Source organism: Drosophila eugracilis, unplaced genomic scaffold (assembly GCF_018153835.1).
Source record: "Drosophila eugracilis isolate 14026-0451.02 unplaced genomic scaffold, ASM1815383v1 contig_974, whole genome shotgun sequence".
NCBI lineage: Eukaryota > Metazoa > Arthropoda > Insecta > Diptera > Drosophilidae > Drosophila > Drosophila eugracilis.
Genome location: NW_024573893.1, coordinates 107,377 through 174,590, shown reverse-complemented (window position 1 = coordinate 174,590; position 67,214 = coordinate 107,377). Strand labels below are relative to the sequence as shown.

At 38.0% G+C, this 67,214-nt stretch overlaps 10 protein-coding genes and 2 long non-coding RNA genes across 13 annotated transcripts; 6 read left to right on the top strand and 6 right to left on the bottom strand.

Moving 5' to 3' along the window:
• The first annotated feature begins 12,918 nt into the window (after positions 1-12,918).
• On the top strand, positions 12,919-17,916 carry LOC121530552. Of its 2 annotated transcripts, none has more exons than XR_005993989.1 (2): positions 12,919-13,566; positions 15,277-17,916. It is a non-coding gene; the product is annotated as an uncharacterized LOC121530552 (long non-coding RNA). The 2 variants fall into 2 exon arrangements; XR_005993990.1 differs by lacking the exon at positions 12,919-13,566 and adding an exon at positions 13,895-14,254.
• Positions 16,903-21,356, bottom strand: LOC108110208. Its single transcript, XR_001772554.2, has 2 exons — positions 20,801-21,356; positions 16,903-20,098 (listed from the first exon to the last, which is right to left on the bottom strand). It is a non-coding gene; the product is annotated as an uncharacterized LOC108110208 (long non-coding RNA).
• Positions 21,357-25,700: 4,344 nt separating this feature from the next.
• LOC108110268 (neuropeptide SIFamide receptor) lies at positions 25,701-41,448 on the top strand. Its single transcript, XM_017219258.2, has 5 exons — positions 25,701-26,462; positions 26,539-26,605; positions 33,824-33,923; positions 37,655-38,293; positions 38,412-41,448. Exons 1-5 carry the CDS (start codon positions 25,728-25,730, stop codon positions 39,130-39,132), a joined length of 2,262 nt encoding a protein of 753 aa, XP_017074747.2. The 5' UTR covers positions 25,701-25,727; the 3' UTR covers positions 39,133-41,448.
• LOC108110269 lies at positions 33,950-34,904 on the bottom strand. Its single transcript, XM_017219259.2, has 3 exons — positions 34,829-34,904; positions 34,300-34,433; positions 33,950-34,225 (listed from the first exon to the last, which is right to left on the bottom strand). Exons 1-3 carry the CDS (start codon positions 34,838-34,840, stop codon positions 34,084-34,086), a joined length of 288 nt encoding a protein of 95 aa, XP_017074748.1. The 5' UTR covers positions 34,841-34,904; the 3' UTR covers positions 33,950-34,083.
• Positions 41,449-41,947: 499 nt separating the features above from the next.
• LOC108110172 (farnesol dehydrogenase) lies at positions 41,948-42,878 on the top strand. Its single transcript, XM_017219095.2, is given in 5 exon segments — positions 41,948-42,080; positions 42,083-42,399; positions 42,401-42,427; positions 42,429-42,494; positions 42,550-42,878. Coding segments are annotated over 5 exon segments (711 nt in total). The 5' UTR covers positions 41,948-41,959; the 3' UTR covers positions 42,730-42,878.
• A 731-nt stretch (positions 42,879-43,609) lies between these two features.
• LOC108110152 lies at positions 43,610-46,571 on the bottom strand. Its single transcript, XM_041819811.1, has 4 exons — positions 46,478-46,571; positions 46,173-46,369; positions 43,753-46,115; positions 43,610-43,696 (listed from the first exon to the last, which is right to left on the bottom strand). The coding sequence occupies exons 1-3, from the start codon at positions 46,543-46,545 to the stop codon at positions 45,109-45,111; spliced, it is 1,272 nt and encodes a 423-aa protein (XP_041675745.1). The 5' UTR covers positions 46,546-46,571; the 3' UTR covers positions 43,610-43,696; positions 43,753-45,108.
• A 1,128-nt stretch (positions 46,572-47,699) lies between these two features.
• LOC108110204 (3'-5' ssDNA/RNA exonuclease TatD) lies at positions 47,700-50,373 on the top strand. The gene is made up of 4 exons (XM_017219180.2): positions 47,700-48,160; positions 48,645-48,993; positions 49,044-49,325; positions 49,384-50,373. The coding sequence occupies exons 1-4, from the start codon at positions 47,974-47,976 to the stop codon at positions 49,520-49,522; spliced, it is 957 nt and encodes a 318-aa protein (XP_017074669.1). The 5' UTR covers positions 47,700-47,973; the 3' UTR covers positions 49,523-50,373.
• A 23-nt stretch (positions 50,374-50,396) lies between these two features.
• LOC108110205 (isopentenyl-diphosphate Delta-isomerase 1) lies at positions 50,397-51,341 on the bottom strand. The gene is made up of 2 exons (XM_017219181.2): positions 50,949-51,341; positions 50,397-50,889 (listed from the first exon to the last, which is right to left on the bottom strand). Exons 1-2 carry the CDS (start codon positions 51,261-51,263, stop codon positions 50,434-50,436), a joined length of 771 nt encoding a protein of 256 aa, XP_017074670.2. The 5' UTR covers positions 51,264-51,341; the 3' UTR covers positions 50,397-50,433.
• Positions 51,342-51,396: 55 nt separating this feature from the next.
• On the top strand, positions 51,397-52,276 carry LOC108110207 (AP-2 complex subunit sigma). Its single transcript, XM_017219183.1, has 3 exons — positions 51,397-51,522; positions 51,580-51,729; positions 51,790-52,276. The coding sequence occupies exons 1-3, from the start codon at positions 51,520-51,522 to the stop codon at positions 52,063-52,065; spliced, it is 429 nt and encodes a 142-aa protein (XP_017074672.1). The 5' UTR covers positions 51,397-51,519; the 3' UTR covers positions 52,066-52,276.
• A 127-nt stretch (positions 52,277-52,403) lies between these two features.
• On the top strand, positions 52,404-55,339 carry LOC108110206 (ras-related protein Rab-1A). Its single transcript, XM_017219182.2, has 5 exons — positions 52,404-52,703; positions 53,600-53,720; positions 53,784-53,831; positions 53,888-54,115; positions 54,190-55,339. Exons 1-5 carry the CDS (start codon positions 52,681-52,683, stop codon positions 54,385-54,387), a joined length of 618 nt encoding a protein of 205 aa, XP_017074671.1. The 5' UTR covers positions 52,404-52,680; the 3' UTR covers positions 54,388-55,339.
• A 1,637-nt stretch (positions 55,340-56,976) lies between these two features.
• On the bottom strand, positions 56,977-57,624 carry LOC121530551 (galanin receptor type 3-like). Its single transcript, XM_041819809.1, has one exon. The coding sequence runs from the start codon at positions 57,609-57,611 to the stop codon at positions 57,087-57,089; it is 525 nt and encodes a 174-aa protein (XP_041675743.1). The 5' UTR covers positions 57,612-57,624; the 3' UTR covers positions 56,977-57,086.
• A 921-nt stretch (positions 57,625-58,545) lies between these two features.
• Positions 58,546-63,607, bottom strand: LOC108110255 (growth hormone secretagogue receptor type 1). The gene is made up of 4 exons (XM_017219243.2): positions 63,053-63,607; positions 62,440-62,602; positions 62,187-62,367; positions 58,546-60,295 (listed from the first exon to the last, which is right to left on the bottom strand). The coding sequence occupies exons 1-4, from the start codon at positions 63,140-63,142 to the stop codon at positions 59,302-59,304; spliced, it is 1,428 nt and encodes a 475-aa protein (XP_017074732.2). The 5' UTR covers positions 63,143-63,607; the 3' UTR covers positions 58,546-59,301.
• Between the last annotated feature and the right edge of the window lie 3,607 nt (positions 63,608-67,214).

Below are 67,214 nucleotides of genomic sequence, written 5' to 3'. Positions count from 1 at the left end.
TGGTAGCATCCTCCTTAAGGCGTGAGTGTCATCCTTCCTTCTTTGGGTCCATGAGCCATATTGTTAACGTGGCCAATGCCAAGTTAATTGATTGAAATTTGTATCTCTTTGTTCATATATTTGGTGGGTGAGGTTTTTTTGATGGTATTTGCAATACCGACAAAGGGGTTTATAAAAAGGCGCAAAAATAAAAGACAAAGCATCAGAAACCTCACCCGAAAACCTGATGCCTTTTTTTCGTACGAAAGGGATTGGAAAAGGGGTTTGAAGCTTTTTAGGTTTATTGGGTAATGCGGTTTTATAAAATCAAAAACATGAAATATATACTTCGCAAAGTGTATTAAAATATATATTAGATTGTGGACTTGTTAAAATAAATTAAAAAAAAATATATACTTGTAAATATGATTATTTACTTGCTATATATCGTGCTATAGAAAGTTCATACTGAAACCCACATCCATACAAAACAAACATAGTTTCATAAATTAGTTTAAGTGAAAACAAGTGGAAATTCAAGCACAAAGAGAAGCATCAATGACAGTAGGACATTCACATTTACCTAAGGTTAGAAGCCAACGATGGACGGAAATTTTGAAGATTTCCGATATGATGAATTATAGAACTTTACTATTGTGGTTATCAAAGTAATTTCGTTTAATTGTTAATTTCTGTTTGAAAAAAGCCTTTGCTTTGGTGAATTTTATCCGATGGGTAGATGTTGAAGGGTATTTGTTGTTTTCATGAAGTTCGTTGTTTCGTTTTTGCTATTTTTATGCTTTTGCCAATATAGAGAAGATTGTTGTAATAAAATATATTGTTGAGTTGAGGGTATAATTGTTGTTTAATGAATGGTTGTATATATAACTATGTATATAAATCAATACAGATAATGGTAGTTTTATGTATTTCATAAACGAAAACGAAGGATATTCATAATTATGGGTCTGTTGCTTCCATTAAATTGTGATCATTGAGTTGATTTGCCAATATGTATAAGGATAGATATATTAATTTCTTAAAAACGTGTAAGAAGTTATTTTCCAAACATATGATTTTATATATTTTTCAGTTGAGGAGCTCTTGAAAAGCGATTTATTCAGAGCAATATATGATTAATTCATATTATTTTTATTCCATGCATTATAAGCCAAAGGATAAATATCGATTAAAATAGAAGAGTATATCTTTTATCCAAGTTATATCATTCCTATTTTGATAATTAAAGTTTTAATTATTATTGAAGAATATTTCATTATCGAAGTAATATTATTCCAATTTTGATATAATAAAAGCTTTTTATTCATTATTAAAGAATATTTCATTTTCGAAGTTATATCAGTCATATTTGATAACGATTGAAGTTTCGTGTTATAATGCTTATTAATCATTATCCTTTTATGGTTGCATTTGTTATTTCTAGCAAAGCTATCTATCATTTTCTGTGAATTTAACACATTAAAATGTACAGATTTACTGTGTTTGCCATTTGCTATTTTAAAATGAGAAAGTACAATGAGTATACAAGTAGAATAGTAGAGTAGAAACTTTAAAGCTGATTGGGATAATGGTATGTGTTGATGATCCATTTATGAAACATATTCCAAGATGCTAATAACTCATATACCACTTTTGAGTATTAGATTAATATGAAGTTATGACCAATAGAATAACTAATGTTGCTCTGTACGCTTATTAATAACAAGGCTAAGGCTTCATTGTCATTAGTTTAGTACTCGTACTTATACAATACAAAAATTTCGTGCAAACAGGAAAGTTTTTGTGGAAAAGCGATCAGTGAAAAGCAGAAAAGTCTATAGTAAACCAGTATTGTGTTCATTCGTTAGGATATACCACATATATACGATACTTGTGAGCGGAAATTGAACATAAACATTTACATATTCACATTCATTCATGTTGCATGTTGTTCATTATAGTAAAGATGTCACATTTGTTGTGTATTTGTTTGGTGATAAGTTTCCCTTGGTGTTGAAGAGTTTTTTGTGCAAGCTTTTGAAGATGACTTCTACCTCACATTTTTTAAAAGCACGTTTCCCATTTGCATTTTAAATAGAACGAAAAATAGCTAGCACTACTGAAGAATTGTCAAAAATAGCTTTCAGAGCGGCTTATATAGCTGTTATTGAGGAATTAAGAATCATATCAAAACTTGCTATTATTTTAATTGCAGTTCAGCAAAGCGCTTTCGGGTACTTTGGATGTACCTAATTATTGATGCAACTTAGTTTATTTTCTGTTAATACAAGATTGTATTAAGTTGTGTAGAATTAGTAAGGTATCTTAAGCCTTTTGTATTGAATTCCAGAAGATGAAGTCTAATTAAAATCCAGTAATTGTTTCAGTTGAAAGCCTTATCCAGTATTTACAAAGTTATTTTTGAAGAATTTATTTATATTATTGGTATAAGGTATCATGGGGATTGGTGAGAATTAATACTCTTTTCCAAGTTCTTAGAAGTCCTTATTATGTAGATTTATGTCGGAAAATCTTATTTTTAATATATAAGTTAAGGTCAGAATTTGTATTAAAGTTTTGAGTTTGTCAGCCTTCCAAATTGTGTATATCGTAGTTATTTAAGTTGATTTGATATCCATTTGAATTTATAAAAGGAAGTAAAAGTTTGGATATATCAAAGATTGCTTTTTAATCATTTATCCGTTGGAGAAACCCTGTCAAAAAGTTATGAGCTTGCAATTTAATATTTTATTTTTCTTTCGCTTTGAGCTATAAATAACGTTTAAATCTTGTTAATCGTCATTATTAAGTAATTCATTCTTTTTATAATTGTTATTTTCCTTTATACTTTTGAATATTTTGTATATTTTTATGATTTCCTACGGAGTCTCAGCACCGAACATCTCAATACATTTATATTCAAATTATTAGAAATACAATTATAAATGCTTGACGCTTTTGATTTTGTGAATGTATTTGTGGTTATTGAACCAATTTAATGTATAGTTTTTCAAATTTTGGTGTTCATTATGATATATATATATAACCATACAATGAAAGCTTACTTTTTATCAAGAAAATAGAAGGACTTTCTTAATATAGATTTATAGCTTTTTATAATGTTTTTTCCGTTGGTTTTAAAGTTGTTAAATTTTAAATCCATTTTAATTGGTTAGTGAAAGTCACAGAAAGTCACTTGTGAGGAAATCAAAGGGAATCCAACAAAAGCAAAATGTTTTGCAAAAGTGTGTAGAAAATATGAAGTCTTATTAATAAATATATTATTATAAAAAAAAACCCAAACCAAAAAAAATTGAAAAAAAATTGCACGCACCTATAACATTTAAACAGAACCTGTGTTTTAAACCAAATACTATGATTTATGTATTTTTAATAATTTATAAAATTTGATTTAGACTTGATTTGTGATATATTCATCCAAAAATTGTTGGTGTATTTTGTTATATATGTGGTATACTTTGGGAATAATGAATTGCAGAAAGTTAATTCAAATTAAATTTATAAGTGGACGTAATCTACATCCTTATCATATATTAAACCAGTTGTTTTATAAGTATTCTTTTCTATGATTTTATAAATGTTTAAAATTTTTTAAGGGTGAATATAGCTATATAATTTTTTAAAAAGTTATTATCGATATGAAAAATATTAAATACTGCGAATTTTATTTGTTTATGTAAGATGGTTTAATGTCAACGGTTGGTTTTTTGTAATTTTTTAAAAGCTCAAGTATTTCTTAGTTTTTATTTCGCGGTAATGGTAATGTATTAAATAATAAATTATTATTTTCAGTGAATAATTTGTGTTTTGTACTGAATTTATAGGTGGCAAAGTTAAGCTAAATGAAGTTTTTACTACCACTGGGAAAGTATTTGTTGTAAGTTTAAATTTATTTAAATTAAACATAACTAGAGTAATGTTTATAGTATAATTATATTAAATCTTTCTGTTTTCTTTTGCTTTAAAAAATGAAGTTGATATTATAAAATTGAATTTTATCAATTAACGTTCAGTAGTGTTATAAAATGAAACAAATATATTTATAAAAATAATATTTGAAACATTATACATGACATCACTTTAAAATGCATAATTTCATCTTCACCTTCTCTAAAAGAGGATGAGCTCTTCAAATTTATTCTTGGGTTATTCGATCTTAGGAGATAATTATTTTGTAACACACCAAATCTCTGGCATTCCAATCGCAATATTTTACCATATTAAAAGAATTTTTTCAAAATACACCCAACTTATTTCTTTCCAATTGCATTCGTTTACCATACAGAGACCTTTTAATAAAGTCATAGGTCTAAAAAATTTAAAGGAAATACTTTCATAACACACCCAAACTATTTCATTGCATTTGATATTCGAGTAAAAATTTTCCAAGGGATCTGTGTTTGATCTCTCGATTTCCTTATGAGTACACGATCTTCAAAGGGATTTCTTTTGTAACACACCCAACATACACATTAATAAGGCACAAATACACTTGATATACTCATAACTAAACCATATTGACAGCAAATTCATTCTTAACAAACCCAAACCACTTAATTTCAACTGCATTCAGTTATCATTAAGGGATATTTCACGTTTTCGTAAGTTAATCATAAATTCATATCTAACTCACCAATAATATTTCTCTCAATATGCATTCTGATATCACACAGAGCTATTTGATATATTCATAAGATAATCATACTGACAGGGAATTCTTTTCTAAGGCACCAATAATATTTCTCTCCAACTGCATTCTTTTATCATACAGAGTTATTTGATGTATTCATAAGTTAATCATACTGACAGGGAATTCTTTTCTAACGTACCAATAAACTTCTCTCCAACTGCATTCTTTTATCATACAGAGTTATCTGATGTATTCATAAGTTAATCATACTGACAGGGAATTCTTTTCTAACGCACCAATAATATTTCTCTCCAACTGCATTCTTTTATCATACAGAGTTATTTGATGTATTCATAAGTTAATCATACTGACAGGGAATTCTTTTCTAACGCACCAATAATATTTCTCTCCAACTGCATTCTTTTATCATACAGAGTTATTTGATGTATTCATAAGTTAATCATACTGACAGGGAATTCTTTTCTAACGCACCAATAATATTTCTCTCCAACTGCATTCTTTTATCATACAGAGTTATTTGATGTATTCATAAGTTAATCATACTGACAGGGAATTCTTTTCTCTTTACCTGCATTCTTTTATCATACAGAGTTATTTGATGTATTCATAAGTTAATCATACTGACAGGGAATTCTTTTCTAACGCACCAATAATATTTCTCTCCAACTGCATTCTTTTATCATACAGAGTTATTTGATGTATTCATAAGTTAATCATACTGACAGGGAATTCTTTTCTAACGCACCAATAATATTTCTCTCCAACTGCATTCTTTTATCATACAGAGTTATTTGATGTATTCATAAGTTAATCATACTGACAGGGAATTCTTTTCTAACGCACCAATAATATTTCTCTCCAACTGCATTCTTTTTTATCATACAGAGTTATTTGATGTATTCATAAGTTAATCATACTGACAGGGAATTCTTTTCTAACGCACCAATAATATTTCTCTCCAACTGCATTCTTTTATCATACAGAGTTATTTGATGTATTCATAAGTTAATCATACTGACAGGGAATTCTTTTCTAACGCACCAATAATATTTCTCTCCAACTGCATTCTTTTATCATACAGAGTTATTTGATGTATTCATAAGTTAATCATACTGACAGGGAATTCTTTTCTAAAGCACCAATAATCTTCTTTCCAACTGCATTCTTTTATCATACAGAGTTATTTGATGTATTCATAAGTTAATCATACTGACAGGGAATTCTTTTCTAACGCACCAATAATATTTCTCTCCAACTGCATTCTTTTATCATACAGAGTTATTTGATGTATTCATAAGTTAATCATACTGACAGGGAATTCTTTTCTAACGCACCAATAATATTTCTCTCCAACTGCATTCTTTTATCATACAGAGTTATTTGATGTATTCATAAGTTAATCATACTGACAGGGAATTCTTTTCTAACGCACCAATAATATTTCTCTCCAACTGCATTCTTTTATCATACAGAGTTATTTGATGTATTCATAAGTTAATCATACTGACAGGGAATTCTTTTCTAACGCACCAATAATATTTCTCTCCAACTGCATTCTTTTATCATACAGAGTTATTTGATGTATTCATAAGTTAATCATACTGACAGGGAATTCTTTTCTAACGCACCAATAATATTTCTCTCCAACTGCATTCTTTTATCATACAGAGTTATTTGATGTATTCATAAGTTAATCATACTGACAGGGAATTCTTTTCTAACGCACCAATAATATTTCTCTCCAACTGCATTCTTTTATCATACAGAGTTATTTGATGTATTCATAAGTTAATCATACTGACAGGGAATTCTTTTCTAACGCACCAATAATATTTCTCTCCAACTGCATTCTTTTATCATACATAAGAGTTATTTGATGTATTCATAAGTTAATCATACTGACAGGGAATTCTTTTCTAACGCACCAATAATATTTCTCTCCAACTGCATTCTTTTATCATACAGAGTTATTTGATGTATTCATAAGTTAATCATACTGACAGGGAATTCTTTTCTAACGCACCAATAATATTTCTCTCCAACTGCATTCTTTTATCATACAGAGTTATTTGATGTATTCATAAGTTAATCATACTGACAGGGAATTCTTTTCTAACGCACCAATAATATTTCTCTCCAACTGCATTCTTTTTTTATACAGAGTTATCCGATGTATTCATAAGTTAATCATACTGACAGGGAATTCTTTTCTAACGCACCAATAATATTTCTCTCCAACTGCATTCTTTTATCATACAGAGTTATTTGATGTATTCATAAGTTAATCATACTGACAGGGAATTCTTTTCTAACGCACCAATAATATTTCTCTCCAACTGCATTCTTTTATCATACAGAGTTATTTGATGTATTCATAAGTTAATCATACTGACAGGGAATTCTTTTCTAACGCACCAATAATATTTCTCTCCAACTGCATTCTTTTATCATACAGAGATATCTGATGTATTCATAAGTTAATCATACTGACAGGGAATTCTTTTCTAACGCACCAATAATATTTCTCTCCAACTGCATTCTTTTATCATACAGAGTTATTTGATGTATTCATAAGTTAATCATACTGACAGGGAATTCTTTTCTAACGCACCAATAATATTTCTCTCCAACTGCATTCTTTTATCATACAGAGATATCTGATGTATTCATAAGTTAATCATACTGACAGGGAATTCTTTTCTAACGCACCAATAATATTTCTCTCCAACTGCATTCTTTTATCATACAGAGTTATTTGATGTATTCATAAGTTAATCATACTGACAGGGAATTCTTTTCTAACGCACCAATAATATTTCTCTCCAACTGCATTCTTTTATCATACAGAGTTATTTGATGTATTCATAAGTTAATCATACTGACAGGGAATTCTTTTCTAACGCACCAATAATATTTCTCTCCAACTGCATTCTTTTATTATACAGAGTTATTTGATGTATTCATAAGTTAATCATACTGACAGGGAATTCTTTTCTAACGCACCAATAATATTTCTCTCCAACTTGCATTCTTTTATCATACAGAGTTATCTGATGTATAATCATAAGTTAATCATACTGACAGGGAATTCTTTTCTAACGCACCAATAATATTTCTTTCCAACTGTACATTTTTTTATCATACAGAGTTATTTGATATATTCATAAGTTAACAAAAGAAAACATAAGTAATCATGCTGACAGGGAAATCTTTCCTAACGCACCTAATACATTTCTCTCAACTTCATTCGTTTTATATACAGAGTATTTGAAGTATAAGTAAATCATACTGACAAGGAAATTCTTTTCTAGCGCACCAATAATATTTCTCTCCAACTTTAGATTCTTTTATCATACAGAGTTATTTGATGTATTCATAAGTTAATCATACTGACAGGGAATTCTTTTCTAACGCACCAATAATATTTCTTTCCAACTTTATTCTTTTATCATACAGAGTTATATTTATTATAAGTAATCATACAAAAACCTGTTGACAAGAAACATGTATAAAGATATATTCTTAAGTTAATCAAGTTGACAGGGAATTCTTTTCCTAACGCACCAATAATATTTCTCTCCAACTTATTCTTTTATCATACAGAGTTATTTGATGTATTCATAAGTTAATCATACTGACAAGGAATTCTTTTCTAACGCACCAACAATATTTCTCTCCAACTTCAGACTTCTTTTATCATACAGAGATATTTGATGTATTCATAAGTTAATCATACTGACAGGGAATTCTTTTCTAACGCACCAATTAATATTTTCTCTCCAACTGCATTCTTTTATCATACAGAGTTATTTGATGTATTCATAAGTTAATCATACTGACAGGGAAATCTTTCTAACGCACCAATAATATTTCTCTCCAACTGCATACTTTTATCATACAGAGTTATTTGATGTATTCATAAGTTAATCATACTGACAGGGAATTCTTTTCTCTTTACCTGCATTCTTTTATCATACAGAGTTATTTGATGTATTCATAAGTTAATCATACTGACAGGGAATTCTTTTCTAACGCACCAATAATATTTCTCTCCAACTGCATTCTTTTATCATACAGAGTTATTTGATGTATTCATAAGTTAATCATACTGACAGGGAATTCTTTTCTAACGCACCAATAATATTTCTCTCCAACTGCATTCTTTTATCATACAGAGTTATTTGATGTATTCATAAGTTAATCATACTGACAGGGAATTCATTTTCTAACGCACCAATAATATTTCTCTCCAACTGCATTCGTTTGTTATACAGAGTTATTTGATGTATTCATAAGTTAACCATACTGACAGAGGAATCATTCCTAGAAACCAATAATATTTCTCTCCAATTTTTGACTTTTATCATACAGAGTTATTTGACGTATTCATAAGTTAACCATACTGACAGGGAAATCATTTCTAGCACACCTAAATATTTCTCCAATTTTAGACGTTGTTATACAGGTATTTAATATAATCATAAGTAAACCATATCTCTCAAATTTTAGACTTTTATCATACAGATATTTGACATATTCATAAAAAACCATGTTGACAAGGGAAATCATTTCTAGCACACCCAACATATTTCTCTCCAATTTTAGACTTTTATCATACAGGTATTTGACATATTCATAAGTAAACCATGTTGACAGGGAAATCATTCCTAGCACACTTAACATATTTCTCTCCAATTTTAGACGTTTGTTATACAGGTATTTGAAGTAAGTAAACCATGTTGACAAGGAAATCATTCCTAGAATACCTAACATATTTCTCTCCAATTTTAGACTTTTATCTTACAGGTATTTGACATATTCATAAGTAAACCATGTTGACAGGGAAATCATTCCTAGCACACCTAACATATTTCTCTCCAATTTTAGACTTTTATCATACAGGTATTTGACATATTCATAAGTAAACCATGTTGACAGGGAAATCATTCCTAGCACACTTAACATATTTCTCTCCAATTTTAGACTTTTATCATACAGGTATTTGACATATTCATAAGTAAACCATGTTGACAGGGAAATCATTCCTAGCACACTTAACATATTTCTCTCCAATTTTAGACGTTTGTTATACAGGTATTTGAAGTAAGTAAACCATGTTGACAAGGAAATCATTCCTAGAATACCTAACATATTTCTCTCCAATTTTAGACTTTTATCTTACAGGTATTTGACATATTCATAAGTAAACCATGTTGACAGGGAAATCATTCCTAGCACACCTAACATATTTCTCTCCAATTTTAGACGTTTGTTATACAGGTATTTAATATAATCATAAGTAAACCATATATCTCTCAAATTTTAGACTTTTATCATACAGATATTGGACATATTCATAAAAAAACCATGTTGACAAGGAAATCATTTCTAGCACACCCAACATATTTCTCTCCAATTTTAGACTTTTATCATACAGGTATTTGACATATTCATAAGTAAACCATGTTGACAGGGAAATCATTCCTAGCACACCTAACATATTTCTCTCCAATTTTAGACGTTTGTTATACAGGTATTTAATATAATCATAAGTAAACCATATATCTCTCAAATTTTAGACATTTATCATACAGATATTGGACATATTCATAAAAAAACCATGTTGACAAGGAAATCATTTCTAGCACACCCAACATATTTCTCTCCAATTTTAGACTTTTATCATACAGGTATTTGACATATTCATAAGTAAACCATGTTGACAAGGAAATCATTCCTAGCACACCTAACATATTTCTCTCCAATTTTAGACTTTTATCATACAGGTATTTGACATATTCATAAGTAAACCATGTTGACAGGGAAATCATTCCTAGCACACCTAACATATTTCTCTCCAATTTTAGACGTTTGTTATACAGGTAGTTAATATAATCATAAGTAAACCATATATCTCTCCAATTTTAGACTTTTATCATACAGGTATTTGACATATTCATAAGTAAACCATGTTGACAGGGAAATCATTCCTAGCATACCTAACATATTTCTCTCCAATTTTAGACTTTTATCATACAGGTATTTGACATATTCATAAGTAAACCATGTTGACAGGGAAATCATTCCTAGCACACCTAACATATTTCTCTCCAATTTTAGACTTTTATCATACAGGTATTTGATATATTCATAAGTAAACCATGTTGACAGGGAAATCATTCCTAGCACACTTAACATATTTCTCTCCAATTTTAGACGTTTGTTATGCAGGTATTTGAAGTAAGTAAACCATGTTGACAAGGAAATCATTCCTAGCACACTTAACATATTTCTCTCCAATTTTAGACTTTTATCATACAGGTATTTGATATAATCATAAGTAAACCATGTATCTCTCAAATTTTAGACTTTTATCATACAGATATTTGATATATTGATATACTGGGAATTCTTTTCTAACGCACCAATAATATTTCTCTCCAACTGCATTCTTTTATCATACAGAATTATTTGATGTATTCATAAGTTAATCATTCTGACAGGGAATTCTTTTCTAACGCACCAGTAATATTTCTCTCCAATTGTATTCTTTTTTTATACAGAGTTATCCGATGTATTCATAAGTTAATCATACTGACAGGGAATTCTTTTCTAACGCACCAATAATACTTCTCTCGAACTGCAATCTTTTATAATACAGAGTAATGTGATGTACGCATAAGTTATTCATACTGTCAGGGAATTCTTTTCTCTTTACCTTAATTCTTTTATCATACAGAGATATCTGATGTATTCATAAGGTAATCATACTGTCAGGGAATTCTTTTCTAACGTACCAATAATACTTCTCTCCAACTGAATTCTTTTATCATACAGAGTTATGTGATGTATTCATAAGTTATTCATACTGTCAGGGAATTCTTTTCTAACGCACCAATAATACTTCTCTCGAACTGCAATCTTTTATAATACAGAGTTATGTGAAGTATTCATAAGTTGTTCATACTGTCAGGGAATTCTTTTCTAACGCACCAATAATATTTCTCTCCAACTGCATTCTTTTATCATTCAGAGTTATTTGATGTATTCATAAGTTAATCATACTGTCAGGGAATTCTTTTCTAACGCACCAATAATATTTCTCTCCAACTGCATTCTTTTATTATACAGAGTTATCTGATGTATTCATAATGTAATCATACTGACAGGGAATTCTTTTCTAACGCACCAATAATATTTGTCTCCAACTGCATTCTTTTATCATACAGATTTATCTGATGTATTCATAAGTTAATCATACTGACAAGGAATTCTTTTCTAACGCACCAATAATATTTCTCTCCAACTGCATTCTTATCTTATACAGAGTTATCTGATGTATTCATAAGTTAATCATACTGACAGGGAATTCTTTTCTAACGCACCAATAATACTTCTCTCGAACTGCAATCTTTTATAATACAGAGTAATGTGATGTACGCATAAGTTATTCATACTGTCAGGGAATTCTTTTCTAACGCACCAATAATATTTCTCTCCAACTGCATTCTTTTATCATTCAGAGTTATTTGATGTATTCATAAGTTAATCATACTGTCAGGGAATTCTTTTCTAACGCACCAATAATACTTCTCTCCAACTGCAATCTTTTATAATACAGAGTTATGTGATGTATTCATAAGTTAATAATACTGTCAGGGAATTCTTTTCTAACGCACCAATAATACTTCTCTCCAACTGCAATCTTTTATAATACAGAGTTATTTGATGTATTCATAAGTTAATCATACTGTCAGGGAATTCTTTTCTAACGCACCAATAATACTTCTCTCCAACTGCATTCTTTTATCATACAGAGTTATCTGATGTATTCATAAGCTAATCATACTGTCAGGGAATTCTTTTCTAACGCACCAATAATACTTCTCTCCAACTGCATTCTTTTCTTATACAGAGTTATCTGATGTATTCATAAGTTAATCATACTGACAAGGAATTCTTTTCTAACGCACCAATAATATTTCTCTCCAACTGCATTCTTTTCTTATACAGAGTTATCTGATGTATTCATAAGTTAATCATACTGACAGGGAATTCTTTTCTAACGCACCAATAATACTTCTCTCGAACTGCAATCTTTTATAATACAGAGTAATGTGATGTACGCATAAGTTATTCATACTGTCAGGGAATTCTTTTCTAACGCTCCAATAATATTTCTCTCCAACTGCATTCTTTTATCATAAAGAGTTATTTGATGTATTCATAAGTTAATCATACTGACAGGGAATTCTTTTCTGACGCACCAATAATATTTCTCTCCAACTGCATTCTTTTATCATACAGAGTTATTTGATGTATTCATAAGTTAATCATACTGACAGGGAATTCTTTTCTAACGCACCAATAATTTTTCTCTCGAACTGCAATCTTTTATAATACAGAGTTATGTGATGTATTCATAAGTTATTCATACTGTCAGGGAATTCTTTTCTAACGCACCAATAATATTTCTCTCCAACTGCATTCTTTTATCATACAGAGTTATTTTATAAATTCATAAGTTAACCATGTTGACAAGGAAATCATTTCTAGCACACCCAACATGTTTCTCTCCAGTATTAGACGTTTGTTATACAGTTATTTGATATAATCATATGTAAACCATATATCTCTCAAATTTTAGACATTTATCATACAGATATTGGACATATTCATAAAAAAACCATGTTGACAAGGAAATTATTTCTAGCACACCCAACATGTTTCTCTCCAGTATTAGACGTTTGTTATACAGGTATTTGATATAATCATATGTAAACCATATATCTCTCAAATTTTAGACTTTTATCATACAGATATTTGATATATTCATAAGTAAACCATGTTGATAGGGAAATCATTCCTAGCACACCCAACATATTTCTCTCCAATTTTAGACGTTTGTTATACAGGTATTTGATATAATCATAAGTAAACCATGTTGACAGGGAAATTTGTTATACAGGTATTTGATATAATCATAAGTAAACCATGTTGACAAGGAAATCATTCCTAGCACACCTAACATTTTTCTCTCCAATTTTAGACTTTTATCATACAGATATTTGATATATTCATAAGTAAACCATGTTGATAGGGAAATCATTCCTAGCACACCCAACATATTTCTCTCCAATATTAGACGTTTGTTATACAGGTATTTGATATAATCATAAGTAAACCATGTTGACAAGGAAATCATTCCTAGCACACCCAACATATTTCTTTCCAATTTTACACTTTTATCATACAGATTTGATTTATTCATAAGTAAACCATGTTGACAAGGAAATCATTCCTAGCACACCCAACATATTTCTCTCCAATTTTAGACTTTTTTCATACAGATATTTGATATATTCAAAAATTAACCATGTTGACAGGGAAATCATTCCTAGCACACCCAACATATTTCTCTCCAATTTTAGACGTTTGTTATACAGGTATTTGATATAATCATAAGTAAACCATATATCTCTCAAATTTTAGACTTTTATCATACAGATATTTGATATATTCATAAGTAAACCATGTTGATAGGGAAATCATTCCTAGCACACCCAACATATTTCTCTCCAATATTAGACGTTTGTTATACAGGTATTTGATATAATCATAAGTAAACCATGTTGACAGGGAAATCATTCCTAGCACACCCAACATATTTCTCTCCAATTTTAGACGTTTGTTATACAGGTATTTGATATAATCATAAGTAAACCATGTATCTCTCAAATTTTAGACTTTTATCATACAGATATTTGATATATTCATAAGTAAACCATGTTGATAGGGAAATCATTCCTAGCACACCCAACATATTTTTCTCCAATTTTAGACTTTTGTTATATCAGGTATTTGATATAATCATAAGTAAACCATGTTGACAAGGGAAATCATTCCTAGCACACCCAACATATTTCTTTCCAATTTTACACTTTTATCATACACATTTGATTTATTCATAACTAAACCATGTTGACAAGGAAATCATTCCTAGCACACCCAACATGTTTCTCTCCAATATTAGACGTTTGTTATACAGGTATTTGATATAATCATATGTAAACCATATATCTCTCAAATTTTAGATTTTTATCATACAGATATTGGACATATTCATAACTAAACCATGTTGACAAGGAAATCATTTCTAGCACACCCAACATGTTTCTCTCCAATATTAGACGTTTGTTTTATAATAATAAGTAAACCATATATCTCTCAAATTTTAGACTTTTATCATACAGATATTTGATATATTCATAAGTAAACCATGTTGATAGGGAAATCATTCCTAGCACACCCAACATATTTCTTTCCAATTTTAGACTTTTATCATACAGATATTTGATATATTCATAAGTAAACCATGTTGATAGGGAAATCATTCCTAGCACACCCAACATATTTCTTTCCAATTTAAGACTTTTATCATACAGATATTTGATATATTTATTAGTAAACCATGTTAACAGGGAAATCATTCCTAGCACACCCAACATATTTCTTTCCAATTTTAGACTTTTATCATACAGATATTTGATATATTCATAAGTAAACCATGTTGATAGGGAAAACATTCCTAGCACACCCAAAATGTTTCTCTTGTTGTTATACAGGTATTTGATATAATCATAAGTAAACCATATATCTCTCAAATTTTAGACTTTTATCATACAGATATTTGATATATTCATAAGTAAACCATGTTGATAGGGAAATCATTCCTAGCACACCCAACATATTTCTTTCCAATTTTAGACTTTTATCATACAGATATTTGATATATTCATAAGTAAACCATGTTTACAGGGAAATCATTTCTAGCACACCCAACATATTTCTCTCCAATTTTAGACGTTTGTTATACAGGTATTTGATATTATCATAAGTAAACCATATATCTCTCAAATTTTAGACTTTTATCATACAGATATTTGATATATTCATAAGTAAACCATGTTGATAGGGAAATCATTCCTAGCACACCCAACATATTTCTGTCCAATTTTAGACTTTTATCATACAGATATTTGATATATTCATAAGTTAACCATGTTGACAGGGAAATCATTCCTAGCACACCCAACATATTTCTGTCCAATTTTAGACTTTTATCATACAGATATTTGATATATTCATTAGTAAACCACGTTAACAGGGAAATCATTCCTAGCACACCCAACATGTATACAGGTATTTGATAAATTCATAAGTAAATTATATTTCTGTCCAATTTTACTGTTTTATCAAACAAATATTAGATATATTCATAAGTAAACCATGTCGACAGGGAAATTTTTCCTAACACCAAACTTATTTTTCTCCAATATTAGACTTTTATCGTACAGATATTTGATTATATTCATAGCTAAGCCATAATGACAGGGAACTCCCTTCTAATATACCTTGCGTATTCATATTATTTAAATTATCGATTTGTCGATTAATAAAATTTTGAGTAAATTATGTTTTCAGATTACTGTATAATTTAAACGCAAATTAAAATTCATGGCGGGATACCACATATTTTAAAATTGTTTTTTTTTATCTCTTTAAAGTTATTCAAAATTATATTATCTTAAAACGGAATTCTTTTGGGACACATTCCTATTATTAATATCTATTTTTCATTTTAAATGTATTTATCATTTTTGATACATTTATTTAACAGATAGACCCTTCTGAAATTATACAAATTTTTAAAAAACAATAAACTTTCAGATTATTATTCTGTTAAACAATTCATTCAGTGGGGAAACCAGTACGAGTTACACGATCTACCTATTAAAATACTTTGTTATTTATTCCAGTCATTCAGAAAACAACGATCTTGAAATGGTATTTTTGTATGGCACACCCTACCCATTTATAAACTTTTATTTTTCTGATGGCACTCACTTATTTAGATTCATAATTTGATTAAGTAAATAAACAGATTTATGATTTTTGTAGAAATAAAAAATTAGATGAACACAAAGTTTAAATATATTTCGATCCTATTATTCAAACACATTCAGTCTATTTATAGTATTATTTTTCAATTGCATCATTACTGGCTTCCAAAATTCAAAAAATTAATAAAAAATTTCCGATTCTTTTTAAATGTAAAATTAAAAAAAACTTGACGAGGAAAAAACGAATAAGACCTACCTATTGAAATACTTTCTATTTATACTAGTTCTCCACAAGTATACAATTTTGTTTCGGGGTTCCTTTAATGCACACTCTACCTACTTCTTTTCTTTCTAATTGGACTTATATTTGACGCATTTAGAGGATTTATATATTCATATTGCCCGGATTTTATTATATAAAACACCCAATATTTTTCATTCAAATTTTATTCTTTGATACAGTTTTTCTGATCTATCCACAAGTATGCCATATTCTAAGGAAGTTCTTTTATAAGACACCCTACCAATTTACCAAACACTCAAATTTTGATTTTAGCCATATTTCGTTTTACCATGTACCATTTCAATCGATTTTTGTTTTTTGTATACCACAATGAAAAGGGCATTTTTTTATAACACACATTTTTTATAAATACCAAATAAATTTCACAAGGGGATACCGTATACTAATGAGTCCTACCTATCAAATTTCGTAATTTTTTACGCAAAGACAATTCTTTTATAACAGACCATACCTATTTGCATTCACTCAATTAAGTTCATTTTGTTTACACCCTTATACATTTTATAAATTCGTTTTATCATGGGGACGGAATATTGTAAATAATATTTCCAGTAGAGGTTATTTCAGTTAAAAATTTTCACCTTTCATTTATATTTTTGAATGCATTCATTGGTTTATACACACCCAACAGAGTTATATGTTCTCAAGTATATTCTTTTGTCATCGACTTTTAGACGTTTCTTTATGTATTTATGCGCGTACCATATTGCAGGGATATTATATTAAGCATCCAACCATTTTCAATTCAATTTCAATTTTTGTATCAAATATTTTTCGAAATAGATATTTATAAGCACACCATTGCAATTCTTTTATTAGAGTCCCTACCTGTTTTTTTACACACTCATTATTATAATTCATTTTACCAAACCCAATCCATTTTTATGTACACTATCATTAAAGGTAATTCATTTATAACACACCATAGGTATTCATCTTCGTTCAATTGCATTCATTAAAACATTGCGACTGAGTCGTTTTGATTTATAATATTTGAAGTGAACCGTTAAGGTCGTACCTAAGACATCACATAATTTTATTTGTTCATTTGAATTCATTTTCTTTTATACTTCCTAGATTTATACATGTTATTATTTACATTCAGTTGATCAGGGGAATGGAATCTTTTCAATTTATAAAATTTCAAGTAAACGGATATTTCAGTTATATATTTTCCCATGCGTTCATTTATAATTTTTCCAATTGCTCTTATTGATTTATACACATCCAAGAAAATTATACATTTTCCATTGCATTCTTCTAGTATAAACGTTTCTTTGTGAATTTTTACGTCCAACATTTACATTGGAAGAACCCTAGACTTTTTCATTTCATTTTCTAATAAAACCATATGTACACCATATTCGGAGTCGTTTTATAACATGCGTACCTACTTTTACACACCCAAAATATAATTATTACATATATTATTTATAGCACACCATAAATATTCATTTTAATATTGAGAATGGGTCGTTTGGTTTCTAATGTTTGGAATAAGACCACCTATTTTATATAGATAAGGGGATACCGTATATTTGAGACGTAATACGTTTCGTTTTATTTCACACAAATACGCAATCCTGAATGGCAATTCCTACCTATTGGTATTTATTTAATTATCATCTTTTACCTACCCAAGGTTTGTATTTTTTTATAAGTTGCATTCAAATTATACTGGGGACGCAGACTTTTAAAGTTATACTTGGAGTAAATGTTCATTTCAGTTATATATTTCAACTTCGTTCAGTTATATTAGCATTCATTGGTTTATACACACCCGAAAGAGTTATATATTTAAATTGTTCAATTCCAATCAATCAACATTACGTCTGATTCCTTTTAATATAAAATGAAATTTGTAAAGATCCTACCTAGTTTTTAAATTATTATTTATTTAAAAATACCATATAAAATTCATAAGGGAGTCACGCATGTTTTAAATTGTCCTACCTAGCACACCTTTTTTCATGTATAATTAGTAAGACATCTTGACAGGGAATTGTTTAATAACACACTCTACCTGTTTATATTTTCTCAATTGCATTCATCTTTTTAACACACCCACCTTGTTCATATGCTTTTTACATTCGTTTTACCATAGGGACTGAGTCCTTTCGATATGTATTGCTAAAAATGTTTATATCTTTTTTTAATTATATAAAATTTGTTATTTAAAAATATTTATTTGGTTTTAGAATGATATTTTTCTTATCTATAATTCGCTTATAAGAAGTTCTGCTGTCCTAAAAATGGGAAAAATAAAAATGCGTATATACGTACTTTTAAGTTGAACATTTAAACATTCTTTCCAATACAAACTTTTTGTGATCAACAGAGATCAAGGCCCTTCCTTTTTAGGCAGACATTTGGTTCGATTTCTCGATTTGGATAGAGAACATCAGAGTAATTTGTGTTTAAGACGAACACTATTGGCGTGTTGACATTAAGGCCCTTCCTCCGTGGGGATTATTTTGGTAAAGCTACGTTTAAGTTTGGAGATATAACTGAAATCGGATCTAAGCTTGAAATAAAAAATATGGCGAGCAAATGTTTCGAGATTTATTGTTGGAATTTTTGAATTTTTTATTCACTTTTTCTGTGGCTTTTTCATTAAGGAGCTCTTTTGTTATTAATTTTTTCCATTTGTGTTGTGTTACGACAAGTTAATTTACATCAGTATTGATAATTCTTAATTGGCGAAGTGTACAAATCAAAAAAATGTAAACAGTTTCTGGTATTTAAGAACATAAGTGACACATTTTTGGTGTGGAAATAACTTCCGTATTGACTTTACAACTGAATATAAGAACAAAACTAATGTTTATAACCAACTGGTGGGATATTCTACCTCGTTGGTTCATTAACTAATCCGGTATTAATATGCTGCCACGTTTGTCTGCACGCTACGGAATTTGTTCGATGATAGTTAGCAATAGAAGGCCTTTTTGGTAGGGCTCACGTTCACCCTTAGTGGAGCAGAGAAGTCGATACACCAGTGTGTTCCTATAACACAATCCGCACAATCACTCTGACTGAATCGAGCACCCTGGCTGGTCCGCAAACCCAGACATTAGATATATACATATAATCTCAGTCATGGTCACACACACAGACACAGCTTGCGAATAACGCTGCAATCGGGCCGAGTGCATTTTTAGCACCCATATACCGACCCATGCTCGCGCAGAGTATCGACTTTTTCACGGTTCGATATCGATATCAACTTTCAACGCCCAACTATAAAGTTTAGAGAAAGAAATACATATTGCTTGGTTAAGTGGTATGGCAGAGTTGCATTATAGAGAGGTTACAAATAAGATTAACAGCTAGGTAAATGTTAAAACGACTACGAGCTAATTTAGAATGCCAATAGAAGCGAAAGAAACGTGATGAAAAACAACCAGGCTGGAATGTTTTCCATTGGAAAAAACTGTGAACGAGTATGTATCGTTATCGGGGTTTAAGACGTTGGGAAAGGCAAACAACGAGTGCAGAGCTATTTACGCCACAGCAGTTTTTGCGCAGCTGTCGTTGTCATCCAATTACAATTCATCCATACATATGTATGAGGCACTGAATAAAAATGTGTATACCCGAAAGGTAGAGAGATGTTTGTATGTATTTAAACGAGGCGTATGAATACGCTATTTTTAGTGAGAGAGAGAGAGAGACCCAGTGTGTGGCCTTTTAATCCGGGGGTTTCAAACGGAAAGGGGTATTTAAATTCGAGAACTTTCGACTTGGGTACAGGATTGTGAAATACTTAGAAAACATTTATTCTCGGGTTACGCAATACAATGAAATTACAGACACTCGGATACGGCGTTTGAAACGCCTTTCGCCTGGTGATCGATGTGAGGTTATAAACTACATCTTAAGCTTAGGTTGGGCTTACGAATAGAAATAAAACACGCTGGTTTCGCTGCTGTGTATGTATACCTGGCTTCCTATCCCAATTTCTTAACTCCGCAGATCAGGGCCATCGCCTCAGAGATTAGTCACACGCACGGAATTCCTGGATAACTGCCTCAGACTGCCTAGTTGTTCAATTTCTAGCCAAAATCGAGAAAACTGCCTGCTGCCTTGCGAAAATCCCCGTTGCTGTTCAGCAAAATCGATGATAAATTCGCTTCATTCCAGTGAGTCTGGTTTCTTTGTTTCCAAATTGAGAGCAAAATAATGCCCAACGTCGACAAACACTACGTGGGCCCTGGCGTCATTTTGCAATAGTCGTACAGCTGTCCGTCTCCTTCTGCGACACAATTTTTACACTTTTCCATTTTTGGGAACAATTACTGCTTGCAAACTTGCAAGAGTGAAATTTTCTTTATACTAATTAAAACTTTTTTTTTGGCTACACTGCGACTGCACTTGAACACTATTCCTTTGAAAGTGACGTTCTCCGGCCGAGGCAGCTCTATTTATACCCTGCCCTATGGCTTCGTGAAACATCTGCCAGTCTCTCGGCTCTCTGGCGTGGTGGTTGGTGTGAGTAAGGCATACAGCAAATCGGACTACGTGACGCGGCCTGGTTTATCATCAGTTTTTATATCACTATGCTACAAAAACTACCCTCATTTCGTAGAAAATGTTTCTAATCCGGATATAACTGTATTATTTCCTTACTGTGTTCTAGAAACCACCAGTTTCCTCACTTATTACAAATGCTGGAAGGTTTCGGAAAACGAAAATACAAAATGTTTGCTAAAGTATTTAGCTGTATGTATGGATGTATGTATGCATTTGTCCAACGAATCAAGTAAATAAAGTAAATCGAGTCAAAGTAAGTTAGTAAGTTAGTAGTTCGATTAGCGATTAGTTTTTTTTTTGGCATAGATTATAATTATAATTAATAAACTTCGTTTTTTTATAAGCATTAAATGAGTCTTCTGAATGCTTGAAACAAAGTGCTTATCTAAAGGAATGGTTTAATTTGCTGCACAGTGTAAATGAGAATTTTCTAGAGTGAGACCCAAAATATTCCGTTCTCGAGAGAGGGAGAGACTAATTCATATAGTCTTGCGGAGTTGCCATTTCCCATGTGGAATATTCCACAAGGGCTTTCATTAATTTAACCAAAACTTAAACTATTGAAATATTACTCATTTAATTTTAAGAATACAAGTTACTTGTTTTATATTAGTTAGAGAAAATATACACCAATTTATTATTATTATTATTTACGTAGTTTCATAACGTAAGATACTTGTCAAATATAATTGTCAAAATAATAGTACCTAAAACGGCCACTTCTTTGATGTAAGTAAAAGGCGCTGCAGGTCAAGTAAAATTAAAATGCGCCTTTTATCGATACTTTGTGAATTCCCCAATTAAAAGAGTAAATTGGATATTTACAAGAATCTATGAATCTTTTTACAATTATCTGAATAAACCAAGTAAATATTAAAAATATGTTTATAAATAACTACTAAAAATTTTTAAAATAAACAACAAGTCCATTAAATCGCCAGCTGCTTGAATTTATTCCCAGGCCTACCTTACCAGATCCGGTTTATGTCGCTCTACCTACTTTGTCATTGAACCCCTTCTTAAGATGTCTATGGTGCTGACTTCAAATGGGGTAGAAACCACCCCTAATTTTCTTCAGTGTATGCTGCCGAGTAGCGAAATGTTTGCTAGTGCTGAACCAAACACAAGGTTTTTGAACCTTTGGCCGCTGGCAGAGCAGGAAAGCCAGCTGTTGCAAACGCACGCGCATCCTGTGCTCAAACGACCTCGGGGGTGGGTTGACTCCGTCGATAAAAGGGAAAGAGAGAGACGGTGACTAAATGAGTGATTGAGTGAGTTACTCTCCGAGTGAGTTCCTGCTCATCCTTGAGCAACAGAGTGCTCCGTTTCGAGCGCCAACTAAATGCTAACGAGCTGAGCTGCGAAACTTGAAAACTGCCATTAAACTTCAAACAAAAAGTATGCAAAGTTTGGATTATTTCGTATCGGTCGACAGAGATTTAATTGCCGACCCAGCTTAAGCAATGTCCGGAGTGTTGCGGAAGGATCTGCATGTTCCGCAATAAAGCCAAGTTGCTGGCGGACAACAACAATTGCGAGAAAAAGACACATAATCATAAACAAACGGACAGGCAAAAGCAATTGACACGAGCAACAAAAGCGTCATGATAATAGAGGCAGCACGGAAATTGCGTATACACCGTGTGTTCCTCTTGTTGCTCTCGGTTTTGTTTTGTTTCCTGCCGCAAGCTGGCACGCAACAAACAATGGCCAGAAGTCAAATGGCATAATAAACGTATTTATGAAGGGGGCCTGAAATGAGCATACGACGAATATGAATCTCAAACCAAAAAATGGAGGTGTGGTTGTGCTCAGGATATGCAGCCTCCCACACGGTCGCCCTGACATTTCAACGATCCAACCTTGGATATTGCCAAATGTGGTCCTTCAGTTTTAAGCCTACAAAGTTGTGCGCTAAGCCTGCGAAAAGTACGGAACGGGAACGGTAGAAAACTACGGGCATAAACATATAGGAGAGTTCTGTCATTGCATTTGAGGGCCGTTGGTTCAGCGCTCACCGAGTACAGAGTACATAGGCGACAAGGACGACCGAGCGAACGAACGCCCGAGTGGGTGGCGCAGCACAAGCCCACTCCTTCTATCAGTCCGAATCCGATTCCGAATCCAAGAGACGAAGCCAAGACAGTGGCAACTGAAAGCGGGCGCGGTTAGGCAACAGGGACCTACATTTAGTCGTATCCTGTCCGTCGGCTCTTATCGGCTCGATTTGGCCTGAAAAACGAGCTGCCGTGGCCGCAGTGCCAGCAGTCCTCATTCAGACGCGAATCCGTTGACAACGCGGTCGCCCCAGGGGCGGATGACTATATCCATTCTAGCGTACGGTGGATCGGCGACCCACAACATCGCTTTACGGAAACGACCACGCGTAGTGTTAACCTTTCGAGTGTTCATGTCCTGCTGATTTATCCGGGGGAGTGTTTGTGTTTGCTTTTGCTTTTTCGCTGTCCACCTGCAGGTGTGGGAGTTTCGTTTGACCAGTTCTCCTCCAGGAATTGCAACTGTTTTAAGGGGTATCCAACTCGGACAGTTTAATTAGTTTGCCCATCATGCTATGGCTGATTTGTCAGCCCCTCGGTGTTGACACTTGGTCTTACGCCCCATTGCGCCGCGGGGCCCAAGTCTAAGGACTATATCGGCAATGGCATCTCCAGCGAGATGGCCAGCAGGCATGTAAGCTCAATTAGCTCCCAAGCACTTTTACGCTCGAAAAGGGAGCCCAAACCAATTGCGAAAGGAACACTAAGTGCGGAGATACACGGCAAAAAGTCATCTTTTTTAAACTTAAACTGATTGCACTGCTTTGCAAATATCAATGCAGTGTTTTTAGTCATTTGTTTCTTATTATTTCTTATAATTGCTTATTCAGAAAATACAATTTTATTCAGAACTTTTCGTATTGATATTATATGTATTTTATCATGAATAATAATAATAACAATCACATACAAGCACTATGCCATTTAAAATTATTTTTTATAAAATAAATAAATAAATAATAAATATTTTTCAACAAAGTTTTAAATTTGGTTTTAGTGAGAGATTTGATTTTTAATCAAATTTAATTCATTCAATCCGCTTTTCATGATCCGCTTTTATAATCCTTATACGATATTAATATATTCAATAAATAATCAGAAACTTAAGACTTAGGATAATACCTACCTTCTGCAGGTTTTCAAAAGTTTTATAGCCTGAAGGCGAAACTAAAATTATCTTTTAATAAAAACTTATAAAATTAGGCACCAAATATGGAAGAGAGAGAAATGGTTCTTAGTGAGATTTATTTTTATTTAAGTTCCCCTTTCTTAAGCCTAACCTAACTTAATGTAGTATAAAAGAAATATCCCATTGACATCCGAGAAACATCAATTTTTTTGCGGTGCCTGGACAGTTTGAATTGTGTGCCGAGGGGCCCTTAGTCGCCAGTTTGTCTGATGTAGACACTCCCATGGAGCCGCACAAAAGAATGTCGGACTGGCTTCGTTTGTTACCAATTGTTTCAATGCTTACTGGCAATTTTTGGCACTCAATCGAAGAGTGCTGCGTGCGCTTGGCAGTTGTGCTTAATGGAATTTTTATGCGATGCTATTGAGTTGCTCAATTGCTCGTTGGCTCGATGTTTGTTTGTCGATTTTTTTGAGGTCAAAGTGCACGCTCCATACCGTTTTCAATTGTGCCAAAAACAGCAGCCAAACAATGGCAAAAATGGCATTAAAATTAATTAGCGACGCGCATGTGTTGGAACTGCGGCTGTGACCATGTCCCTGAGCCCAGTCTCTCGGTTCTTCCGATGGCCGATCCCCTCCAGCAGCATTTATCCAGGCACCCAGCATTTGGCCTTATCTGAAATATGCACACGAGGCCTTGGGCCGCCGACTTTTTCGTAATGCCAGCCAAGGCAACGTCAACCAGCTGACGAACGACCCAGCCATTTCATTTCGCACTCGGATTCGTATCCGAAATGGCAACAAACTGTTGTAGGTGATTTCCCAGAATAAAAAAAATATATATCTTAAAAAAACCTTGGGCGTTATAAAGCGAGTTGGTAGATAATTGCATTTGTTGTGCAACTTCGGGGCACAAACACAACCCCCAGATAAAAGTTTAAAGAGACATTGTGGGACGTGAGTGTTAATTAAAAACTACTGTCTAATCCAAAAGCCACGAAACTTCCTGCATATCCTACACAAGCCAACGAAATGCCAAGTGACGATGCCATTTTTATAGACCTTTTCTAAAAACAACCGCCATACAAGTAAAGATAGCGAAATCGAGGCGCCAGTGAAAGTGCCATCCGCCCAATCAAGACGGCCGGATGATGGCAGCCAGCGGTCGGATTCGCAAGCGAAAGCATAAAAGCCACCCAAGTGGCGACATTCCCAGTACGACTAGTATGCCAACAACAATGGCGCCTGGCAAAATCGAGGAGACAATGGAGGAAGCCGCCCTCGCCGGGGATTATAATAATTTCACGCATAATTTCGTCGATTTGCAGAACCTCTTGAGTTTCAACGAATTGAATGGCAGTAGCAATAGCATCAGCAGCAGCAGTAGCATCTCATCGAGCGGATCGAGTGCCATTAAACTGAGTAACGGCCCCATTACGGACACTCTGTTGGGCACGGTTTTGACCACGGCTACGGCCACCGTTGCTCCGGCGGCCAGTTCGCTGATAGCCACCTTGGCGGCCACCACAACAGCCTCTGCGAGGGGATCTGTGGCTAGCAAGTCGCTGGCCATTGCCGATGCCACCTCATCCACCTACTATGCCAACTTGCTGAATCTGTCGCCGGCCACCACCAGCTTGATCTCAGCGGCAGCGGCAACCAAGTCATACAACGATAGCGTCCTCCGGTGGGAGCAGTTGGATGGGAGCGTGGATTTCGGATTCGATCCACTGTATCGCCACTCGCTAGCTATGTCCATGGTCTACTGTGTGGCCTACATCATGGTCTTCCTGGTGGGCCTCATTGGGAACAGCTTCGTGATTGCCGTCGTCCTGCGGGCGCCTCGAATGCGTACGGTTACGAACTACTTCATTGTGAATCTGGTGGGTGGTCCTCCGTAAATCACACAGAAGAAACCCTATTAATTTGAAAATATAATTTACATTCCCCCAACCAAAGGCCATTGCGGACATCCTGGTCATTGTCTTCTGCCTGCCAGCCACTCTGATTGGCAACATCTTTGTGCGTAAGTATCTCTTTAATTCCATAAGAAGCAGACCAAGACGACGACGACTAAGACGAGATTTATATTCCACTTGGGGGCACATTAGGGAGAAGCCTGAGTTTTTCTGTTGGTTCTGCATATTAGCCGGATTTATTTCCTGCAATTAATCGCCGCTTAGATAAAGCCTTGCCAAACGGCATTGCCGAAAGTTGTTGCTTCTGCGTGTTTACGCTGCGTATGCGTAATGTTCTTGATACGTACGAAAGAACAAATGTAATGGGCCCTCATTAGACCTAATGTTGGCATAAATGTCCGAGCAATAAAAGCTTAGCTTTTTCAACAGTCAGTGGTAAAAACCAATACCACTGTGCTGGACGTGCTTACTCTTGAAAGATAAATTTATTTTGAAACTGCATCTCATATAGCAGACCCGTTGACGTCCTCCGATTTTTTAGTACATGCATAAAAGGGGATGTAGAATGCAGCTCATGATTTGAAGTTGCCTGGAAAATTTCTAATTTAAGTACCGAATTTTAATAGCTTTCTGAAATGAACAACGTAAATTTTAAGATATAGATGGACGAGCCAAGAACAAGTTCTTAATTAAATAAAGGCAGCAAAAAACCTGCACATGCTGAAAAAATAAACCAGAAAGGCCAAGAACAGGCCGTATTTATTCAACAGTTACCAAATCACCTTAACAACGAGAAGATGTTAGGAAGATGTACTCAATTAAATTAATTTGCAATGGGTAACTTGCCCTGGGAACCCTTACCTTCTTGGAACAGACAATCCGCCAGTGCCCAAGTACAAGTGTCTATTTAATTAAAGGCCAATTCCAAATCCCAGCGACGACCCACAAACGACCCGATAAACGAGGCTACGCATAATTGTATGCTTTAATTTAAATAAATTTGCCTGACATGCCTATCCATCCATCCATCTATCTATCTTTCTGTCCCTTTCTGCTGCCATACACCCTCAATCGTATTCTCTCTCGCGTTTTCCCCGATTCCATTAGAATTTGTGGGCTGACATCCAAATTGATAGTCGCAGACCTGGCCAAGAAGGTGAGCAGTGTGGCAAATGTCTATGCAAATCGCCGTCGACATGGAAAAATGATCGAAATCCTTGGTAAATCAAATTCCGATTGTGGAGCACGCCATGCAGGTTCCATCCTCCACTGCAATTCGCCTTCGGTGGCTACCCCAATCCCAAGTCCCAAAACCCAGTGCCAGTTCGTAGGCTCGCAGGCTCTGCTGGGCCAAGTGTTGCCAATTAAGTGCCTCTGCCCTGTGAGAACTCTCTTTCTCTTGTTGCTATTCTCGTTGATACACTGTGAAAATAACAAAAAAACTGTTCCTTATTCTGATTCTGATATTTTATTTAAATAATCTTTTTAGACATTGTGACTTTTAATTGCATTTCTTCAACGACATTTCTCAGAAAGATTCTCGTATATTTTAGGTTCATATAATCTTAAGATGTTTATCAGTTTATAAGATGTTGGTAGATTTAATTATCTGTGTAGCTTGACTCCAAGACTTGGCACTGCACTCGGGCCCAGCCCTTTCTGCCCACAGAAAAACGCCCACTTTGGGGGAAATGTAGTAAACGAAGGCTGCCGAGTGAAAATCGCAAGGAACGAATGAAGCGAGTGGCGAAAAAGTGAATGAGTTTACCTCAGCCTGCATTGTGTGTCTGTGTCACTGCGCACTCTCTCCGCTTTCTCTCTGTCTCTAGCTTTCTCTCTTCCTATGTATGTATTTACTCTCATCTGTGCATGTGTTAGTGCATTTGTTGCTGCTTTTCGGGGTGGCCCAAAGGATCATCGACACAAAACTGACCTAATTTCACAAATTCAAGCTAGGCGCAGGGCCGACAGCTCTTAGTGGGTCACTGGGGGTGGTGGGCGGCTGATGGTTAGTGGTTGGGACACCCTTTAGCCACCCTGCGCCAACCTCCAGCTTTTTGCTTGGCATGTCTTGAGTTGGGCTCAGCCGTTGAGGCCTAAGCAAAAAACGCCAGTCACAACAAATTGCAGCCCTCCCGCTGGCATTGGGGCATTTGGGGTGGCGGATTCACCACTTTACCCCTTCAACTCTCAACCCCACTCACATTCCTATTCACTTTCGACAAGCTGCTGAAGTTTAAATCGAAGGCAGCGAGTTCACAGCGACAACGGACGAAATTGCGACCATGCAGGGTAAAAAACATTGTTATGAAGAAATAGCATACTAGGAAAAGGATTTCTGTTTATAAAGGCAATAAAATTACATACTTTTATGGTCTTAAGCAAAACTATGATTTTCTTATTTATAAAGATGTGATAAGAAAATTTATAATAATAACAAAAATTCTTAGAAAGTATTTGTTAAGCAGAAAATATTTTATTAAAAAAAACGTTCCATGCTGCATCTTTAAATCATAATACTACATTTAGATATCAATATTCTTTAAAGTTGTAAATATACGTTAGCCAAGTAAATTCAAATCGCGTTTAAAAGAGCATATAATTTGAAAATTAATCATTTCGTCAGCGCTTTAATTTCTTATTTCTAACTAATAATATTAACTAACTAATGTTTGCTCGCTTAAAAGTAGGCAACGATATTTTCAAACTGTCGGCGTGTTTTCTCGATTTTCAAAAATGTAATCTCTGGTAATAAAAATTGAACCAAGAAAACATTTCTTTCGAAATTCCAGAACTTTTACTTGGTATGTAATTCGGATTCAATGAGAAACTTGTGGCAAAACCAAACCATGTTTTATCTTAAGCATTGCTCTTTTATGTTACTTTTTATCTTTATTATGCCATTATCTTTCTGCTTTGAACTTCGACAGCCAGTTTTCTCTTTGTGTACAGGACTATGCGTGGGAGTTAGGAAGTTTGGCATATTTGCACATCGAACATTGCACGTTGCTGTCTGATAGTTTTCACGATTTCACCCCAAACGGGTGGGGAAAATGAGAGGGGTGGTCGCCATGTTTTGCCATCAAACTGAATTATATGAAATCAAATTCGAGCCGTCAAAGACGACGGAGACGTCGGCGTCGCAGTCAGAGTTAGCGTCGCAGTCAACGTTGGCAGCGACGCCCACGGTGGCCATCGCCGCTGGCAGCGCCATTATCTAAGCACACCTTCAAGCCTCAGAATTGCAATGGAAGGTTGTTTGCATTCAAGGCTCTTTGCGGCTGGATGAATTGACCTAAATATTTCGCTTGGCAAACCTAATAGTCAGGGTTATACACACACGAGTGTGTTTTTGTATGTGTATGTGTGTGTGGAGTGGGGGCACCTGTATTGGGTTGGGCCTGTACTGTTTGTGGGTGGGTGTTGTGTGGGTGTGAGTGGGTGGAATGTGGCGCTAGCCCTTATTTATGTGGGTGCTTCGAAATCCAATAAAATGCGAAATGAATTGATTTCCCAGCAACGATGCCGCCTTGAGACGAAGGATATCCTTGCAACAGCAACGGCAATTGTCCCAAATGGCGCTTTATGGCTATTGTTGTGCCATTTTATCAATGGTAAATCGTTATCATTACGGTCCCTTTTTAGATCCGCATCCTCTTGGTTATCGAATCTGTAAGTCACGTTGCCAGTTTGTTCATTAAGGGGGCCACGTGATTTGTGCCGGGCGAACGCGGCGTATGCTTAACGCCGCGCAAGACTCTCCATTCCCTTTATTCCCTTACCCTGATGAAGTCATTTTTCAGCACTCTCTGCTCGGCGATTGTATTTTAATTTAGTCTCTACGTGCCCTCGGCAAATGGAATCTAACCTCTGACCTCTCCGCCAACGATCTGCAGCCTCATCTCAGCTCCAGCAAATCCCATATCTCACCTCGAGGTTCCCCTGATTCCTTTTGCAAGTCCCACTCACATTGCTGGGCAACTGGCTGTGGTATTCAATTTGCCGACGAGCTGCCACAGAAGTCGCCGCAGGACGTGACGCCGCGGCGATAATCATAACAATAACGCAGTTGCCAGAAGTGTTATGTTATGCCTTTTCCATGGCCACTCCACGCCCACTCCAATCGAACCTGCGGATTTGTCACGCCCGATTATTTCATTAACTTTACGACCCAACTCCGTGCATGACAATGCCGCCACCGAAACGAATCCGAAGTTTTCAAATTAATCCAATCCACTTTCCCTAAACAGAGGGAATAAAGATTTGCAAATGATGTGATAAAAAATGTTTGAACATATCTATTAGCCCTTATTAAAGATTCATATTTCATGCTAAAAAGAAATAAAACCACAAAACTTCGTTTTAGCAACTTTAAGTTAATGTTTTGGGAACCTAAGACTTGACTTAATAACTAAATAAGCATGCTTACCAAGGAGGTTTTGTTTTATAGAAACCACCTTTTTATAAAATATTAAACCAAACATAATAAAACCAAGTTATGCTACTAAAAATGGCAATCAAACCAAGCCTTACGTATTTTCTTCTTGTGTTTAAACCAAAAAACAAAAGCTCTCCCAAGAAAAGAGGGTAAGAGGCTAAAAAATAAAAGGCTTAGAGCTCACTTGACATTTTCTTAAGGGTTGGAGGAAGGAGGGCCCACCAACCGCACCGCCCACAATCGAAGGCTCTCGATAAGCCCGAATATCGATTTGTGTTATCTCCTGTAGTTGATCAATATTGAGCACCAGCTTACGGTTATAAATGGAGGCGTCTGTTTGCCATATGTTGCCATGTCAAACACACTCCAAGTCGGATCAGACACCCATCCTTCTCACCTTGGCGCGGGAAGCTGGATGTTTGGCGTGCAAGTCGTGGAGTGTTTGGTTTCACTTGAGGCCACAAATTGGTAATGCCACAAGCAGTTTCAGGGTCGCAGCGACACGCGAGTCAATTAAGGCTATTTCGGTACCTTCAATTATGTTTGTACAACACATTAATGAAGCCTAAAAGTTGGGACATTAATTATGGTTTTGTTCGTTATGTATGGCTGTGTTCTTTTTCGGGCTGTCCTGCAGTTTCTAAAAATACCCACACAGCATATAACCTTTGAATACAAAGTCAATTTTTTTATATAGTCAACAATAATACGTTTTTTTTAGTTTTTCATATTATTTAATGGTGCCCTTCAACTTCCTAAAAATAACGAACTTCACAAATGCAAATTATTGACATTTTTTAAGCCCGATATATTTTTGCGGTTCATTAGCTATTCATTATTCTGAGGGTCACAATAAAAGTTCAATTTTTCCTTCCTCTATAAAAACTTAATTTCAAATGTCAAATTATCTTGTCAGCATTTTTCTTTACTGTTCCCCTTTTAAATAAATTTCCCGATAAAGCGAGTTAAACAACAAATTGATATGTAAATATTTTTCAATGTTTCAATCTGTCCACATTAATTCGGTGTTTACAATAAAAACCATTGTTTGCCTGGGATTATCGAAAAGTCACTTCACTTTGCTGAACTGCGCATAATAAAAACTTGGTAAAGACACTTGACTGCCTGAGTGCAGTGATGCAAACTTTAATCCCAGACCAGCCAGGCGAGTCACGTTTGCCTGTCCTAATAGAATCGCATACCCAATTAGATAGTTTACTTGCCAAAAGGGAAGTTGGGCAAACTAGCAGCTATTTTTGAAGAGTTCACTGTATGGAAATGCTAATCCGCTGGCCCGCAAGTGATGAAGCATTTCCGAACCGAATTTGAATTTAAATTGTTTTTAAGCAACTCGAAAGCATAAAGTTGGACAGGCTGAAGAGCTTTCGCAGACAGCCATATATCAAAGTTCACCCTTATCAGCATAATATCAAGTGAGTGGCCAAATACATTCGCATTAATAGCTTCGGATCCAGTCTGTTGCACTTGCAGGTCTGCCCAAAAGCCATTTCAAATCGAAGGAATAAAAACGAAAAACCCATTCGTGCTGCTGTCCTGAGTACACACTGTTGATTGTTTGTCTGGCTGATGACGTCCTCCCCACACACACACATGATCCCTACCAGAACCTGTCCACCAAGAGCTGAGAGCTAAGAGCCGAGTTCACTTGCACAAAGCACCAATAATATTTATATTTTTATGTGCCAAATCATATTAAAGTTAGCTTTTATTGGGCTGCCTTGGCGGCGTACTGCGGTGCGTATGCATAATAAAAAGCGACAACAAATCGAGATAAGACAGGCGAACGAGACAGGAAATTAGAAGCCCCACCAGGCAGAAGGCGTCTCCGTTCACCGAGCATTGACCTCCATGAACTCCAACTGCCAAATTGCTAGCTGCTAACTGCTAATGATGTGTGGGCCGCACTTGCACTTGTTTAATTGCCATTCGATATGTCATGCCCTGGGGCGCCGATCCCCGTTCTCCGTTCGACTGTCATCAACCTTGGCGAAGTTCGCCTCGCTCCCCCTCCGGCCATGTGTGCTTTATAACCTTTTGTGTCTGAGTGAGTTATGCCTCTTAGCATAAAATTCATAACGCACAACTATGCGCAAGTACGGGCCCGTGCCTTCCATTTTCCATGTACCATCTTCCATCAAATGGAATAAAAGGAATACAAATTAAGTTAGGCAGTCCTGCGGTTTGCCATGGTCTGGGCAAACAATGCTTGGGAGTCGTCTTCCCAGACTACAAACTACTGCCTGCTGTCCACCCAGTCCTATGTCTTGGAGCAATCTGAGACTTGTCACCAAATTATGAATGATATGCAGCACATAAATCTCAGTCAGCAAACAACGACGGGTACGTGGGCGGCGGCGGCGATGACAAGAAGCATTGAACGTTAACCAGCACGGGGCACATCTCGAACCCAACTGTCCGTGACTACGACTACCACTGCACTCAGCGAAAATCAAGGATAGTCATATCTTTTCAAATTAACGACCTTCATACGCTGGTAAAAAGTGTTAAGCTGTAAAACTCAAGTTGTAAAAGTTTTTGGATCTAAGGAAGAAGCTTGTATGGAAATCAAGAAATTGGAAGTGAAATTCAGGGAAGCTGAAATCCGCAATGTCTTAGCCAATAAATTTAATTTAAGTCAAGACAATAAATATTTTGTTCTGTGATAAATCTCGAGGGTTCTAAAGAGAAAAGAGACTAATTTCCTATTAATAAAAATAAATATTTCTCTCAGTGCTCGACTAGGACAACAAGGACGATGTGACCGAAAGTTACTCAGCATAATTTTTGCATTGTTTATGACCAATACTTACCCATTTCCCTCCCCTTCACTTTTTTCATGTTTGGCGCACCCTTCTCAAATTTGTAGCCTGGATGCTCGGATGGCTGATGTGCAAGTTTGTGCCCTACATACAGGGTGTCTCCGTGGCAGCCTCGGTTTACAGTCTAATTGCCGTTTCCCTGGACAGGTAAGTACAAAACACACTCACTCCAATTACATGGCTATGAACTTTTATTGTGGGATCAGTTGTGTGGGGTCAGGAAAGGATTGGGGTCGTAGGGTTCGGGAACGGGAGTGGGAGCGGTAACGGGAACGGGATCGGGATGGGGACACTGTATTCATTGCAGTTAATGATGCACGACGACAGCGGGGGCGGCATGATGCACTGGAACCAGAGGAACCACCGGCCTGACGGCATGCACCGCCACCACGGGCTTGTGGACAACGGGGGTGATGACCTTGACGGCTGCCGGGTGATGAACAACATGGCTGGGCGGGAGAAACGGAAAGTATGGCGGGTAAGTGGTGGGCGCGATAAGCAGATTGGAAATGAATGGCCTTACGAGTGCACCGAGTGGGCGCCGTGATGGATGATGGGCGTGTGTACTACCGCTGGGTGCGCCACCACGGGAGCCACGGCCACCACTCCGGGAAAGGCGCTCGCCTGGGCGGCGGCAAAGGCAGCAAGAACGAACAGCTGCAGCGGATCAAAGTTCACAGATTAGTCTTATTAGTGGCATTAGCTGGAGCAGCAGGTGTCTGTCGCCCCCCGAATATTTCGATTTGTATAAGAGATAGATGGATTGACTTTAGGGCACATTGTCTGAGAGCATTTTGTTTCAGAAGAATGCATTATTTTACGTTTTTACATTAATAACAACTTTATCAAGTCAAGCCTGTCATTTAAATACAAATAGTTGCGAATTTATCATTTAAATTTACAAAAGTACTTTATCCCAAATAAATAATTGACTTTAATTGGTATTTTTATGATTCCTTTTTGGTTCTTTGGATTCTTTTTAATATTAATAGCATTAGGATGTGCTGTTTCCTAGGCACTTTTCAAATATTATTCTCCACACTGATACTCACAACTTTGAACATTTTGTAGGTGGTGTTTTCTTGGCGGGATAACTGAAGTAGGAGCTAGGCTAATGACTGGTTATTGTCAACTGGTGACAACTTGAGCTCCGAGTGCAGCTTTTATAGGGGATTTTAGCCAGGTGACCGATCCGAAAGTCAGCGCCGCTCAATGCAATCAGCTGCGGGTAAAACTGGTCAGATCGGGCAGTAAGGCAGTTAGGCAGTTAGGCTGTTATGTAGGAGAGCAGTCAGTGGAGCAGTCGTCTCAAGATCAAGTTCATCATATGCTTCTATCGCTCACCTTGTCCGTATTAGGCGCTGCATACAATCAATTTCATGTTTGTCGTTTTTTGTGCATTTTCAATTGCCTTAGAATGTTGTTTGCCGCGATATACTGATACCATTGATGTTTGGCCGCCAGGAATTGAAGTCCCAGCCCTGCATTTCCTGCCCACATTGAGTACAGAAAAGCGATAACGATGTGAACATAAAGTGGGCAAATGTCGCGGAGAACTGATTTATCAAGTGATACTGAAGCGCCTTGACGTGTGCCAGTCATAACCCCAAGGACAATAATAGAAGCCAGCCGCCCGTGGCTTTATGTACAGTTCCATTTATATCAATTTCTGGGCAGTAGCCAAAGGAGGAGTTGTGGCCGAAAAGCACTGACTCTTCGGTTTCTGCCACTGTCATTTTTCAGCCAGCGGGGACAAAGGCGTAGTACATCATTTGATCGTTTGGTCACCCACAGGCCCGCATGTCAGCCACCGCCCACGCTTAATCCCAAACCATTGAGTACAGAACCAAGTTCAAGTCCAAGTCCTGCTGCATTGATGTCCGTTTATCCAGTTATCCAGTTGTTTTGGACGCGTTTGCTGTTGCTTTGTGTTTTTACGAGCCATCGTAAACTGAATCGAAATTTAAGATTTATTATCTGTAACATGAAACTTAAATCTCTTCCCTCGGACTTAAGGGCTGATGGGTGGACTTTGGCATACTCGGATGCTGGGGAACTAATATCCCTCTGACTTAGCTTATCACTCGCTTATTCCTATCCCAATGCCATTTAATTAGGGTCGTTTCTTTTCAGAATACTTATACGTTTATATAAGTAGATGGTCTATATATCACGGTACTCGGTTATAAACATAGTTGTGACTTTATGGCGCTGGCATTGCGGCTTTTGTGTCTTCGTTGCAAATGTCAACAGTGCGTATGGGTAACCGCGGAAGGAACCGGAATCATGCTCATAAAACCACGTGGATCTGGTGAGATGACATGGGTTGGGGAGAATATGGCCAATTATTAAATTTGTCGCTTCTAGAATGCTTTAAAAGCGCATATATAAACTACTTTTGAAAGATTTCCTGGGGGTAAAATTCTTAGTAGATATGAATTCATGAAAAATATTTCTCTTGGAAAGGACAACCATAAATTTTGCTTAATAAATATGCCGACGTCACTGAGCTGTCGTGGTACGTATCTTTACTTATATGTTACTCAGCGAAATGAGTGGGCAACTGTTACCTTGAGTATTATAATTTGATATTGAACAAAACATATCTTGTTTTGATGGTTTTAATTTAAAATCATTGAATACAAAATTTCATGGCGCTGATATTTCCATAACATTTGGATATAAATATTGCAATTTAACATTATTTCTTTTAACATTTCTTAAATGGGCTTCAAGGGGAAATGTTGTTTATTTGTTGTCTATTTACTGAAATCATATTCCCTGTTAACCATTAGCATGATCAAGTACTTTATATTAAATGCCGTTTTGGTTTAAGCAATATTGAATAATTTCTTAAAAATGTAACAGTTAAAATAAAAATATTCAGTTTTCATTAGAATGCATTGATTACAACCGCGGATAAATTTTTCCGACTGCATTGTTTACTCCAAAGAACTCAATTAAGCTCTCGCCTGATTTATGAGCATACAAATCGCATGAACCAAATTATGCTAATGCAATTGGTTTTGCTCCTATAAATAAATGTTATGACAATTTGATTATTGGCTTTGCGGACAGCTTTGTTAGCCATCTCCCCCGCCACTCCTGTAATATACATTCCTAGATGAGGGTCTCGGACCACATTGTTTAGATGGCTATTTTTAGTCGGGAGCCAGAGGAATAGGATTCTGGGGTAGTGGCCTCCTTCTAATGGAATTACCGCTGTGTTATCTGCCAAATGTTTTGGCGGACAGACGCAGGCGACGACCCAAGTCCAAAATACGAGCACAATGCACGTAATTACATGGTTTTTTTGGGCCAGGAGCAGACACCCAGTTCACCCAGGACAAGTCTTGTCTATGACCATTGAGCGGGCGCCACAATGAGCCGGCTGCACTAAGCTAAATGAAAAATGCTGAACTCGTTGTTGGCCCCATACCGACTCGTCTCGCTACCTCGCAGCTCTTATTCAAATTACAATTCATTATGGCTAGCAGAATAAAAAATGACACCCCTACTCCAATATCGCCAACCACCCCACGTTTTCAAGAGCGGAGCAGGCGGGTTCAATAGTCGAGATTGGAAAGCGAACACTCAGCAGAAAAAGGCTTAAGGATGGCTGCTGGCATCCTGCGTGTGCGAATTAATCAGCGGAGATATTTGCATGCCGAGCTCCTAGTTGAAACGGTGTCGTCATCGTCATCGTCGCCTCGCCTCGACAGCTTGATGATTGCCATTATCCTTGACAGCTCAGCGCCGTCAGCCGCATCTGGAGCCGGATCTCATCCTCTTGCTCCAGCTCCTGCTCCCACTCCCACACCTTCTACTACTTTGACTATTTGCTAAAAACATCCTTTGTCGGGACTCCTCTCTTGCAGGTTCATTGCCATCTGGTGGCCCCTGAAGCAGATGACAAAGCGACGTGCTCGCATCATGATAATCGGCATATGGGTAATCGCTCTGGTGACCACCATACCGTGGCTGCTCTTCTTCGACCTGGTGCCCGCTGAAGAGGTATTCTCCGATGCCCTGGTATCAGCTTATTCGCAGCCCCAGTTCCTCTGCCAGGAGGTCTGGCCCCCGGGCACAGATGGAAACCTATACTTCCTGCTGGCCAATCTGGTAGCCTGCTACCTGCTGCCCATGTCCTTGATAACGCTCTGCTACGTGCTCATCTGGATCAAGGTCTCAACGAGGTCGATTCCCGGCGAATCGAAGGACGCCCAAATGGACCGCATGCAGCAGAAGAGCAAGGTGAAGGTCATCAAGATGCTGGTGGCCGTGGTTATTCTGTTCGTATTGTCCTGGCTGCCGCTCTACGTCATCTTCGCGCGAATCAAATTTGGCTCGGACATTTCGCAGGAGGAGTTCGAGATCCTCAAGAAGGTGATGCCTGTGGCCCAGTGGCTAGGCTCTTCGAACAGCTGCATCAACCCCATCCTTTACTCGGTGAACAAGAAGTATCGGCGCGGATTCGCTGCCATCATCAAGTCCCGCAGCTGCTGCGGTCGCCTCAGGTGAGTAGATTTGTAAATTAATTTTTATTAATATTATTTCTTAATTTTAAATAATAAAGTGTTGAACTATTTTATCAAAATTTCATCTTGATGAAATAACTTTAATTCTACCACCCAGGTACTACGACAACGTGGCCATTGCCTCTAGCACCACCAGCACCAGGAAGTCGTCGCATTACCACCAGAACAGCTCGAGGAAGAGTCCGAGCAGCAAGGGCAATGCGGTGTCCTACATCTACGAGCATAACTCTCTGCGGCGGCACAACATGATGCTCAAGCAAGACAGCAACCTGTCGCAGCAGATGCTACTCAAGCAGGACTCGCACGGCTCGCGTCAGTTCCTCATTAAGCAGGAGAGCTCCTGCAGCGACGCATCCGGAATCCGGAGACCTCTGTGCCAGCAAGACAGCAATGGTTCCAAGGTGTCGCTTTCTAAGCAGGATTCGATTGTGTCCTATATGGAAGCACGTCGTGCGGCGGGACACGGCCTGAATGACACAATAGCGGACGGAGTTAGTGTCTCGATGGACGTGCCCCGGCGTCCGGGTGCTACACCGAGCTCTTTACTTGACAAACGGCAGAAGTTCGTTAAACAGGACTCGGTGATCTCGTTCGTAGACCAGCGACCAGAACAGCGACGCCATCAGCTAGTCAAGCAGGACTCGGTGATCTCTTTCGCTGACCAGCGTCGCGGACTGCTTCACAAGCAGGACTCACTGATGGCCAACCGGACGGGTGATGCACCCACCCACCACGTCTCCATACTGAAGAAGACCGACTCGCAGCTCAGCTACGGCAGTTCAACGTCTCCGCGCCGGAATGCGGATCTATACGAATAGGCAACTTCAAGTTGAACAAACTCCTAAGTTTGGTGGGAAACACCTACCATTTGTGTGGGTTGATGCTGTTGAACAAAAAGTCTATAGAGGTTCAAGTAATCCATGGACAATATGATCCAACTTTCGGTTGATTCAAGAAATTTTAAGTTTTAAAGATAAGAAGAGATGCTTTGAAGAGCTATGGATCACATAGACCTCAATGGTTTTTTGATCAGCAATTCAATCCATTCTTACAAAAAAAACTAAAGCAACGATACCAAAAACTTACCGAACCACAAAACGAAATCCTTGTATATTTCTATAGCAGCTAATCGGAAAAGGATCGAATGAATGTAGAGTGATAGGCCTACGACTGTGATACAAGTCGGCAGTGCTGGGCTAGTCAGTGCCGCACATATCCGTCATCGTCGTTGGGACAGGATAGTGGATAGAAGATAGGATAGTGTGCCAGTAGGGACGAACATCGGGATGGACCAATGGGGAATGGGGATGGGAATGGGAATGGGGGTGGGGTATATCTAATCAGAGGTCGCTTAGCTAGAAACAGACACGGACACGGAAACTAGAACAACACCACAAACAGACACACGCACACCACAGAGAAAACAAACACTCCCACAGACCTAATAGTTAATAGATGTTTTATACGTGTTTCAAAAAGGTACTACACAAGATATGAACTACTCCTTGGCTATGGCTATATAATATCTAACATATATGTACCGTTACGCAGTTTTAAGATTGTTTGTACTCGCAATTTGCTATATCGAAAAGTTTGGTTAAGAGTGGGTGGATTAACGTGGGAAACGATGAATGGGGTTAAAAAAATAGCTTTGCTAAACTTTTTGTACGACGGCGAACGTGAGTGAAACGGGCAAGTCCAGTATCATAGTTGAGAAAAAAAAAAAAAAACAAAATGAGATAACACCGAGGTCTAAAGTAACGTACCTACTAAATTTTTGTATGGAAATTCTTACAATTTATACATATATATTTATATTGATTTTGGAATAAGCAATATGCAATACAAGCGCGTATGTCTGCGCGTACGCCGTGTATCTATCAAACAACAATAATCAATTTTATTAGAATTTTACACAACCGAGTCACGGCAGCGGAAATGGCACATCAGTGGAAAATGGTTAGTAAACGCAATACAACGGAATGGTGGACGAATGATTGGCACAACATCATAGCTTAGTTATCGGTTAAACGCCGATTATTTCGATAGCGAAATCAAGAACGATAGGCAGAAATAACGAGATAGTGAGGGCATCGAACGCGCACAAAGTAGCACTTGACCATGCTGGGACAGAGTCGACGGGATGGGGTAGATTAGGGAATAGGGCTAGATTAGGAATAGCAGGACGGAGGAGTTGGTTGTCCGCTAAGTGAGCACAAAGCAGTCAAAGATTTCGCACTAAACGTATCACTACAAACTAACAAAGAAGCAAACAATAATCGAACTCAAATTCGTTAAACACTAAACACCAATAAACTTTAAACTATATGAAATAAAATTTTAACGGATAACGAAGGCAGACGGAATCAATGGTAAAACTATGAAACTAAACGTAAAGATTAACTATGCAATTTTATTGTTAGCCAAAATTTTATAAATGTCAAGTAACGAACAAGTAAATATTTATATGTATACAGAATATATCAAGTATAAAGCATACGTTATATATCTTTATATACTTCGATGGCATTAGGCGCTGATTTGTAGAGTTTTGGCCCGCTTCGATGTCGCCGATCCGATCAGACATATAGTTTAGCCGTACCATCCGATCTCCATTTAGACTTGGGGAGCTTAAAGCCCAGTCCAAGAATCGAATGACGCGCACGGCCTGTTCAAAACTCCAGCGCTTAATGCAAGGCAAGAATCTACAATGAGGAATATCAATAATATATTTCAAATATACATACATATATTTATATATAGGCCTAGCGACTCGTATGCCAGCAGTATTGGCAAACAAACAACAGAACCGAACAACAACGTCTAGTAAACAAGAGATTACATTTATACGAATACATATTATATGCTGCTAGTATGTAAAAGCGCGCAATATTAAGGTCCTTTCCCGCTTTCGATTCCACTTAAAGAAGAACTTGAAAGTAGCGAGCAGAGGGATTTAACCAAAAATAATATTTATCGAATAAACCAAATTGAACTTTAGGTTTTAAAGTTTTAAAACGTAGAGCATACCCATATTCACATGCATGTGCATTATGTTCGTTATTTACCAATGCGGAAAATGAAATATATTAAAAAGAGATCGCGCGTTAACCAGTTAAACAGAAAGCATGACATTAATGGCAACACAATATTATATATGTAAATATATGTGGTTATATTTATCGCATAGAACTAACACCAAAGATACATGCATGTTAGCAGAAATAATAAATAAATAAATAATAAATAAACTAAGAAATATTTTTTAATTTGGTATAAAATGATGTTGGGATATCGAAAAAGAATTTTCGGATATCGAATATGAATATATGGATTATTCATGTTGCATACTTTTGGGCAAGCGTTATTAGAAAGGAAGGATTGGTTAATTTCATTCAAAATAAAAAGTAAGTGCACGTCTAAATACCGCGAACTGTTGTCTTACACAGAATGGTACCTCATATGCAACCTTATATTCACAATGTATTTATATTGGCCAGTTTGAGTTGAGTACTTTAAAAACCCATTTACAAATCTTATCTGTAATTAAACTTTTCACCCGTACTGATAACCGATGATTTAAATTGATGTCGACTTATTAGTAGAATCATTGTTCATTGGGAAAGCATTTAGAACGGTCTTGCCATGAATCGCTGGTCAAATCGAGTTGCTGTGGTGACAGGTGCCAGTGCTGGAATCGGAGCAGCCTGCTGTCGGGATTTATTGGCCAAGGGAATGGTCGTAGTGGGTTTGGCACGGAGAGAGAAGCTGCTCGGTTCCATACCCGCCCTTGCGATGTCAGCAACGAGCAGCAGGTCAAAGATGCCTTCACTTGGATCGACCAAAAACTGGGTGGTGCTGATGTGCTTATCAACAATGCCGGGATAGTGCGTAAGCTCAACATTACGGATGAGGGAAATTCGGATGATGTCCGCGCCATACTGGACGTCAATGTACTGGGAGTGACCTGGTGCACTCGGCAGTGGTTCTTATCACTGCAGCGCCGCAAGGTGAACGATGGTCATGTGGTAATTATTAATAGTGTGGTCGGGCATGGTGTGCCAGCTGTGGATGAGTTCAGCCTCAAATATGTATGCGCCCTCCAAGCATGCCAATCACCGCCTTAACCGAAATTCTAAGGCAGGAATTCAACAAAAAAGGCACCAAGACCAAGATTACAGTGAGTAAGACGTAATCTTTGAACTCAAACTATTATTAAAATCTTACGATTTCAGAGCGTCAGTCCCGGCGTTGTAGACACGGAAATTTTCGAAGCTGGCTCTTGGGAACAACCCAGTGGCGTACCCATGTTGCGATCGGAAGATATAGCAGATGCCGTATCTTATTGCATCCAAACCCCGCCAAATGTACAGATACATGAGCTTATTATCAAGCCTGTTGGTGAAGCCTTTTGAGGTGTCCACTTCAATAGGATGGCCAAGTATGTTTTTGTTGAGCAAAAAAAACAAACTACTTCAGTTTACATAGCTGTCTAAATAACAGAAATATTTTAATAAAAAAAACATACCCGTGACCTTCATTATCGGAGGTTTAATCGATCTAATATCAGGCTTAACTTTTTATTACGTTTTTAAATATTTTTGTAAAATAGAACCCCAAGGCTTAAAAACAGAATTCCAAAGTCTAAATGGTAATATCAGGTGTAATTTTTTTTTTAAGTTTTTAAATATTTTTGTAAAAAGGAACACTAGGCTCAGAAACATAATTCAATTATAATTTTCTTTTTATATAGAACCAAAAATCTATCGATCTGCAGGCAGATAATGATCTAAATAGAGCTACCTTGAGTGGGAATGGGATCACAGCTAGTATGACCTATTGATTTAATCGCGTTGCCGTCGTCCCAGATGCAAGCTCCAAAATTGTAATCTAAATGGTAAGTGTGGGATTGGTTGGAAAGAATCAATGTCTCGAGCATCAAGGGCATTTCTTCCATACGATCAGGTTGCTCGCCTCCATTTTCGGGTTAGCGGTGCGAGGTTAACGATGGCCATGTGGAGATTATTATTATGCTTAGTCATAAAGTGCCCATGTAGGCACTAGCAAATATGCTCACTCGCAAAAGAAAATCATTTTACAGACAGTGATTTTGATTTTCAAAATATAAAATAAAACGTATACGATATGGTGTTCCGATCTTTATGTAATTCAAATCGTATAAATCATTTATATAACAACTGTTGACGAATAAAAAAATAAAATAAAACATATTTATTTATACAGTATTTCTAGAATTATTGTTACTATTAATATAACCAGAAACTAGCGTTGTATGGGGCCTCCAAAACGTAAGTCGTAATCCGATCCATAGTTGTTTGTTTGTAAATAGAAAACATCCAAGTATTCATTTTCAGTGTCGGTCTACATGAAGAATAATTTTATTATCTTATAGGTTGCGTATAATTATTTTTACTTACGTAGAACTCGGGGCAGTAGGGAGCGTAAACTAAGTTGTAATGGTCTTTGGAGTCTGGGATCCCTTACAGATTTCAGAATTTGCTTAACGTCGTTTGCAAAGCTTGAAGGGAAAGACCATCCATTGTCGAAAGTCAAAAGAAGCGAAATCGAGTTTTTGACAAGTTTGAAAAATAGGCAAAACGCTATCGCTGTTTATTTTGGACAAGTCTTTTTCAGCAATACTAAGAGATGTCAGTTCATTTAGTTGACCTAGGTCCGATAAGTTGTCACAATTGGTTCTGTAAACAATATTTAGTTCTTTTAGAGACTTAATTTGCGATATTCCGTGTATCTCAGAAGAACTTGTTATTGGTGTATGCAGTTTTTGTAAAACTGGCAGGCTTTTATTAGCAAATGCCTGATACAGTTCACTGAGCGAACCACCAGCCTCAATGATAATCAATTCTTTGAGATTTATTAGATTTGCCAAAACTTCTACGCCCGGGTCATTGACTAGTGCGCATTTTAAGGACTCCAATGTATCAAGATGAGCAAACCAATTGCATTCATTGGACCCAATACCGAAGTGTAAATCCAATTTTTGAAGCTTACACAGTGGGTTTAAAGTCAAAACTCTTAGTGAATCAACTGATCCAACCTGTAAACTTATTAAAACTGGTATTTTCGAAACTTCAATTATTTCTGTCAAGTCAAGTGTTTTGCCTATAATTTCAAGACGCTGAAGCATAAATTTACTTTTTGAGGAAAATGCAGAAAATAAATTCAGCAGGGATCGGTTTTTGCTTTCTACGCAGACTATTAGCTCTTCAATACTTGAGTTAGCTAGTTCGGTAAAGGATTGGGCATGTGGCATGTTGGCAAAAGTGCACTCCAACTTCTTAAGTGACCTTATTCGGGAAACCTTCGCAACCTCTTCACGTGAAAGTTTTTTTAAGTTTACTTTTATACATTTAATACTATTATTCTCAGCTAGCTTTGTAAAAAGAGAGGATAGAGATCCAAATCCAATAGTTTTTATTTTCAAAACCTCGAGTTTTTTCAAATCGGCTAATTTTTCAATTCCAGTTAAATCCGCTATATCACATGTCAATTTCCTTAAAGTTTGAATTTCTGCCACTTTGGAGATGTCAGAGAAGTAGTGATTAGTCAATTTGGAAAGATCCAATTCCTCGATCATACATAAATTGCTAGTGGCGAAGGATTGAAAGAGTCGATTTAAGGAAGCAGGATTTGGAATACCCGAAAGTTGAACCGTAGTAACGTCACTGAACTCCGCAAGGGGAGCCAGGAGATCGGCTGAAAAGTCCAACAACATACAAATGTGAAGGTATTTTTCATTTTTCAAAAAAAAAATATCAACGTTTTGGGTAGTTATTGTCAGTGTCAAACTGACACGTAGATAGCAGATAAGTAACTAGCCTTGAAGTACTGGCATCGACGGAGTCATGTACATTGATTTTTAGGTATTCCAGATTATAAAGTTGACTTAAAAACTGAACGGAACGCCATTCAGATAATTCACACTTCAGAAATCGAATTGAAGTTATAGATGCAAGTTCTAAGGCCCCTACCCGATCGAGTAAAATATTTCTTATTATGCAGGATTTTAAAGCAATCGACTCATTGGAAGCCAGTGATCGGAACAAGTTTTGAAGTTTGGATTGATTAAAAGGCACATCACAGGAATCTGTTCGTATTAATAAGCTATTAAAGTTTGGCAGCTTTGATAAAGATCCTAATTTTCTTATGTCCGAGATTTTATCAATTGTCAACACAATTTCTTCTTTACATCTATCAAACACCAGGCCCACAAGCTGACCTACAGATATGGTGGCAAGGGATCCGTTTATTGAATTGCCATCTTCTGATAGATCATTTAGGTCGTATTCTGCTGTAAAGTTTATGTCCCATTCTGAGTTATATTTATAATACTGGTATATTTTCAAGTATCGAAGTGAGTTAAAAGCAGCAAAAGTAACAGACGGACTTTTAAAAATTTTATCTTTGATTGTAACAGTTAACGGCTGTAGGCTTCTAGGCCTGTGCCACCGCCTCATATCAGCAAAGAATAGATCTATCGAACCGACTTCTTGGACTCCAGAGATAATAAAAGTTGTTAAATTTGGCAACTTTGCCAGCGGTGCATATTGGGCTGCTTTAACTTCCGGGTTCAACGTAATCCTTAGCTCTCTAAGGTTCCCGCAATAGGCGGTAATATCGGATATACTTCCATGTATTTCAATGTTTTGCAATGACAATTTTCTTAAATTTGGATAGGACTGGCAAATGTCCATTAAAGCTTCTGCAGTGATATTAACATTCAACTTTGATATCTCCGTGTGTATAAGGTCTTTTGAAACGGCTTAAAATAAAATGAATCAAATAAGACAAAAAAATAACTATATAAACAATATCTTACCTGTTAGGTAAACGCTCCTTTCGTATTTATGCTGAACAAAATCGAGTTCAATATCAAAAGAAAATCTTTCTTTGATTGATTGTAAGTAGGACCTCCAAAATAAATGCCTATTTTGGCTTGATATCTTATTGACGCGCAGTTCTATTAGCATCTTTGCTATCCTGCATGCAAGACGCATACGTAGATCGTGGTATAGCCTTTTGTGATATTCCGCAAATAGTTCCAAAAATGATTCATGGGCCAATAAAAAGTCAACAAGGTTGTCATATTTCACGAATTTGCTATATTCATTTTCTATACAATACCTAATTACGAATTTCATTATTTCTAAAAGGCAGTCGGTATTAAGAATAAATTTGCCATTTTCGTCCATTTTTTATATTAAATGCTTTCAGTTTTTCACTTAATTGGATTTAAAATATATCGCAGAATAAGATTCAAGTAAATTTATATTTTTAACTCAAAAATTTTTATATAGAAAATATAAATCTTTAAAATCTTCTCCGCTGCAGACCACGTTGTTACTAATATATTCAGACTATTTTTTTGACAATATACAAAGCACTAGCGAAACGATGTTTCGTTGACCTTATTGCTGTGATTCAAAAAGAGAACTAATCAGCAAATTTGTAGAGACGCAACATTTCCTATTACTAAGTTAATAAAAATGAAATTCATGATTTTCATAGTTTCACATAAAGGGCTGTAGCTGATTATACTAAATACTAAACTAAGTATTATACAATGACTCATAACGAAATTCTTAAATTTGTATATAGGAAAGGGGGAATTATTGTTATACATATAAGTAAGGAAGTTAATTAACATCGGCATAAAACACGAATAAAGCTTAAACACTTTTAATCAAATAACTGTAACTTTACATTTATATTCAAATTATTTAAAAAAATAACGATTTTCATATTCATTTATGAAAAGTTTTTGCAGCTTACGATAAAGTCGTCTGATTTTAATGGAAATATACTGGACATTTTGGAATTTTATCTAAAGGGCTTACAACCCAGAAACTATTTATTGAAAAATGTAGGTCATGAGATCCTCATGGGAAGTGAAGTCATAGAAGTTAAAGCAGTGATGGGTATCTTATAGTTTTGGCACTCTACTATAACCTTTGTTCTTGTTTAAAGTTTATTTATTTCATATTATTATTAAATTACTAAATTATATTATATTATTGTAACGCCACGACATCCGCGATTGTAAAATACCCATTATCGGCTAAACAATTTTAAAATCATTTTGCTAATACAACATTACATAAATTCTATTAAAAACGGTATAAAAGTAATTCAATAAGCCAGCAAAAATTTTATTTGTTTCTTTATCCAAATCATACGTAGCCTAATTTTTAGTTTATTTTTAATTTATTTTAATTATCAGAATCCCAAAACAAAAAACAAAAATATCTAACATGATATTTAAAAACGATATTAGTTGAAATATCGCTTCCTATCGATTGCAGTTCGCTTCTAATACTTCTATCGAAACCATTAGGTGCACGTTGTTCAACACTAGCAATAGCTAGCAGTAGTAGTGTGTCGGGATTGTTTTTTTTTTAGTTTAATATTTCTCAACTTTTAGATCGTTATTCGCCCAATTGGTCAACTCTTCCAAATTGCAATATATTCATTAAAAAGCCATATTTCACGGTTTTCAACGCCGTCGCGTTTCCTTGCCACCTTTGAAAGCTAATTGAATTATCCACGCATACAGTCGCAACCAACCCATCGCCTGCGTCATAAGCTATTTTCGTCGATAATAGAATCCAAGAATCCAGACCATGGACCCAAAACAACAGACATCCCAAGAGGAAGTGGTCCCTGTAACACCGCTGCTGGAGGAGCCGCTGGACCTGGACATGAAGCATTGCTTCGAGAATCTGATTGTGATCGACGTGGGTGCAAATCTGACCAACAAAAAGTATAGCCGTGATCTGGATTCCGTGGTGCAGAGAGCCAGAGACGCAGGTTTGTGTGGCAGATACAGAAACTATATTATATAGACATTAATAATGAGACCCGTGCAGTGTCTTCGTTTTGGGGCGAGGCTGCAAACATTCTCAGACAAACAGACTGCCAGAAGGTCAGGCAATAAGTGAGCAACAAGTGTTTAGCGAAATATGTTTGGGAATGCTGAAGGTATTCTTAACTCAGTGAACAGGTTGTAAGGTAGTATAGGGGTATGGATCAGGAAATTTAGATTACTTTTTTTAGTTGTTAAACTGCCCAAGTTAGAAAATACTAAAACCGTTAAGAAAAATGAAAATCCATTTTTTGGTTTTAATTATGATTTTATATGAAAATATATATTTTATAAAAAGTAGTTTGTAAAATATATTAATTTGATAGCTGGACAGAGTATTTTATCTTCGGTTTCGGAAGTCAACTATTTTCTCTTCTCTATGTGGCACAGTGCAATGTGCTCTAACTTTCTCTCGTATTATTTTTTTAGGTGTTCAGAAACTAATGGTTCACGGCACTTCGGTCAAATCAAGCAAGGAAGCGCTGCGCCTTTCGCGCATATATCCCGACATAATCTACTCAACTGCTGGCATTCATCCGCACGACTCCAAGTCCATCGTGGAGGAGCCGGCGACGTGGTTTGATTTGGAGCACATTGCCCAGGCTCAGGAGTGCGTGGCGGTTGGGCCTTGCGGCCTAGACTACCAGCGGGACTTCTCCGAACCGGATGCCCAAAAACAGATTTTCGCAAAGCAGCTGCAACTGGCTATCCGGCTGAATAAACCTCTGTTAATCCACGAGCGGTCGGCTCAACACGATCTACTCGAAATACTGGACAAGTACGAGCCGTATCGCTGATTTTCAATGCTTTTAACTTGTTCCCCTGTAGATTCGAGAATCTGCCACCTGTTATCGTCAGAGGTTTTATGGGGACCGCCGAGGAAGCGCTGAAGTATCTAGAGCGCAGGTTCTACATCAGCCTGACGGGCTATCTGTGCAAGGACAAATCGGATACTGGCGTGCGCCGTCTGCTGGAGGATGGAACTTTGCCGCTGGACAGACTACTAGTTGAGACGGATGCTCCGTTTATGTACCCGAATACAAGAGCTTCCAAGCTGCCACAACACGTGAAGACTGGCATCACTGAGCGCTCTTTGTTGTACTTACACAGGTGAGAGGGATACCAAAGGGAACCAATAGATTATCTAATGTTTTCAACTATTTTCCAGATATTGTACCTTTCAACGCAACGAGCCCTGCAGTCTACCCGCCATCGTGGAGATGATAGCCGCCTTCATGAAGAAAACCCCCGATGAGGTAGCACTGGCCACCGCCTTTAATGCCCTCAAACTTTTCGGTTTGTCTTAGACAACTGAAACAAAGCCCTATGGAACTGAACGACAAAGTGTGCCAGCCAGCAGCTTTACAACCGTAACTTTAGATTGAACGAGCTTGAGATTCATGATAGACTCATACCTATGTGCCTTAATCACTAATCGAATTCGGGATGTAGCACTCATCCTGATCCAAACACATACACACACCCACAAATACGAACCCCATTGCATGCGAAAAGTACGTATACGTATATACCTATATAATCATCCCCTTGCCCAAAACGATGCAAATTATCAATCGAAGTTTGCAGGGCTTAGTTATAAGTTGTTGGAATTTCCCCAAGCAATTGCTTTATTTACTCGAGTACCCCTGAGAAATGGTGCCAAGGTGGTGCCAAGTGGACGTCGACTGGGAATTTGTAATGGATCGACGCTTCACGCCTCGAAGCGCGCGCTTCGAAATCGCTTCGGAAGCGACAGATATAGATGTTAAGAGCTGCAGCTTGTCTTCTGTTTGTTTCTGTATTTAGGCTAGAATCATTACTTTTAGTTCATGTCTCTGTTAGACTGTAGTCGTATTTTTTGTAAATATTTATTCTTGTTGCGACGATGACGATGATGATGATTATGGGAAACGTAATGTGATCATTTTAAAAGCTAAATATTTATATGATATTCAACTTATAAACACATTAGTTAGGCTATGAAACATATTGAATATCGTGCGCCTATACATACTATATTTTGTTATATTTACATATACAAAACCGTTGTACTGAACTGATCGACCCGCGGTGGTTGCATAAAATCCGCTTTGTGCCCATTGTTCGCACACAGACAAAAACTATTTTCCATTTGAATAAAGCGAAATTTAAACCCAAACGAACAAAGCCAGATCTTAATACATACGTCATAACGTGTATTTTTGGTTCGTTAGCACACTTAAAATCGCTGAATATTGCTTAAGTCCTCGAATTTCTCTAGCTGATGCAAATTGTCCCACCATAGCTTTAGGCGATGCTGCAGAATCAGAGAGAACCAGGGTGTCAGCGGGGCACTAAACTTGGCCACCGCCTCGTCGATCTTATCACGCCGCAGATAGCGCACCTCGCTGACTTCGTTGCTATTTGGCCGTAGGGTCACGTCTTTTTGGAGAAACAGGATGTAGTCAATTTCGTGCTCCCCCCATACTCCATCGCCCGTGTCCGCGTAGTGGATGCGCGTAAGGTATCGGAAATCCTGCGGCTGCAATTCCTCTATAGGAATGCCCAGTTCATAGTTAAGGCGCCTTTGGGCAGCCAGTCGGATGCCCAGTGCGCCACTCTCCTGGCGCTCCTGCTCGATCTCGTGGAGTGGATGGCTGCAGCAGGCATTGGTGTATGTACTTGGAAAGGTTATCTGCGTAGGTTACAGTAGATTATAGACTGTATATGGAGGGGATTTCCCTGAAATTTCACCTTGTGAGACGAACGCTTTTGCACCAGCATCTCGCCTTGAGAATTGAAGAGAAAAACACTGAAGGCGCGATGTAGTTTTACATCTTTCGACTCTGGGTGCACCCGGTGGCAGTCGGCCTTGGATGATGCACCAATGGCATTGTCGTTAGAGTCCACCAGGATGCACTGCTCCTTAAGTGCAAGCGCTTGCAGAGGGTCGTGCACGGACAGCTCTGTGGGCACATGGCGCTGCTGCTGTTGGCCTACCGCCGTTGTTGAAAAGCCACGCAGCCAGGGCATTCGGCGAAGAAGGAGATTCCAGCGAGACGCCAACATTTTTGGTAAATGACTAGTTTCGAGTGATGTGGGGCCTGGGCCAAAACAAATATGCAAGTGAAAGCGGGGCTGCCAACTATTTCGATTTCTCCAAGGCACTTTGCAGCACTGCGCCGGGAACAGCTGTTCCGGAACAGAATCAGTAGCCCTGGTCATAGTGATACACAATTTGCTCATAATCAGTTTTTCGCCCCCGCCGTCGAAATAAAATAAAATTGTAAATAGCCAAGCAGCAGCTTGAGAAAAAGACCCAAAAATGGTGAGAACATAGTCACTTACGCGCTAAGATTCCCTATTTGACCCATCTATCGCCCAGATACGCTTCATACTCATACAAAACCGAGCTGGAAAAACTCGCCTGGCCAAGTGGTACATGAACTTCGATGACGACGAAAAACAGAAACTGATTGAGGAGGTCCATGCCGTGGTTACAGTGCGCGATGCCAAGCACACCAACTTCGTAGAAGTGTGTTCTATTTTGCATTCTTTATCGAATTCCCCATATAAATTTGAATCTTGTCCCCAGTTCCGCAATTTCAAGATCGTTTACCGACGTTATGCGGGCCTTTATTTCTGCATCTGCGTGGACGTGAACGACAACAATCTTTGCTATCTGGAAGCCATTCACAACTTCGTGGAGGTGCTGAACGAATACTTCCATAACGTGTGCGAGCTGGATCTGGTATTCAACTTCTACAAGGTGTACAGCGTAGTGGACGAGATGTTCCTGGCGGGCGAGATACGGGAAACCTCGCAGACGAAGGTGCTCAAGCAACTGCTTACGCTCAATTCGCTGGAGTAGATCTTAAACCACCTCATTGGATGGGATGGGATCGGATCCGCCAAATGCATTCCCCCAGGCGTTACACCCGCTTATCGAATCTTCTTTCATATACTATTACGCGTATTATTATTATTATTATCTATAATGTGTTCTCTATGCAAACACTCAAATGTTAAAAGCCGTGTTTAGAAACAAATGATGTACCATAAGAGATTGTATGCAAAATCTATATTTTATTTTTGTTTTATGGGGGTGTTGCGGGTTAAAAGGCGATAATGAATTTTCTGGTTCCGCCCATCTCCGGTTGAAAAAGTGTATGCGCATCCCTGGTCAAAAGAGGAAATCACGCGCTTTCCAACACTGCCACCAATGCCACTTCGTCATTTTTTCAGTCGCCATTGTTCTCGTTCTCGGCCGTCGAATTTGTGGAAATAAACCTATTTCCCATTTAAATTCGCTGCAATACATACAATAGTGAGCTGCTAAACACAAAACAAACCGAGTGCGTGTCGTTTTTCAGTAATTCGCAGAGCACAAGTCGATCTAAAACGGTCAAAACAGCAGCCAGTCCAGAAGACCAGAAATCGAATATTTGTTCGTGGCAAATATATAATCTTGTGAAAAAGCCAGAAAATGTCATCTGTGAATCCGGAATAGTAAGTCGTCACACGCAGTTATGCGCATTAATTTGGATTAAAAGTAGTGACTTTTTACGGAATGGCTTCTACGCCTGGCCTTCGATAATAGTTTCTTTTATTTTTTCTGCGACGTCATTTCTGCTACGTTTCATTCCATTCATCATCGAGCAGAGCAGCCCCACTCCCTTTGCTCTTCGCCTTTGTTGGCAACTTCAAAAAACAGACGATTCGCTAAAAAAAAAACAAAAAATAGTCTCAGACCTGACAACCGCCCCAATCCAGAAACCTAAATCAAAAGTATGTGTTCCCAAACAGAGATTTTAATAAAATGCATACACACGACGGGCGGGGAGCGATAATCTCTTTAATTGTTGCTGCTTTCCGACTCAGAATCAGCTATATATATATATATATATATAGTCAAATCCCAGTAGACGAGCTAAGTCTCTGGGCGGATGAGTCACCTGCGTTGAAAGCGTTTCCCACCCCCAGCACAGCGCTACGTAATCAAAGGCCATTCCAGTTCCACTTAATTGCTTTCTCTCACTTTACGGCAATTAAATCTAAACCGATCTTGATTCGTAAAGTTTGGAAACTCTCCTCCAAAAGCCAGCATATGTAAAATATACATGTATATGTAGAAGATTTTAACATTATCACACATCATTCAAAAATTGGGGGTTGATGTCGGACATAACGCGATAAGATAAAGTCTAAAGCAAACCGGTTTTATGCATATGATTCGTTCTCTGAATAGACTTATTAACCCATCCTTGTTTTGTTTATTAATCAGGAATTCGTTTACTTATTTTAAATCCCCAATTGTTTTCTCCCAGTTCATCTTGGACGTTGAACTTTGTATCTTGTATATCTGTATCTCATATATAGAGTTTAATTATTTATCTTTTCCACAGCGACTATCTCTTTAAACTGCTGCTCATTGGAGACTCGGGCGTCGGAAAGTCCTGTCTTTTGCTGCGATTTGCCGATGACACATATACAGAGAGCTATATCAGCACAATCGGAGTAGACTTCGTAAGTCAGCTAGAACGTTGTGAAAATTATTTTTGCCTTACTCATAAAACCCTTATCTTACAGAAAATCAGGACCATAGAACTTGACGGAAAGACTATTAAACTGCAAATCGTAAGCATAAATAATGGGTAGCCAATACACTTCAGATCTAATTTGCGTACTTACAGTGGGATACTGCTGGCCAGGAGCGCTTCCGCACCATCACGTCGTCATATTATAGGGGCGCCCATGGTATCATCGTCGTATACGATTGCACGGACCAGGAGTCATTCAACAATGTAAAGCAATGGCTAGAGGAGATCGAGCGTTACGCCTGTGAGAATGTCAACAAGTTGCTGGTGGGCAACAAGAGCGACTTGACCACCAAGAAGGTCGTTGACCACACCACAGCTGCGGTGCGTATATTGCTGGGTTAAAAGGGAAAATAACAGGTATATACTGAATACGAATTTTGTTTTCGATTCTGCAGGAGTACGCTGCCCAGTTAGGCATTCCATTCCTTGAAACTTCGGCCAAGAGTGCCACCAACGTGGAGCAGGCCTTCATGACGATGGCGGCCGAGATCAAGAATCGCGTCGGGCCGCCGTCCAGCGCCACCGACAACGCTAGCAAAGTGAAAATCGATCAAGGACGTCCAGTGGAAAACACCAAATCCGGTTGCTGCTGAATAACTCTGATTGTGAATCATTATTTTATTATACAATTAAACAAAATTTAAATATAATAAATTAAAACGGAAACCACACAATAATAATAAAACAAAAGCGAAAACGATGGCGAAACAACAAAATCGTAATTATAATAACTAATTCTGTAATAACAATAATGATGAGGAATGACGAGTAGTGCGTTTGTATGATCCTAACCGTGATCCAATTCGATAAACACTTTAAGCAAATATGTATTAGGTACGTAGCCAACCAGATCCAGAATTCAGACATCCCCAAACACTCACACTCACACATAAACACAAAAAGGACATCGATCCTGATACTAACCGTCTTTCTGATTTCAGCAGTTCAGTTCATAAGTAGTGCAAAGCAAGCAAATTCGGTGTAGCAATTAACTTAATATAACTCTAACCTACAGTAAGAAGTTACCTATCACTGCAGCGCGAAACGATACCGATACCGAAACAAATATGTACTATTAACTACACTTTAATTGAGCGGAGGCGACGGCAAGAGCAATTATACTTGTACTGTGTCAGCTACTACTTACCACTATGTATACATATTTATGTGTTTAAATTACAAATACAATTTTCTAAACATATTATCTCTAGCGAACACGCTCGCCACTTGTCTCTGTCATATTGAAATTTTATGTAAATCGAAAGGAACCCAAAACCGAACGAACATTTTTAGAATTAACATCGAGCGATTGTGTGTTTATATTTTCGTGTGACGCAAGGGATTTTTTTAGGCACATAATTAGTGTAAAATATGACAACATAGCGATGAAGTTTAATAAAAATTATTGCGTGAGCGTATATAAATTGAAAGGTTTGGGATCAAGGACACCAGTATACACTTTAGTTTCGGTTTTCACTTTCGCCCGAATTTGAATCTTAATTTCGCTTAAGTCTAATAAAATCAATCTGTACCGATGCCTATAAACGTTTTGTTTTATTCCTCAATTTTGGGCAGGCTCCAAAAACTTAAGTGAAGGCCGGAACAAATCCGCACAAACCCAAACGATCTTGGTTTACACTACATGAAGTGTAAGCCGATTGTAATGACTGATATTTATACCCATTACTCGTAAAGTAAGAGGGTATATTAGATTCATTGAAAAGTATGTAACAGGTAGAAGGAAACGTTTTCGACCCTATAAAGTATATATATTCTTGATCAGTATCAATAGCGAAGTCAATTAAGCAATGTCCGTCCGTCCGTATGAACGCTGAGATCTCAGGAACTATAAGAGATACACAGTTGAGATTAATCGGGCAGATTCTTGAGGTCCCTACGCAGCGCCAGTTTCAGTTCAGTATCCTACCACGCCCACTCTAACGCCCACAAATCACGAAAAACTAAATTAAGTATGTATAATCTTGAGATGCCAGCTCATCTTATGGTCCAGCCGCACCCAGCCCACTTTTACGGAACTATAAGAGCTAGAAAGTTAGGGTAAGGACTACCACCACAAAACGCTGAAAACTGTGGCGTCCGTCATATTATAGTGGATGTCTTCGTTTGACCTGGTATAAAATATTTTCGTCAATATGTATCGATTTAGCAAAGATTTTTCAAATCGAAACATTATTTCGCTATTTATGAAGATATTTATGTTATAAGGCCAGAGTGACGTAACTCAACATGGTTTTTCTGACAATAGGTGGCGCTTTGTGAATTTCCACTAGAAAAATTGATTGTATAAAACAGTAACAGGTATCTTATAGTCGCGGCACTCGGCTTCTTTCTTATTCTTGTTTTTCAAAGTACGAATATAAAATATGAGCATTTTTTTAATAATTAGTTTATAAAAATAAAGGAACAACTTCAACTGTTAAAAAAATTTCCTTATGATATTTAAGAAATACTTTCAAATGATGATTATATATCATGATGATATATTTTTTAAACCAAAAGTCCGCAATTTTTATTTATCGATTTTTTAACTAATCATATTTTAAATAGAATTTTAAAATTAATTGAAAGAAAAAAATTACATTTGACGCTTGGGAAATTTCCACTAGCAAAATGAATATTTTAAAATTGTGTAAAACAGTAACGGGTATCTTATAGTCGCGGCACTCGACTATAGCGTTTCCTCTTGTTTTTTACTGATTAACTAGCTGAGATAGCTCCATGGTGAAGCGTAGTCTTGCCTTCGTTTATTTCAACAAAATGCTAGTTTTAGCTACGGAAAAAGTGCAAGAAACGATCTTTTGTCGAGCGGCTAGGTCAAATCTATGAGGGTATTCGAAAACGTGGTTGTTTTTGCACATCTCAGAAACAATAATATGTATCAATGTCATAGAATGATATAAAATTATAATAAAGCGGAATATTATTATTTTACTAATTTTTTTTAATAAAAATTAAAAAAAATATATAATTCTTTAAATTTTTTTAGACTTTTTAGAGATTACCATTTGTATATATTCTTAAAATTTTTTTAATTCTTTTTTAGATGAAAATTATTTCCGTTATTTATCAAAAGATATATAAAATTAAAAAAAGTTTGCAATTTTTAATGGTTTCAAAAACATCTTCTCTAGCGTTTATTGACTTCTTCTGAGGTACTTCAGTCTTTACAACAAAATTTCTTCTAAAACTATGACTATTTGCTGTTGGAATTCAACTAAATACTTAAACGGTGGCCGGCAGTAATGGGTTCGAAGGATTCGTAGGTTGGTTTTCAGATTTTGCTGGCTCGTCGCTCCTGCAGGCATGCAGTAGTAACGGTGGCAGCTGTTGTACCAATGATGGCAGCTCCCAGGATGCCCCGTTCCCGTTCGCTCAAGCCTGAAACGGACAAGCTATTGCTGCGCCACGTCGACGAGGATGTTGTGCGATCCGTGCCAGAGGAGGTGGATATGGAGTTGATAAGGAAGGTGGCCTCGCGGCGAAGAGTTCGACGTGGATGCCGAGCAGTGGACGATCCCGCCAACGTAGCTCCCTCCTCGGCATCTTGTTCTTGACGCCTGGACGTGTTTCGCCCACTTCCTCCTGCTGTTGGATTTTGCCTCTGATGGTAATGGTGTCGATGATGGTGATGAGGCCGCTGTCCCAGACAAGTGAGCAACAGCCTCCAGAAACCACTGCGAAACTTGGAGGACATTAGGTTGTACAGAATTGGGTTCATAGCCGAGTTCAAGATAGAGCATAAAGCGCGAGAAGTACAACAGATTGTAGTAACCGGCAATGCCCAGGTTCTCGACATCCTCAGCGCTAGCTAAGATCACCCACAGAGTAAAGGCTCGGAAGGGCAGCAGGCAAACAAAAAAGCTGGACACAACGGCCACCAGCATAAAGATCACCTGCTTGCGGTGCTTCCTCATCCCATTGCTCTGCTGGTGGCTATTGCCCTTGGAGCTGGGCACCTGCGATGAGTTACTGGTTGTTCCACCAGCCGGCTGCTGTGGTTGCGGAGAGGTCGGTCTGTGAAAGGCATTGTTTGGACGAAGTAACTTGTAGGCGATTGCCGCATACAAGAGTACCAGAATGCCAAAAGGCAGAAAGAAGAACACCGTGATGCTGCCCACAAAGTAGAAGATCGGCCAAAAGCCATCGGCGGCGGTAGTGCAAACGGGGGCGTCGGTTCCATCGCCGTAGGGTTCCACGCTGTAGCTGGATATCGCGATGATGGGACTGTAAAAATCATATTTTTCGTATTAGTTTGAATCCAGCACTCAGTCGCTGGTGTTGTCTGCAAAGTTTTAACGCGCTGCGGGCAGGAAACAAACAAATATTTAAAAGCTACTCAACGGCTAACTACTGGAAAAGTTTCGGGGGCGAAGCACTCAACTTAATCACATAGCGGAAACGGAAACGGCAACGTCTGCTCATACTCATCATACTCGCAGGACTGTGTGGGTTCTAGCTACTTTTGTACTTTACAAAACGAATGAAGTCTACGTCATAGGGCTACGAAAACAAATTAAAAAGCTACGCATACGGTACGAAAACGTATATTTACAGAGACTCAGGGACATTTGTCCGGTTTCCTTAGAATTATATAAATTACATTGCTGTTCACAAAATGATTAGAGATTCCGGTTGGATGGGGTAATGTTGAAAAAAGCCGATTCCTTTGACCCGTCATGAGTTGTCATAAAAAATTTATTTACTTACAAACTCTTTGCTCTTTTCGTCTGTGTTTGGGTGTGTGAGCGTGTGCGGATGTGTATTTTTTCGTATTTATAAGCAGAGTATACATGTATATAAGTACGTTTGTATAAATATATAAATATTAATATTTAGCTAGTAGTGTGTGTATGTGTATGTACAACTGTGTTTACATGTGAACATTGTGTGCATATTGAGCTAAGCTTTTTACTTGAGCCGCCGCCAAGTAGGCAACAGTTTTTTCGGACATCCGGTGATGGCCGCCCGTGTAATGGCGACCATTTTGTCCGGTCCGCAACATGGCCGGCTTACGGAAACTATTTCAATACACCTAAATCATGTTTATCCGCCCGCCTTGATGGGTTACCCGAACGCATATTAAGCCATTTCCATTTCCCATCCCAGTCCAGTTCAGTCCTCCTCCTATTTGAACGACCGCCGCTTAATGGCTTACCCCCAATCCATATCTGGACTCCAAACTCTGACCAGTAGTTGTAGTGCTGTTTGGCTACCGTTGCTGTTATTTATCTTTGGCACATTCATTCGAGTTTAATAGCCCGAAAAATTGATTGTTTTTTGTACGGAAATGTCCAAGGCGGCGGCCCAAGTTCGATTCGGGATTCTCGGGAGCTGTCAACGGCTGACTGAAATCGATTATGCCTGCCAAAAGCGTTCAGGAAGCGATTTGTGTTTGCCAGGAATCAGGATCAGCGTCATCGACACATTCCAGCCAAGTGAAGCGAGTGTGTAAACGGGTTACAGGCAATTTTTCACGCCCATCTCGCTTAGGGGGGATTTTCGTGACCAGCTTCTTCGGGGCGATTTACTATTCCCTCAACTCTAGGTAGATTTTCCCAACCTTTTGTTTGGATTTTCCCTTCATTTAGCTCCATTCTCTCCACGGCCTCCTCGTCGAAACTTATTTGCGGTTTGTGGCGTCGCGGTTGCTGGTTTCTCATGGTCATAAACCGACTATCACTCACTCTTCTGGCCATTCCCTTGCCCAAAACAGAATGTTGCAACATGGCCATGGCCTCCAGATCATTGCCACATGGCATCTGCATCTCAATCTTCAAGCGGGTGCGACTGATATCTTCGCTGCAGCGACGATTGGAGCTCCGCGACAGGATACTGGAATTGGTGGCTGCAGTGGCATTAGAGGAATTTGTATTCGTATTCGTATTGGTTCCCATTCCTAGTGTCAAGGTGCCACTACGTCCCCGAGAAGAGTTCTCCTTCCTTCTCCCTAAAGTAACCAAGTGAAGCAGTAAACTTCCAGCATCCTGACAAAGTCGCTTGAAACCCCTTCGAAACTTTGTTGACATCAGGTTATAAAGAATCGGATTCATGGCGGAATTGAGATACAGCATTATCCTGCAGAAGTAGAGCAGGCTGTAGTAGCGCACCAAACCCAGATCGTGAAGCGTCTGGTCCGTGCTGAGGATGATCCACAATGTAAGGACTCGGAAGGGCAAAAGGCAGACGAAGAAGGACAGCACCACGGCGCCGAGCATTAGGACCACCTGCTTGCGGGCCTTCAGACTAAGTTCCGGCTTTGTGGGACGGGCTCGCAGCATGGCTGCCCGGTTGGACACTAGGTTCCGAGCGATGATGCCGTACAGCACCACCAGGGTCACAAACGGCACAACGAAGAACACAGAAATGGTCATCAGGAAGAAGGCGAGCGTCCAATCGGTGATGGCCTGGGTTAGGCACACGGCCACCGACGATCCATCAATGTACTCGGCCAGCTTGTACTCGGCCACCCACAGAATGGGGCTGCTTGAGGGAATCGCAGAGTTGGGAGAAAAAGCAAACAAGAAACGTAATCAGGTGGCGGGGTCACCGGGGAAGTGGATAATGGATAATGGATTCGGGTGGAAATTTGGGGTAAAGGCCAAGAGCGGCAGGAAAAAATAAAAGGATTTTGAAGACAGGAAGAGAGTTGATTAAGATGAACCAATGACGATGAACGAAAGGTTAACCTAGTTTGGTATGAAGTTCAAGTCTCTAATGAACCTGACTGACTTTTAACCGATTTTCATGACCTGATTGTTTTGATTAGTTTTTTATTACTTGGGGTGAGACGCGTAAATTAAACTTCAAGCGTAGATCACAGATAAACGCAGTTATCTGTTCTTCTGACATTGCATACGTTTCTGTAGTATAATTGGAGTAATATATAATCGTATTATTTTTTCAAAGCTTAAAAATTCTATTTTTAAAGTGTAAAAAATGTTGTGAACTTTTATTCGTTCAAAGCAAGAAATAAATACAAAAAATCAAAATTTGCTCAAGGAATTTACAAAGAATTTTAAAAGACATTCAAACGGCAGATTACAAATTTGTATATATGTAAAATATATTTTTACAATTTAACTCAAACCAAATAAACCAAATAAAGATTCAATCATTCATCAACACGATTAAAGTTTACTTACATGGAGATTAATAATAAAATGACAGTTGATGGTGGAACATTTTTATCTAAGCATTCATTTTCTTTTGACTTTGTAAATATTTCCACCAAACAAACGAGTTTAAATACTCGTTTGTTTTGAGTAACCCGAACCACAGATTAAACAGTTCCCCCGACCAATCATCTCTGGCTAGACCGAAAGATATGACAGTCAACAGGCGGTGGCTGTATTTTTTTTCTGACGATGATCCGGGCACTTGGACGTGCGTCAGCGATTTGCCCCGCCCTCGCATTTCCCATAGCTGCGCCCATGGGCGTCCAATGGCGCGTCGGTTTGAATGTGTTTAAAATGTTTGTTCGCTTCTTTTGGCCTTCAGCTTCTTGTGTAGCGTAATTAATGGGTCTCGGCCTGGAGGCGGGTGTCCTGTGGACCCAATTCCCGACCATGACCCCACCACCCGGCCAACTGCTCTGCTACTGAACTACCAAAACTGCCGGACGAGGGGGTCAGTGGCCGGCTCGACAATGTGCTGTTTATTTCATTGTTATGGACGCGGCAAGATTTGCAAAATTAAAAAGGGTCGCCGGTCGTCCTTGGACGAAGCGTACAATAATAAAGTGTCAATGAAATGAAATCCATGATAGCGGACATCGGTGCTTATTAAAGATGACAGGGCGCTGATAAAGGGAAGCTCCAAGTTGGACAAAAGCCGCCCGGAACTTGAGGCCAATGAGGATGTCAATGGGAATGTGATGATGATGTGAGGAGAGGAGCAGAGATGGAGAAGAAATAGTAGGAATGGAAATGGAATAGATAGGCAACAGTCGCAGTTTAGCATGTAAATGGACATGCCGATGGCACACAAAAGGCCAAACACCAAGACCAGAAATTCCACAACATAATGGAAAATAAACAAAACGGAAGAAATGTGGAAAACCCAGAAACAAAACACAAATCATTAAAATGACGGCGATTGACACTTATAATTAATGAGCGAGGAACTGAATGCTTGAATGGCCGAAATGAATAAATGGAAATAAGCCATAAAAACTAGATCTAACCAAGATAAAATATTTGTATATAAAAATATGTATATATAGGACTACCAACACCAGAGAGCATGCAATGAAGCAAGTGGACCAAGTACGATATCCGAAATAATAATGCTAATGTCTAATTAAATTTAAGAAAATGTAGGATCTGGATTCGGGGGTTCACTGCACTGTCTCCAGATGGAACCGACCGCTTACCTCGTAAAGAGCGCAGCAATGCCCCAGGCCAGAACGCAGATGAGGATGGCCCGCCCCTTGGTGCAGACGTAGCCGGCCTTTAATGGCTCGCAGATTGCGTAATAGCGCTCGAACGAGATGGCCAGGATGGTCAGCACGCTGGCATGGGCCACAGTCAGCTCCACGAACGGCACAGCCTTGCCTGGAGAAAGCAGTTAATTAGGTTGGGGAAAATAAACAGAACAGAATAGCACTTGGAGCGGGAACCACTCACACATCTCGTGCCCGAGGACCCAGGTCTCTGGGCGGGTGTTGACCTCCACGAGTACGGTGGGTGTGCAGACGAGCAGGACCAGCAAGTCGGCGATGCTCAGGTTGGTGAGGAAGATGTTCGTCGAGTTGCGCATATCCTTCGTCTTCACAATCACGATGGGCACCTGCAACGGAGTGGATTTAAGATTTGACAGTCCTAAGGAGCTCTTCACTCATATAATCCTGGGTACTGTGTGCAACCAGCTGGTGCTATTCACTCAAGTTAATCTTATTTTGTTTTAATTTAAATGAATAAACTTAACTTGAATATTTTAAAATCCAACCTACATAGCAATCAAAGATTTTGTTAACATTACCATTAAACACATTTTATTTAAAGGAAATTCCTATTAACTTTCCCATAAATAATACAAAAGAGGTAACTATTTTATATCTTTTTTTGTGATTAAAGAGCTGCCTAATTTATTATATTAATGGATTTTACACACAATAAAAAGTTTGCTTTACATAAAAAGGGTGAATCACCCTGTGCGCCCTTGAGGCAATTTCCAAATGAATTAATTTCAATTATAAATGCTTTTGCCTATTTTTCTTTATAGAAGAGAAGGACTCACCATCACATTGCCCACCACGCCGAGCAGCATGATGACTATGCAGAAGAACATGGCGGTTGTGCGGATATACGATGGAATCTGTGGCAGCATCTGCTCAGCATCGGCATCGTCCTTGGCAGTTGATGTTGTTGCCTCTGCTGCTCTTTCTGTTTCTGTGGCTTCTTCATCAGATGTTGCTGCGGCTGCTGATGTTGCTGCTGTGGTGGAGTTGGCCTGGTGGTCAAATCCTGCGGCTGGAATACGATGAGTTGCGTGGTGTGGGCCATGGCCGCCACTAGGAGCGCCACGGGATATCCCAGCCTGCTGCTGCGACGACGTGGTTGCTGTTGCGCTGGATGTTGCTGCTGCGGGGAGTGCATCTTGGGCCTGGAGCAGGACAGCAGGCCGGAGCAAAAGCAGGAGCAAGAGCCACAGGCAGATCCTCGGGCCTACGCCAATGCTGGTCAGCCGTGGAAGCTGCCCAATCCTGGCCACAGCGACGCCGTGGCTGCCCCTTAGCAATGTCGGTGTCCTCGTCGTCCTGCAGCACTCGAAGTGTATGTCTCGCAATGGGAATCACAGGGACAACATTATCGAAGCTGACTGGATCCGGGAATGGATTGGGGTGCTGCCGCCACCGCCCGCTGTTCAATTAAGTGGGTTACGAGGGCCTGTCCAGCCCAAATCCGTTGTAATTGCCCGCCCGGCAAGTTTATGCTCACACTTAAATACGCGCTAATGAAATTAAGTTGTCCAACGGCTTCTCGGATACTCTTCTACCGCCGCATTTGGTCGCATTAAACAAATCAATCAGTGGGGCTTTGCGGTTGTCGTCCGCGGCCTCAAGTGGCTGAAACGGCAATAGGATTAGCATTTAAGTGTCTTGCCCAGGATCAGGAAATAACCGGCCATTGACCAGGCCGGCTAACTAACGATAATGAATGAAAAGTTCATTAGGCGCTGTCATTTACATAACATTAGAGCATCCGGCCCCCAGCACACAATCATCTCCTCTCCACCATAAACAAGCTCATCATCCGCCCTCGGGACTCTTGGCCAAACGGGACTCGACCGAAGAACCACGACGACAGAGGCATGGGTTTAATTGTCAGCAGGGTGCTTCTTAAGCTCCACACCTACCTAGCTTAGTTTATATTAAAATGGTTTGAAATAAATCCCCTAATTGTCTTAGAGCTTAAGTTCTCTATTAAAACAATTTTATTATTTTTAATAATCGTTTTTAAGTTCAGTTACCTTCCCTTTTGTTATGTCGCAGTAAATGTTCGTTCTAATAGTACTAAAGCTTTGTCTTCACAATGGTTATTAATGTCAACTTCGGACCAATTCAATAATATAAATCGTACACTATATCACTATTAAAATAAGAAACAGCAGTACACACTAGGATATTTTTAGTAGGAAACTTCCCTCCGAAAATTAATATTTTTTACTTAAAACTATAATATTAACATACTCAATAAAACGTTTTCCCATTAGATTCTAACCAGAATAGCCATACTTGGACTCTAAGGACCTTACCCTAATACAAATATAATAGTTCACGATAACTATTAACTACATGCTTTCCATTCGATCCCTTAAACACCGCTCCTGACTTGTGTGTTTGCTTCCAATCTCGGGTGACAGGGTCGTCCGGCAGACAGCGATTATCGCCGATGGCGTCTGCTGCTCATCTCCATCCTCATCAGCCGAATGAGGATGGCTGTTGTCAGCCAAATGGCTTTATTAAATCCCCATCTTTGCGGCGCGCAACTCGCTTAATTATATTATGCTCATACAGAGCGACGCACACACAGCCGAGGATGTGGACATGGACAGAGCCATGGACACTTGGACGTATAAACAGAGGCTTCCGGTGTTTGTTTGCGATTGAGTTGGTGAGCGGGTAAAGAGAGTGGGGATGTAGGTGTGTAGGGTCACCCTGGGCAGCGCCATTTTGATTAATTTGATAAATTCATTATGCGCACACCATATTGGCCAGCTTCTGGGGTTTGTTCCTGTCCGGATGCTTTTGACTATGTGTCTGCATCTCGTTCGTTTTTTCCCTCTGCCAAGCTGTGTTTGCAAGCTCTGTTTATTGTGGCCCAGGATTTGGGATGGGGTTGTGGGTTCATTGTCCCCCAAATGACATAACAAGGCAGTTTGTGTCACATTCGGGTTGAAAATGCGACTTTAACGATGCCGAGCGAAGGATTAGCCCAGCTGACGAGGCCTGGGCTCTGCTCTCTATTGGCCATTTTGCTGGGCGTAATTGTTTCGAAAGTTTCGAGTTGGTCATGTAGAAAGACAAATGAATCGTTTCAAACTTTTGGTTTGGAGAGCTGTGGCCATGGCCATCAATATGGCCACTGGGTTGGACGACAGGACACCAGGACTACACCAGAAACCAACAAAATATGGGCATATTTGTGTGTGTTTGTGTGTGTGTAGCCAACAACTGCCGCCACAAACATGCGAGGCTTGCATGTAAATCTGAAAACGGTTTATGGTTTCGGCCGAAATCCCAGCTTCTCGAGTGCTGAGCGGCCATTTGATGGATAACTTGGGGCCTGACTGTGGGCATGTGCAAAAATATACAAGTTACAGACTCACACGGAAGAAAATAAAGAATATTTATGTTATGATGGTATCAGCGGTGCCTGAAAGTATGCAATTAAGTATTGTATTTGGGACACTCGTTTTCGTATGATATTTACAGAAAGAAAACTCCTTTATTTCCTTCGAAAATTATTTGAAAATCACACAGGATATTTTCCTTTTTGGGTTCCTCTAAATATAAAATATAAATCATTCAAGACAATTATTCAAGTGGCTTGGATGTCACCCCCGTAAGAGGGCATTTATTTGAAGTTGATAGAATGACATTTCTTTGTGTGTACAGCATTTTCGTATAATTTTTTGGCTGAGATTTGAATAAGGTTTGAAGCGGCTGGCGATAATGGAAATTGAGCGTTTTGGCCTGCATCTTGGATGTGTGGGAGTGTGTGTGCGGGGGGCCGAGTGGATTTGCGTGTATACAAGGTCTCGCATGTGTATGTGTGTGGATGTGTAGCGTTTTTTATGGTATTTAAGATTGAACGGAATTTATTGCTGACACCCTAATAAAATTAACATTGAAATGGCAATTTGAGGCGGCAATAAGAATCAGCAGCAGAAGTAGCTCCAGCATCCAGTTTCAGTATTAGTATCAAAATCGGTAGCGGGAAAGTCATAGCAAGTAGTCACACCCTCGAACACACGCATATCTAATCAATTTATCGTTCAATAATAGTCAAGCCAGTGGATATATGGGATGGTTATGGGTGGATGTGCCTTAGCAGCCACTTTGACAAATCGCTAAGCGTGAAAAAAGGCAAACGAACGAGTGGGTGTCGAAAAAATTAAAGCCCAGCCGTCAAAGTGATTTCGAAGTTTCTGGCAGAGTATTTCAGCTCCTTCAGCAGCTCAAATGTCCCGCGGAAAGCGGTCTAAAACACATTTATTTTCCCCCAAAGCAACCGCATCCTGTGACCGTGGCTATGTTTCGCTTTTTTTCGCCAAGGGTGTCGCACGCTAAATAAATTGAAATGACTTCGTAATTGTATTTGTGACTCTGGCTAAATTAATCTAACTAGTTCGCATGCCGGATCAGCGCTCGTGTGGAACCAATGGGAGAAGGAAAAACAGCATCGGCATCAACATCCATCGCCAACGCCAGCTCCAACGTTAGAAAAGCGAACAAAGAGCCGTAAAACCAAAAGCTTGTTTTTCAATTGAACCAACCCAAAGTAGCCAAAGTGGATGTTTCGGCCAACAGGGTCGGTGGGGTGGCAAATTGCTTTTGTGATGGAAACCCTCGAAATCCAAAATTGACATGTCGATGGTCATGTCCCACAGTCATGTCCCTTTAATTGACCATTGAATGGCAATTAAGGCAGAAGCTATTTTTGGGTTCACGCTAGTTGGAGTGCAATAGCTTCGGACCCCTTTCTCTCCTGAATTAGCCACATTAGTAAGGGCTAAAAGTTCTGAAATATGTTTGTGTATTTTTGGGGTTAAGAAAATACAAACAACAAATATACACAGAAAAAAAATATTCCAAAAGTCATTTTTCAAAAGCGCCATTAGATTAAATACCAAACTCCATGTTAAAACCCATTACAATATTAATTTTGTGATTTAA

Excerpts from the sequence above, each read along its gene's own strand:
- LOC108110255 (XM_017219243.2), bottom strand. The coding sequence starts at position 63,142 with ATGCTGCCACAGATTCCATCGTATATCCGCACAACCGCCATGTTCTTC. Across the intron at positions 62,368-62,439 it reads GGTCCTCGGGCACGAGATGT|GCAAGGCTGTGCCGTTCGTG; the intron begins GTGAGTGGTTCC and ends TGCTTTCTCCAG. Across the intron at positions 60,296-62,186 it reads ATTGCTGCGCTCTTTACGAG|CCCCATTCTGTGGGTGGCCG; the intron begins GTAAGCGGTCGG and ends TCCCTCAAGCAG.
- LOC108110207 (XM_017219183.1), top strand. Across the intron at positions 51,730-51,789 it reads AGCACACCAACTTCGTAGAA|TTCCGCAATTTCAAGATCGT; the intron begins GTGTGTTCTATT and ends TCTTGTCCCCAG.
- LOC121530551 (XM_041819809.1), bottom strand. The coding sequence starts at position 57,611 with ATGTCGAGAACCTGGGCATTGCCGGTTACTACAATCTGTTGTACTTCT.
- LOC108110205 (XM_017219181.2), bottom strand. The coding sequence starts at position 51,263 with ATGTTGGCGTCTCGCTGGAATCTCCTTCTTCGCCGAATGCCCTGGCTG. Across the intron at positions 50,890-50,948 it reads AAAAGCGTTCGTCTCACAAG|ATAACCTTTCCAAGTACATA; the intron begins GTGAAATTTCAG and ends TAACCTACGCAG.
- LOC108110206 (XM_017219182.2), top strand. The coding sequence starts at position 52,681 with ATGTCATCTGTGAATCCGGAATA. Across the intron at positions 52,704-53,599 it reads TCATCTGTGAATCCGGAATA|CGACTATCTCTTTAAACTGC; the intron begins GTAAGTCGTCAC and ends TCTTTTCCACAG. Across the intron at positions 53,832-53,887 it reads AGACTATTAAACTGCAAATC|TGGGATACTGCTGGCCAGGA; the intron begins GTAAGCATAAAT and ends GCGTACTTACAG.
- LOC108110268 (XM_017219258.2), top strand. The coding sequence starts at position 25,728 with ATGATGGCAGCCAGCGGTCGGATTCGCAAGCGAAAGCATAAAAGCCAC. Across the intron at positions 26,606-33,823 it reads GATTGGCAACATCTTTGTGC|CCTGGATGCTCGGATGGCTG; the intron begins GTAAGTATCTCT and ends TCAAATTTGTAG. Across the intron at positions 33,924-37,654 it reads ATTGCCGTTTCCCTGGACAG|GTTCATTGCCATCTGGTGGC; the intron begins GTAAGTACAAAA and ends CCTCTCTTGCAG.
- LOC108110269 (XM_017219259.2), bottom strand. Across the intron at positions 34,226-34,299 it reads GGCGCCCACTCGGTGCACTC|CCATGTTGTTCATCACCCGG; the intron begins GTAAGGCCATTC and ends TCTCCCGCCCAG.
- LOC108110152 (XM_041819811.1), bottom strand. The coding sequence starts at position 46,545 with ATGGACGAAAATGGCAAATTTATTCTTAATACCGACTGCCTTTTAGAA. Across the intron at positions 46,370-46,477 it reads ATAATGAAATTCGTAATTAG|GCTATACCACGATCTACGTA; the intron begins GTATTGTATAGA and ends ATATCACAAAAG. Across the intron at positions 46,116-46,172 it reads AAGGAGCGTTTACCTAACAG|CCGTTTCAAAAGACCTTATA; the intron begins GTAAGATATTGT and ends TTTTATTTTAAG.
- LOC108110204 (XM_017219180.2), top strand. The coding sequence starts at position 47,974 with ATGGACCCAAAACAACAGACATCCCAAGAGGAAGTGGTCCCTGTAACA. Across the intron at positions 48,994-49,043 it reads CTACTCGAAATACTGGACAA|ATTCGAGAATCTGCCACCTG; the intron begins GTACGAGCCGTA and ends GTTCCCCTGTAG. Across the intron at positions 49,326-49,383 it reads TCTTTGTTGTACTTACACAG|ATATTGTACCTTTCAACGCA; the intron begins GTGAGAGGGATA and ends ACTATTTTCCAG.